General features: G+C 48.8%; 1 protein-coding gene and 2 long non-coding RNA genes across 3 annotated transcripts in view; all 3 read left to right on the forward strand.

Annotated features, from left to right (window-relative positions):
* Nucleotides 1-29,210: 29,210 nt before the first annotated feature.
* On the forward strand, nt 29,211-32,688 carry LOC124108635 (uncharacterized). The gene is made up of 3 exons (XR_009228844.1): nt 29,211-29,364; nt 29,652-29,836; nt 31,700-32,688. It is a non-coding gene; the product is annotated as an uncharacterized LOC124108635 (long non-coding RNA).
* A 3,364-nt stretch (nt 32,689-36,052) lies between these two features.
* LOC124108720 (uncharacterized) lies at nt 36,053-37,362 on the forward strand. The gene is made up of 2 exons (XR_006856752.2): nt 36,053-36,547; nt 36,794-37,362. It is a non-coding gene; the product is annotated as an uncharacterized LOC124108720 (long non-coding RNA).
* Nucleotides 37,363-64,661: 27,299 nt separating this feature from the next.
* Nucleotides 64,662-71,045, forward strand: part of Eps8l3 (EPS8 like 3) — an 8,649-nt gene continuing 2,265 nt past the window's right edge. Inside the window, exons 1-11 of the mRNA XM_046467201.2 lie at nt 64,662-64,814; nt 65,070-65,219; nt 65,364-65,419; nt 65,510-65,652; nt 65,728-65,843; nt 65,997-66,120; nt 66,202-66,263; nt 66,477-66,551; nt 66,854-67,002; nt 70,352-70,433; nt 70,693-70,739. Coding sequence (XP_046323157.1) covers nt 64,662-64,814; nt 65,070-65,219; nt 65,364-65,419; nt 65,510-65,652; nt 65,728-65,843; nt 65,997-66,120; nt 66,202-66,263; nt 66,477-66,551; nt 66,854-67,002; nt 70,352-70,433; nt 70,693-70,739 — 1,157 coding nt within the window. The remainder of the gene's footprint in view (nt 64,815-65,069; nt 65,220-65,363; nt 65,420-65,509; nt 65,653-65,727; nt 65,844-65,996; nt 66,121-66,201; nt 66,264-66,476; nt 66,552-66,853; nt 67,003-70,351; nt 70,434-70,692; nt 70,740-71,045) is intronic.

Genomic DNA, 71,045 nt, shown 5'->3' on the forward strand with positions numbered 1-71,045 from the left:
TGTTACTCAATGAGTACAGTCTCTGTTTTGCAAGATGGAGAAGTTCTAGAGACCTGTTGCACAATCATATGAATATACTTAACACTAATTAACTAGACACTTAAAATGATTAACATAATAAATTTTATATTATATGGTTTTTTTTGGTTTTTTTTAATATTTATTTTTCAGTTTTCGGCGGACACAACATCTTTGTTTGTATGTGGTGCTGAGGATCGAACCCGGGCCGCACGCATGCCAGGCGAGTGCGCTACCGCTTGAGCCACATCCCCAGCCATATTATGTGTTTTTTTGCCACAATTTAAAATAAACTGGAAAAGAAAAGAAGCTACTTTGGAGTCACATCACTTAATAAAAATTTGGGTGTTGGATTTGTTAGAGGTGGATATAAACCCCACTCTGCCCCTTCAGAGCTCTGTGACAGGGGTGAGCAGTTAAGTGCCTTCAGCTGTAAATAGCTAGTTCTCAGTGCCATTAGGAGAGTCAAAGGAGTAGAGTGCCTGGCAGGAGTTGAGGCACATCCAAAAGGCTAGATCCAAGGGTAGCACAGCTCTTCCCATTGCTCTCCATCTGTCTGTCTCTCTTTTGTTCTGCAGACACCTGTTTGCAGAGCTGTGGCAGTACTGCCTGAAGCTCTCTGTCAATCACAGGGAATCCTCTGAAAGGACAGCCTCCCAGCCTCCTAAAGCTAAGAAGTTACCTCTGAAAACAGAACTTTCTGCTTTTGACACAATCACTGAATTCTAAGGGCTCCAGCCTTGGGGCTCCTCCTGAGGGTCTCTTACCATATCTGTCTGGTGTCTAGATGGCTTCTGACTCATAGGAGGTGGCCAGAGGCCACTTGTGGGATTTTAGGTATGTTTCTGTAGAACCAGTGGGGACTTTCTGTGCCCAGGAAAACTCCCTAGCCAATGAGTCTTTGTCCCTTGGATCAGGACTTTGCTCTCTCATAAAATACACACATTCCTGAGATGAGACTAATACTATTATAATTAAATAACTTTAGTTTCCTAAGAGCTTCCACCTAAAGAATATAGATCCAATCTTGGCACAGACTGTGAGATTATGATCTGTTTTCGAGATGAAAATTTTAATGAATTCTCTTAGTCAGCTTTTCACCACTGTGACAAAACACCTGAGGTGATCAGCTTATACAGAGGAAAGATTTATTTTGGAACATGTTTCAGAGATTTCAGTCCATGGTCACTTGGCCCTTTGGGGCCCATGGCAAGGTAAAACATCCTGGAGAAACTGAGGCTTAGCAGAGACTTGAACCCAGATCAGTCATTGGAAGAAAACTGCTCATGTCAAATGAGAGGAGGGGCTAGGCTCCCCCAATCCCTTCAAGGGCATGCCCCCATGACTTCACTTCCTTCCACTAGGTGCCATCTCTTGAAGGTTATACCAGCTCTCAATAGTGTCATTAGCTGGGATCTAAGCCTTCAGCATATGAACCTCTGTGGGACATTTAAGATCCAAACTATAACAAGCACAAAATATATGTCAGGCACTGTTCTAGGTTCTTTCTCCCAAGTTATTTCCTTCCATTTACTAAGTGGCCCAGGGAGGACCAGGTCTTCTTGTGTGGTGCTCTTTCCAGAGAACCTTAGGGGCCTTCTGAATCATTTTTATCTCAGTGTGAATCATCAGTGTGAACCCTTTTAGAAAGCAGATTTTCCTGGAGAAGAGGGCACTGCAGGAAGGCACCCAGGCTTACCAAATGGAGAAGGGTGCAATTGGGTGGCAGGGTGAGGCACCATGGGAACTGGGTGGGCCTGTCTGTCTGCCCCAGTTCTCTTGGCTTTCTTGGACTCCCTTCAGACTCTCCATCTCTGATGCAGTGCACAGAACACTGGCTTGGGAATCAGACCCATACGGGTTCAAGTCTCTGCTAAGCCTCAGCTTCCCCATCAATACAATGGGGGTAATGCTAGCACCCACCCCTTATGTGGTGGTGGGGTACGACATATGTAGAGTGCTCTACATCACTTCAGGTATGTGCTAAGAACTCACAAAGGCCTCTATGCCACTTAGGTTCCCCCCCCCCTCCGTGACCGAAATGGTCACTATTTCCAGTCCCACTGTATAGCTGTTTCTTCTTTTCTCATCTAATGCTGCTCCAGTTAAACCTCCACCCTTGGAAAAGCCACTGGGAATTGCATAAGAATCAGAGAGACAACTGGGACAGGAGAGGCGTATGACAGAAACAGGGAGTCCCCACCATCTCTTATTCCTCAAGGAGGACAGGCTGAACCCTCAGGCCCAGCCTCAGGGACTGAATTCAAACACTCTCTTTTCTATTTGCACCATCAGCACCCTGGCATTTAATTAGGTGACAGTGAGGGGATCTGTGAAAGGCTCTGGGCTAGGGAAGCCACTGGTCTGGTGGCCAACCCATCCTGCAGAGAGGCTAACTCAGAGCTAGCAGGACAGGGGTAGTCTTGCCAGGCTCACGCTACCCCAAGAGCTCTCTGCAGCGGCTCAGTCTGCTGGATTTCCAACATACTCCTGCTGATGCTGGTTAGTGACATTCCAAAGGATGCCCCCAGTCCTTAGTAATCCTGCCTCTCCCTAACCTTGTACCCCAGATAGCCCCTCTCCACATTCCTTGGAATTTTCTCATGCTGTGGGGGAATATCCCACATCTTGCTGTCATTCTCAAAGAAATTACTTAATTCATACAGCATTTAGGTCTCTTCAGCAAGAGACCTAAAAGGCACTTCCCCGTGCCTTCCCCGTGCAGTGACAGTGTCCTACTTTGATAGGAGCGTGATAATGATGTAAGGACCAAAGGCCTTGGAAGCAACAGAATGTGTTCAAGTCCTAACTACACTACCTGCTAAGAGTTCCTTAACCCTGGGGAACTTCCCACCTAAAGTGAATTTTTAACCATATAAGGTTACGAGAGGGATTAAATAGTTCAACTTTGAAAGTTCTTGACACATTGGGCACATATAAAAGGTACTAGATAAATGTTATTTCCTCCCATTTCTGGGTGGAGGATCATGGGCCAGAGCTTAATTAACCAGCCAATGAATGCCTTGTTCCTTTCTGAGTACTATTTTGTGCCCTAAGAATTGACTAAAGGGATGAGGAGATACTGTCTGCCCTGGAGTAATTCCCAAATGATAAGAATTCATAATATAAGCACTCTACTAGCAAACCAAGATGGCGCCACCAGCATCTCCCTGGGATCTTGCAGACATCTAGAGGCTACTGCTAATCTCTCCAGTGGCTGGTGTGGCTACAAAGAAGGTGTGGCTGCAAGGAGTTTCTGACAGGTGGAAGCTGCAATATTAATTTAAGGCACTCTGTTCTTTTGTTCATGAGAACTCTCCAGATGGGATTTTAATTACAAAAAGGCAAATCAAAGGCCCTCTCCTTAAGTGGAATTGAGACTCTCAAAAGCTCCTGGCTGTGTTTGTTGAAGACAGAGTTGCACTTCTGCAAACCAGGCTGCTGTGGACAAAGTATATCCTTGCAAAGGAAGAGACCCACTTATGATGGGCTACTGAAGTGTTTCTTCTCATTGCGGTGGCCCTGGGCTTGGCCTAAGACCCCTGAGGTTAGCACCATAAGGGCCAGAACCTGATAACTACTTTGTGAGAGGCTTTCTGAGACTCTGGTCACAAGCACGGCCTCTATGGGACAGAGGTGACGGAGGCATCCAGCGAAAAGCCAGCACCTCCGATAGCTCGGATGACTGTATCTTTCCCTCCTAACATATTTTGTAAGAAGAAATTGCTGGCACACAGGCCAGCTCTTGATAGCAGAGTCACTAAACAAGTAGACACAGCAAGCCAAACTACCGGGGTCTTGTCCAAGCCTCTGAACTTCCCTGTGCCTTCCTTTCCTTGTCTACAAGATGAGGAGCAGGAGAGTGGTGGGGTAGGGACACGGGAGGGCTTGCAGAGCATTTAGGACAGGGCCTGGACAAGCCATGTTCTACATAAGTGTTAGCTGTTATTTTGTAGCCAGCTGAAAACTCTTATGAGTTATATTTGCCTTTCAGTGAATTCTCTTGGGTTTCCTAGGTATGTAATTGTATCACCAGTGAATAATAAAAGATTTGCCAATTCTTTTTCCAGTAATCCTACTTCCTGTCTCTATATCCTGCCTTATCTCATTGGCTGTATGCTAGACCCTTTGGGGGGTCCATTGGGCTGGGGTAAACCATGTTGAATTTTTGAACAACTATGGGAAGAATGGATGTGAAATAGAAGGGGCTGGAAGCAGAACAAGAGCTCGGAAGTAATTTAGAGGTGATGGGACAATGATGTGGCTGTGAACAGTAACTTAAAAAAAACAGAAAGGAGTTGACTGGACATGGTGACGATCCTGACCATACAAACAAATAACGAATAGTGACCATCAAAACAATTTTAATTTATTCATCTGAAAAGGAGAGAAAGAAGGATAAGTTTTCATAATCCTAGCTTATGGTGAGTTTTGAAACAACAGATGCTGGATGAGTTTGCAAATACTTTTAATTATTTACTGACAGGAGTTGGCTATTTCGAAAATACTTTACAATTGATTAAATGTTTGCAAAAGTATTTCTCGTTTACAAAAGAACCTTATGTCTTTGGCCCTTATTTAGTCCTCATAAAATCTCTGATAGATATGACTGAAGCACTGGATGTGAGGAACTGTAATGGCGGGTCCTGGAGCCAGAGGGCCAAAGTTTGAAAGGTGGCCCTGACACTTACTCATTTTGTCACATTTGGCAAAACACATAACCGCTGAGTTGCCTGAGTTTCTGCAGGATTCCACGATAGATTCTGCAGGAAAACCTCGGGCCTTGTTTTCCTCGGCCAGACCACTGTGACATGTTCAGGGGAAGGAAAAACAATGAGTACACAGAAGGCAGAGGTCAGGAAGTGCACTCCGGGTGTGGCGACAGAGCTCTCAGGCAGACAAGGGAGGCCACTGCTGTCAGGGAAGAAGACTTCCAGGAGGCGAGGTGATCTGAGGCAATTTGAGGAGCAGTCTGAAGAGGTATCTATGAGGAGGTAGGGAAGAGAAGGAGCTGAGGAAACAGGGCAGGCTGTGGCAGGGCCAGGAACAACTGTTTGGCTGCGGTGGAAAATCCCAACCAGAGGCAAGAATTCCATTCAACAAATATTTATGACATCTACTCAGTGCAAAAAGAGGGCCAGGTTGACTCATGGGGCACAGCCCTGTCCTGGCATCATGAGGTTGCTGACAGAGGGACCTTGAAGGACCCTGGAGTCATTGAGGGGCTTGGAGAACATTCAGGAGCCAGACCAGGTGCTGAGGACCTCCTGGCCCCAATGGGATCAGGGCTCAGTAACAAACTCTGGGTCTCACTCTCTAGCAGAGAACTACTAAGTCACAGACCATCAGGGACGTGCCCAGGCAGAGGCAGGGTGACCCTGGGGGCCAAGGGAAACAGAATCTGCTACCTGATCAGGGAGTGTGGGAGGCCAGGTTGGAAGAGAGGCTTTCCACCCTCCCTCCCCACCCCAAAGCTGAAGATGCTGAGATTGGTGAGAAGGTGGGCGGAGGGAAGATTGCCTTTCTGAGGTCAGATTGCTGGCTGTCTTCTTGGCTCTTTAATTTCCCACCCTGTCCTTTTTCTCCACGTCCTTAGGGTCTGGCTGTCACTTACCTGCTGCCCCACTGGTCTGCTGTACCACAGAGTTCTTGTCCCACTTGTGAGTATGCTGACCCTCCCCACTTGTGTCCCACTGTCCATCTAGGCTCAGATCAGCCTTCATATCCCGACTCCACCCAGCAGACTCTGAGACTCTGACAACAGCTGATCCCAAATAAAGTGACCCCACAGAAAAATATGGAAAAGGTCAAAAACATCACCCCCATGAGTGAAAACTGAAGTGCCTGGGTGAGAGCAGCTTCACCCCCCCACCCAGGAAATGGGGCCCCAAAAGGTCAGCACAGAAGTGGCTGTTGCTAGAGGTGACACTCGGATGATGTGAGTTTGCAGAGGCATTTACAGCTGCAAATCACCGTCACGTCCGACACTTACAGAAACCCCAGCATCACGGTGATTCTTGTTGCACAGATGAGAAGACTGAGGCTGGGGGTGGTTAAGTGCCACCCTCACGGCTCAGCAGCTCCTCTGTGCTAGAACATGGATTCCAGCCCCACCTGCCTGAATCCAGGCCCCACACTCTTGACATGAGTCCAAGACCCTCTCTCCCTCTTCACCCAACATCAAGCAGACTGGCAGATCCTCTGTGTCACAGCATGTAACCCATTCTCCAGGTCCTTTCTCCCTGGTGCCTCCTTTGGTTACTCTGCTCCTCGGATGTCACCTGCCCTTTGCCTGAACGTCCTTTCCTTGCAGACAGTTATTGCTCTTTCTGCCAGAAATGCGGCCTCCTTTGTGACACCCTCCCTGTCACAACCCAGCAGAGCCAACCTCTCTCTCTCTGTGCCCTATATCTCTCTGTCCCTGGACCTCTGCATGCCAGGACATGGCTAAATGGTAATTAAACATTTGTGCATCAGTGTCCCCACCTCTGAAGTACCCAGAGCACTGCTCCTCTTGCTCTTCAGGGATTGTTAAATGAATGAATGAATGAAGTCCAAAGAGCCTGGACTTGGATCATCAAGAAGGAGCTTCCTTGGGAGGGCACTCTGTCATCTTGAAGACTGGAAATGCCAAGGCCAGGGGAGTGACTCCACTGGCCCCTGAGCTAAGGGGCATACATCCTCCTCATTTTGGCTGTCCCCCCGAAGGACATTACTCAGCCAGCCCTCAGCTCCACCCACCCTCAGAGCTTTACTCAAGGAAGGGACAGCTCATGGAGTCACCACTCCTGCCTGCCTTGGTCTTTTTTTTCCATCACCCATGGAATCTTTCTACAGGCACCTGCCCCCTCACCCCTGTCCCTGCACCTGTGTCCCCAGGGGCTGCCTGGGCTCTCCCTCAGACCTCCTCAGATGAAGTGGAGGAACAGCCACAGTGACGTACACTCTGACCTTTGGGCCCTGAGTAGGGTGAGGACAAAGGCACCAGCAGCCCTCTCGTCCTTCCTCCCTGAAGCTGAGGGCCAACACCCAGCCCTCCCTCTGCAGAGCCAGCTCACAGGAATCCTTGGGATACAGCTGCAGGAAGCCCAGGAGAAGGCTCTCCAGCCTGTCATCTGAACCTGCTGGGGCCAGAGCTGGGGTCTGAGACGCCTCCGGTGGTCCCCCCCTGCACACTCGTGGCTGGCTTTCCCCTCCAGGCCAATCTTCTTTACTCCTTTGTCAAAGCTCAAGGCTTCACCAGAGGGCCTGGTGGACTTAGTGGGCTAATCACATCTCTCTGAGGAGCCAGTGGGCAGAGATGGATTCTCCTGGGGAGAGGGCACTGACTTCTGGGCAGGGCAGCAGGACAAAGAGTGGCCCCAGGATCCGCAGCCTTGCCTAGTGCTAGGACCTGGAGTAAGGGGGTGGGGAGGGGCAGGGCATGTCATGGTTGGCCCTGGAGGGGCTCACATGGACCCCCAGTCTCTGCCTAGAGAAGTGGTCCCCAAGCTGTGCCTGTGGGTCTAAGCAGAGGCTGGAGTCAAAGCCGGCCTGGAGCTTCCTTGTCGGCAGCATCCCCAGGGCACTGCCCCTCCTGCTCCCCCACACCCCCACCCTTCCCTGAATCCTGGTCCCAATCCCAGGAAGCCGGCAGTGCTGGCATTGGGCACAGGCCACTGACTCATCAACTCGACGACAGCCTCCTTGACCGCACTCACACTGACCACATGTGTTCCTCTTCACGCCTGCTCAATTCTCTGGCCAGTGGGCCCTGCTCCAGCTGCGGGGGAATGACTGTGTGGCCCTGGCTAGGACTGTTGCACCACAGGTCCCAGTTGCTCAGGATGCTCATCACAGAATTCCTCCACGAGGTGTTGGACACTGTGGTCCAACTGGCACCTCCTAGCTGCCCTTCCCACACTACTCTTGGAGCCAGGGCGAACATTTTTTTTTTTTTTTTGGTACTGAGGATTGAACCCAGGGGCACTTTACCACTGAGCCATATCCCCAGCCATCATTATTATTATTATTATTATTATTATTATTATTATTATTATTATTATTTTGAGATAGGGTCTCAATAAGTTGCTTAGGGCCTAAGTTACCAAGGCTGGTCTCAAACTTGTGGTCCTCCAGCCTCAGCCTCCTGAGTTACAGAGACTGCTGGCAAGTACCATCCTGCCCCACCAGGGTGAACTTTTCCAAAAGCAAGCATGGCCATATGCCCCCTATTTATCGCCCTTTGCTGCTCCCTGGGGCCCTGTCATAGAGGCCTTGCTTTGCAGCCTATAATTCAGATGGTGGGGATGTGATCCACCTCTTCCCCACTTTTGCTCTGCTCTGTCTACCCAGAAGACTCACAAGAGCCTAAAAAGGTTCTGCCTTGCCCACACTTAGTCCATACTGTATTTACTCCCAGAAGGCTTTGTCCCTGTTCCCGGTCTGCCTTCTACATCCTTAAAGGATCTAGGCCCTCTCTGACCTTCTAAGAAGGCATTATGTTCCCACCACCTCTTCAAAGTGTGGGGGACCACTCTTAGGTAGGTGGGGACCCTGCATCACGGCAGTTTTAGGAGCTGAGCAGGCTTTGCTACAGTCTGCAGGATCCCAGCAAACCACCAGACCAGCTCTTGGTGCCCTGGGTGTGAAGTGACAAGGACGAGGTTAAGGGACGTTGTGAGGCATGAAGGCTGAGTGACCACAGGACGTGAACATCCTGTAGGTTCCAAATGCTCCCCCTCAAGAAAAGCCTGTGTCTGACCACTCTCACTATCTGTGGTCCTGACTGACCCTTCCCTCTTCACCCATCCCTACCCTGGTCAATGTCACTAACTAGGAAACTCCTAGATGCCTCAGTCTGGAATGCAGACCTCCTCCATGCCCACCTAAGACATTCCCCAAACCTCCCCATCCTTCCCTTGCCCCTCCTTCAAGAGGAGAAGGAGGCCCAGGCCAAATGCAGAGGGAGAAGTCCCTGGCTCCTCGTGGACTAAAGCTCTGGCTTGGCTGTGGGAGGATCGCTGAGAAATAAGGGTGACAAAAGCAGCCCAGGGGTCTCCAAGGCCCAAAAGAGAGACCACCTAAATGTCTAGGGAGTGGGAAAGAAGGGAGGAAAGAACAAAGAACGGTGGTGTAGTCATGATAGGAGTGGGTTCTCTGGAGTCAGCCTGGCCTGGGTCAGCTCCTGACCCTGGCCCTGGGTCAGAACTTTCTGGGTCCAGTCTCTTTGTCTGTTGAGTGGGCTAACAATGATATCCCCAAAGTGCTCAGCCCAGAACCAGGCAGAGGAAAGAGCTCAGTGAATGGCGCACCTCCTACTTGGCCTAGAAGACTCTGGGCAGATCCCTGCCCCGCTGTAGACTGCAGCCATCCAAGCTGTACAACAAGGATGAGTCCTTATACCCCACAAGGCTGTGTGGCAGGAATCAGTCTGTTCATAGGTAGAGTGTCCCCATGGTGCCCCACTGAGCCTCCATGCCCAGGCACATGTCCAGCCTCACTCCTGACCAGAGCCAAAGAGGAGAGAAAGGCCACCATGGCTCAGTGGCTCATCCCCTTGGGACTGCTCCCCACTGCCCAGATACCTAGGCTTCTAGCTCTTGACCCTCAGCCTCCTACCCAGCCCTCCCATGACTCCCCACAACTTGTGTCTCCAGAGGCTGGCCCCTTGCTCCCCTGCACACCTGCCCTGCTTTTACTTGCCCTGGCTGATGAGGCTGGTGCCATGGGGCAGTGGGGCACTGCCAAGGTCATGATGACTCCATGTCCATGTCTTCTGGTCTTACTTGCAAAGGCCAAAGTGTTCCATGACAATTTAGGTTCCTCAAAGCATCATCTAAGCAAGGTGTGGTGGTGCATGCCTGTAATCCCAGCAACTCAGGAGGCTGAGGCAGGAAGATTGCAAGCTCAAGGCCAGCCTGGCCAGCTTAGTCAGACCCTATCTCAAAATGGGGGGAAAAATGAGGGCTGGGTATATAGCTCAGTGGTCGAGTACTCCTGGGTTTAATCACTAGTACTGAGAAAGAAAGAAAAAAAGAAAAATAAGCATCATCTAGGGTCCCAGAGGAGACTCTTTAGCCTGGGCTGTGTGTCACTCCCCCTCCCCCATCCCCAGCTCCCATGATCCTCACCACAGAGGATGGGCTCAGGATGAGCACAGGGCTTAACCTCTGCCCTATGTCTGGGGCTCAGATTGTCCACATCCAGCTGGGAAACCTCTGTAAAACGGTTACTATCCCCACCCTCAGGATGGATGCAGTGGTTCTGTCCCAAAGCACAGGGCCCTGCCTGGATAGGGAAGGCATATCTGTCACCCTTCCTGGGACTGTCAAGAAGCTTGAGGTCCTGTGTTCAGAACCAGCTGGAACTCAGCTGCCTAGCCTGCCTTCTAAAAGAACAGGATAGAGCCAGGCAGCAGGGACACAGTGCCCAGATGGAGGTCACAGGGTAAGGAAAACACTGGGAACTCTTGCCCAACAGGCAGAGCCAAGAACATGATCTCTTCATGACATGCTCAGGTTCCCTGGGCTTCTGGCCAGGGTACATCCAGCCCGCCTCCACCTCAGGCCCAGCAGGCTTTTGGGAAAAGAGGACCGAGGACCGGCTGTAGCAGACCCTGCCCTCATCTCTGGTGGGAGGTGTTAGGGGGGGGGGGGATCATTTTGGAACTCCCCCATGGCACACCCGCTGGGCTCTGTCAAGCCCTGGATGGGACTGCGGAAGGGAGCAGGATCCATCCTGACCCCTGGAGTATCCAAACCTTCTGATCAGATTCTCTGAAGGCAGAACCCAACCAGCTCATTGGCCATGCCCTGCCAAAGACAATGGGAAGGGTAGTTTCATGGGTGACCAGAGAGCAGATCTCACCTTCTTTCATCCATAGCACTCAGGACATTTTTTAAGTATTCTATTTTTGATGGACAAGACAATGTGTGGGGCTGTCCATGAGACTCTGCCACCTGAGTGGTCCCTCCCTTTCTCTCTAAAAGATCCCAGCATCCATGCTGTGAGGGAATCTGGGTGGCAGGGCCCTCTCTGATGAATTCCTCTGAGGCGGGGCTCTACCCTTTCAAGGAGGAGTTTTTCCTAAAGTCTCTTGAAGTCTCATAAGGGGTGCATTTGGCTAGTGAGGGCCAGCAAGCTGACAGACAGGTGAGGGCTGGATCTGTTGCTTGGGACTTGCTGCCTCTCAAAGAGGAAACTCAGCCAATCAGGCTGGATCTGTGGGACAATTAGGGGTTTACAAATGGTTTTCACACACCAAAGCACACCCACTCTCTCAGTTCACAGAGAGGAATTCTGTAATATTGAGAACATGATACCTCACCTCAAACCTGGAAGAAGGAGGACTAGAAGCCAGGTCTCTTCACCACAAGTTCTCCATTCTGTTCACTTCAACAACCCGGCCCAGGCCTGCACAGTGCAGCCAGTGGGGGCGCCTGTCCATTTCACCAGGGCTCTTGAGGCTGCTTTTCCTCCAGGCTCCTATCCCACACCATCTTCCTCTCAAGGAAAGAGAGAGGAAGGGAAGCCTCTTGGCTGCCCTCTGGTCTCAATACCCAGGAGCCACCCTCAGCTGGCAGGGGCTATGGATCCACCCACCTGCTCAGTAGATGCCAGCAGGGTGGAGCTAGGTTTGCCCCATGCCTGAGGACCTTACACTGCTTTTCCTGACGCCCATCTGAGTTCTGTGCCTTGGAACTGAAGCCTGCTCACAGGCACAATCTTGCAAAGGCCCCGGCAGGAAGGAAAGACAGATGGCACTGAGGTAGGATGTACGCAGTATGCTGTGGGCAGCCCTGACCTCAAGAGGGTGGAGGGCTGCCTGCTGCTGCTCCTTGCCTGGGACACCTCACTGTGGACAGAGAAAAGGCCTCAGCCAACTGCAGCCTCCTTACCCCTACTCCAGCCAGCTAACACAGGGCAGGAGGTCAGAGCACTGACCCTGGAGCTCTTCTGCTGAGTTCAAACCCCAGCTCAGCCACTTGGCAGCTGTGTATGGTTGGGCAAATTCTTAACCTCTCGGTGCCTCAGTTTCCCCATCTGTAATACAAGGGCAACAGTAGTACCTAGGGCATAGAATAATCAGAAGTGTATGAGTTCATATGTGTAAAGTGCTTGGGACGGTGACTGACACATTATAAGAGCTACATAAGTAATTGGCTTATTATTATTGTTATTATTATTTCCTGAATCAAGAAAAACTATGGATATTAGAGCCAGCAAAGACCTCACAACTGGGGCTAGGCTGTAGCTCAGTAGTAGAGCACCTGCCTAGCAAGTGTGAGGCTCTGGGTTTGAGCTTCAGCACCACATAAAAATAAATAAAGATATTGTGTCCATTTATAATTAAAAAAAAAAAGACCTCACAACCTTGAGAAGGGTCTGAGGAGAAGGAGGGGAAGCCCGTGGGGAAAGGGACAGTAGTCAGTCTCCATGGGCAGATGATCCATCAAGAGGTTATAAGAGGTCTTAAGTGCCATTAATAGAAGTTCCCTCTCTGGTCTACAGAGCACAGGGAGTGGGAAATTTTACTATGGCTGAGTGAGAAATAGTACTACTGTGAATTCCATTTTTAGAACCCAGGAAGTTATTTTGAGAGGAGGTTGGGTGTTTTCCTTTTTTTTTTTAACAGCCCCTGCATTTTAACAATTTGCTAGCCTGTGCCCTTCTAGGGGAAACCAGGGCACAGTGGGGAGCCTCACCAGGCTTCCACAGTTGCTAGGCAACCCCTCCTACTCCACGAGGGGGGGGGGCCCAGTGCAGAGCCCAGCACAGGCTCTGCCCACCAGGTCACAGGTGCCAGAGCTCATTAGACATGATGAGCCCATCTCAAAGGTGTCCAGAGAAAGCAACCTCGGTTTCTTTTCAGCCTGAACGGTGTGTAATGTGGGAAGTAATCTGCAAGGAGAGGCTTTTGTACAGTTACAGGCCTGCCTCACTTTCCCAAGCTATATTTACTTCCTGTGGCTACTGTGACAAATCCTGATGACTTTGGTGGCTTACAGTAACAAATTCATGGTTGTGGAGAAAAAGAAATTCAAAATCAACATCACTGGGACCAAATCAGACAGGTAGGGGACAATCTGCACCTTGAGCTTCCGGCTCCTGGTGGCTGCTGGCATCCTTTGGCTTGTGGCCGCATCATTTTCCAATCAGTCTGTGGTCACATGGCCTTCTCTTCTGTGTCAGATTTCTCTCTGCCTCTCTCTTGTAAGGACACCCGGGATTGTATTAAGGTCCTACTGGGAGAATCCAAAAGTATCTGTCCATATCAAGATCCTTAGCTTATATCTGCTGTGGCCTTTTTTCCATATAAGGTAATTTCACAAATACCCAGAGATTAGGAACTGATATCTTTGGGGGTCATTATTCAGCCTACTGTCTATGCTGCTGTCTTCCTTTAACAGAGCCTATCAGTGTCATCACTCAGCTTCCTGGCACCGCACGCCAGGGTCAGGATGACTGAGCACATGGCCCTGCCCCTGAGCCCCACCTGTCCTGGGAGTCAGCTTTCCCAGACATACCAACTGGCCAGGCCTGAACTTCCTGGAGCAGTGGGGTATGTTATTGCACACTCCACCAGTCAGAGTCCTCAGGCTTCCAGTTACCATCACTAAAGGAAGTAGGGAGCTGTGGGCCAGAGGCCAGGACTCTCAGAACTCTTAAAAAAAAAACTTTGTTTTAAATTGACACTAAAAATTTTTTTAAAAAAAGAAAGAAAGAGAAAATGCAAATCCTTTTTACATTCTAGCCTCCAGAGATTTTAAAAAAGAGAGAGAGAGAGAACTTGTATAAAGTGACCTTTCCTTCTAGATCTTTTTTCTATTCGGATAGGACCATAGATTTTCGTTTTGAAAATAGAAGTAGCATTGGGTGGGTGGCACAGGTCTGTAATCCCAGCAGCTCTGGAGGCTGAGGCAGGAGGATTGTGAGTTCAAAACCACCCTCAGCAAAACTGAGGGGCTAAGCAATCCAGTGAGACCCTGTCTCTAAACAAAATAGGGCTGGGGATGTGGCTCAGTGGTCTAGTGCCCTGAATTCAATCCCCAGTACACCCCCCCCCCCCAAAAAAAAAAAATCTGGTGCACTTACAACCTCCTATAATCCCAGTAATTCAGGAGGTTGATGCAGGAGGATCACAAATTTGAGGCCAGCCAACTCAGGGGGATCCTCAAAATAAAATACTAAGAGAGCTGGGGATGTAGCTCACTGATAAAGTGCCCCTGAAATCATTCCCTCATACCAAAAACAAACAGAAGAAGAAGAAGAAGAGGAGGAGGAGGAGGAGGAGGAGGAGGAGGAGGAGGATTCATAGTATACATTTTGTTCTTCAATCTGTTATTTTTAAATAAATAAACTGTTTCTTTGTGATACCTGGTAGTACATAGGGATTCGCTACAGAGGCTCTCCCCTCCTCCATCATGTGGATGGATGATGACTAATTACCCTGTTGATAAGCATCTGGGTTGCTTCTGATTTTTCAGCTGAAACAAATGTGGTGAGATAATTCAGTGAAAAACTAATATCTGGCTTTTTCACTTTGCTACAGGAGGCTCACAAAGTAGGGGAGATATTTTTCTAGTACTCTGCACCATCCCAACCCCCAAAGCAAGCGTAGGGTGAAGGAAGTCAGGGCTTCCCTAGCTCCCAGGAAGAATTAACAAGACTTTGTTCTCTGAGGCAGAGCCTCACAGAGACAAGGAACCAGATTGTCTGCTGGGGGAGGGGCTCTGTATTTGTGGAGCAGCTTCTACTACAAGCATACAAATATCTCTCTCAAACTAGCTGAGGCAGTAGACAGAATGTATTGCCTGCTGCATGACAACAGCCCACAAGCAGCACGAAATTCAGGTGTGATTTGATCTGAGGTTTACAGTATCAGCAGGCTTTACTTTTATTTTTTTTAATACTACATTTTTCTGCAGCTCTCTTGGTTCAGTCTTGCTCTCTAGGTTAGTTTTGCCCTTAGATTCCTGTTCATCCTTGCAGTAAAAAGAGCTAAAGCACATCTATCCATGCCATCTTTAGGAAAAAAAAGAAATCTCTGACCTAGGACTTATAACAAAACTCCTGAGATCCATCATGATTGAACCAGTTTAGGTCATGTGCCCACTACTGAGCCATTTGCTGCGGGGGCGGGGGGGGGGGGGTCGAAGGGGGTGGGGCGAGGGGTGAGGGACCCGGTGGGGATGGAGTGTCCTGAAACACTTAGGTGAGTCAAGTCTCTCTCTAGGGTTGAGGTGGGATTTTTCCAGCAAAAATTAGGGATTCATGAAAGCCTAGAAGGATGGATGGGTTAGAGAGAAAGAAGTGGGTTTTCTGGATAATGCAAACTCCATGCTCCAGGAATTGTAGAATCCCCAGGGGCAGAGACCAAACACAACTGTATGACTCCCCCAAAATGCACAGTGGACATCCTGATGTGATAGTAGATATCCTTATTTTAAAATAAATTCCTGGGTATAGAATTGCTGGATCAAAGGGTTCGTACATTCCAAACGGTTATCCTCCAAAGGTTTCATTAGTTTCTCCTCCCTTTGCAAATGCATCTTGTTGATGCTAAATTTTTATCTTTTTAATGTTTGTCACCCTGATAGATATGATCTGATTTTTTTTAATTACAGGGAAGATAAACATCTTTTCATACACTTATTAGCAAATTGTAATTTTTTTCTATGCATTCCTTGCTCATGGCCTTTGTCCAGTTTTCTTTTGGATTGTTTATCTTTTTCTTGTTGACTTGTAAAAGCTCTTTGTAGCTTAGGGATACAAACCCTTTGTTTTATCTGTTGCTAATATTTCCCCCAGCTTGTCCTTTGTGTTTTGACTCTGCAGATAGAGCTTTTGTTATCCAGAACTTTTCAAATTTTATGTAGTTAAATGCATCAGGCTTTCCTGAAATTCTGCTCAGAAAAGTCCTTCCCACTTTAAAATTTGAAAAAAAAGAAAAAGAAAAAAGTCACCCCCATTTTCTTTCATGTTTTCTATAAATATCTGGAATTTATTTTATTATACTATAGATGAGAGGCAGGGATGACTTGTTTGTCTTTTTAAAATAACAGATTGCTGATTAGGATACAAGAACTTTGTGAGGTTCCAGAACCTCTGTAGCTTTCCTGTGGTCTGAGTTTTGCTAACATCTTGTTTTCAGGAAGTGATTAGAAGGATTAGAAGGAAAGATAGTCCAATGAAAGAAAGGGATCGAGAAAAAGAAAGAAGGAAAGCTGGTGCTTGCCTTCAAATTCAAGGATAGCTAGGAAATGGGGACCCAGTGAGAGTGGGATGCAATCTTCAGGTGATGTTGGGAAGAGGGGTGGGGTACCTGAGCAGATGCAGGCTGATCTCAGCAGCAGAGGAAAAAAGGAGAGCCAAGGGAGTTACCCTCCTCTCTGAAAAGATCCAAAGAGCAAGAGAGAAAGAACCTAGCAGCAGCACTCACCCCAAACTCAGTGCCAGAGGTTCTGGACTTCTACAGCCTATTTGCTGATATCTCAACCTAGCAAGGTGGCTTATTCGCCTGTGTTGTTTCCACAAGTTTTTTTTTTTTTTTTTGAGTACGTACTTTGAGTCCAAGAAAAGATCCCATATCCTGGTCAAGCAATAATGGAAGGTGGTGATAGTAACTCTGAGACAGAATGACCCCCGGTGGAGTCTGCTTGTGCTATGGGAGGCAGGAAGTCATTGTTCTAGAAAGATTTTATTCAGATGTGGCATTCAAAATTTTATTTTTCAAATTGGAGTAATTCCTGACTCCCAAGTAATAAATGAAAATGGATCTTATTAGAAGTTATGCTCTCCCCCCCCACACACACACACAGACTTTCCCTAGGAGGAGCCTGTCTGGCTGGGCCACCTGTCTGTCTGGTTCTGGGCAGGGCACTCAGCAGCCATCCTGCCCCCACAACAGAGGCTGGATGTGTGGGGTGCACAAAACACTAGGCCCCATCAGCTTCCACACTGGCATGTGCATGTCTCTGCCTCTGTTAAGTCCACACTGTTCTGTAACCATCTTTAGGTGACCTTCCCCACTTGAAGCCTTGGTCATGCATCTTGGTGCTTATAGGCGTTCCCCAAGAGTTGAATGACAGGGTATGGGTCAGGGTGTGGTCAGGGGCTGCAGGGCTAACCTGGACCAAGTCTAGTTGGGGACAATATTAAGGCAGAGGCCCACAGCAAGTGAGGGAAGCACACAGTCCTTTACATCTGCCTCCAGACGTTTCTCTAAGAACAGAGGCTTTGCATACAGGATTAAGAAGCCATTCTCTCCTCTGGTTGGGTGACCTCCAGTGGACAGCCCCTCCAGTGATTGCAGACCCTGTGGTCACTCACTGCCTGGCATTCCTGAGCCCTTTCCTGCTGACTCACTGCAGCCTGGCTGGTCCAAGCTTCCTGCCAGCAACTCAGCAGAGACCAGAGGGAGGAGGGAGGAGGCCCAGGAGACTGCATCAAGACCCGGGAATGCTGTGCTGGGCAAGAAAGGGGACAGCTGCCCTGTACTGCTTCTCTGAAGGGATGACCAGGAAGTGGACTGTCTGGTGGCCTGAGTGCACTCCTCTGTCTCTGACAATCACAGCCAGATCTCACCAGCCTCTATTCAGAGAAGAAGAACCCCCAGCCCCCACCCCACTGCTGTGTTCAAGAACCCTTCAGGGCCTGCCTGTGATTGCCTGTGACCGCCATCATAGTGGTTGTGTGTGACTGCTGACGAGGGTGTGTTGTTATGTGCTGATGAGTGTGGGTGAATATGATCATGGTTGTGTAAAGTGGTTTGTGTCTGTGGGTGACTGTGTGTGATTCAGAGTCACTGTGTAGCTTTGCCTCGTTGTGTACAATTACTGCAGATGAAATGGCTGAAGGTGATTGTGTACTATTAAGTCACTGTGCCCTGTGTAAATTTTCTGTGACTGTGATGGCCTATGAATGCATAATTGCCTGTGGTCGTGTGCTGCTGAGTACAGTGTGTGCCGAAGGTGATTGTGGGTGGGTGGTTGGGGTTTTGTGTGATCCTTCATGACCACGTGTGTGTCCCATGGCCCAGGCCCAGGGAGGTTAAGGACCCGCTGCCTATATGCCATGGGAGGGTGAGTTAATGTGTGCCCGTCTCTTGTGTACTTTCTTCTGCCATTTATGACAGGAGGTGGAGCAGCCTGCAGGATGCTCTTCCCCTTGGGTCACTAACCATTTTTAGAGTGTTTTCTTGGAAGCCAGGCTGGGCTTCTGGGTAATGCCAGCCCATCCGGGCCCTCGCAGCAGTGGACTCCCAAGCTCCGCAGATCTCAGCACCGTCTGGTTCAGGTCCAGTCCCCCCTACCACCACCACCACCATCATAGGGGCAAAGCCCCAGCCACCTGTGCCCATCCTCCCTGTACCTCCTCTGGGTGCAGAAGGAACATAGGCTCCCAGCTCCCTTTCTTTTCTAACCCTGAAGACATTCTTTTCAAGGGTTTACCACTAACTCCTTTAGGGAAAGCAGATGAGGTAACAAAAACATCCCACGCAAGGGATTTACAATGCTTCAGATGTTTATAGGCATTTACGGCCCTGGCCATTGGGCTACCATGTCTAGGCGCCTGCCCTGCATTTTTCTACCTGAGGACAGTGTGTGAGTTTCTAGTCCTGCCCAGCCCAGGCAGGACCCCAGGACCCCCTTCTCAGCCCTGCCACAGCTGAGGCAGATTCACAGAAACGATCCCTGAGGACCAGAGTTGGGCAACAGCTACCCAGATGTGCAAGCCTCAAACTGCTTCTGTCCCTGCTAGGAAAGAATGTCTACCCTCACAGTCTGGACAGTCTGCCTGGCTGGTACTGGACCAGGCTGAGAATGAGTGGTGTGGTACAAGGTCAGCAGGAGGCTTGAGGACAAGTGGGGGACAAAGTGCTGGAAAGAAAAACTTAAGGATGGGGGAGTCAGCTCCCTGTGTGAACAGCCAGGCTGAAGCCAAGGTGGGTGTGCCCTGCCCACACCCATAGGCCCACAGACATGGGTAGAGGGCTGTTAGGAGAAGATGTCCTGGGCCAGTGACTCAGGGTGGTTGGCCTCGGGTCCTCACTCTGCCCGCCCAGAGCTGTGTGACTAGGGAAAGTCATTTTCCTTCTCTGAGCTTCAGTTTCACTAACTTGAAGACAGATAAACGGCTAGAAATGAATCATAAAAAAAAGTGCAAAGCCCTGGGGGACACAAATACACATAGCTCCTCAATGAACACGACTCCCATCTTGATCTTAGAGATAGTTGTTCACCTGTAGTCTCAGATCTTTCCAGCCTAGGAAGTCTATGTCTTTGGAAGGATCAGCTGTCTCTTCCCCTATTAGTAAGGTCAGGCCCCATAATACACAGAGACCAATGAGATCCTGCTCAGAGGCAGCAGGGAGGGAGGGGAGTTGAATGCAAGAAAGTCTGGGAAGGAGGGAGACACTGTCCTGGGCTGCCCACAACAGGGCCTAGATACTGGCACCTGCCAAGACTCTTCCCGCTCCTCCCAGAACTGTTACCTAATTTATCCTTCCCACCCATGCCTGCCCTCCCCAACCACCCGGGTCCCCTGGGACCGCAGCTCTGAACTCAATTAAATCGCTCTGTGGGTGCTGTGAGTCAGCACTCATGAAGCATCCAAACTTACACCCTATCTCCTAAGCGTGACAAGCCAAGCAGCAGAGTCCAGAAGCATTAGTACGATGAGGGCCTTGTCCTTCTAGAACTTTTAATAACAAACACCTGTTGAGCACACCGTTCATTACCATGTGGGAAATTCCACCGTCCTCCAGAAAGGTGATAGAAATGACTGAGCAGAAGCAATAGTAGGTCATGGTGGGACCCGAGGACCAACTGTGGACCGACATTTTGAAATGGGACAAAGACAAGACAGCTGCTTCTGGCTGCCTTTATGTCATTTCCCCACTTCTTACTGAGGGCCAGGAACTGTGTAAGAACATTCTCCCACTTCACCTTCTCAAGAACCATAGGAGCTCGAGATTACATTTGTGTCTGTACGTTTTTTTTTTTTTGTTTGTTTGTTTGTTTGTTTTTTGGTACCAGGGATTGAACTCAGGGGTACTTAATGACTGAGCCACATCCCCAACAATTTTTTGTCTTTTATTTAGAGACAGGGCCTCACTGAGTTGCTTAGGGCCTTGCTAAGTTGCTAAGGCTGGCTTTGAACTCTCAATTCTCTTGCCTCAACTTCCTGAGCTGCTGGGATTACAGGTCTGTGCCACCACACCCAGCTCTCCCGTCTCTACCTTTCTGTGACTCCTCCCTTTGACTGTGGGCAGGACCTGTGACTTGCCTGGAACTAATAGAACATGACAAGGTAAGGGGACGTCACTGTCAGGATTGTCACCTAAGACCTGGTCTCGCTGGCAAACCGGTCCTAGAGACTTTCTCCCTTACTGACTTTGAAGAAGTCAGTGGCAGTGATCTGTGAGGGCGTATAGAGAAGTCTTCATGGCAAGGAACTATGGGAGGCCTCTAGGAACTGGGAGCAGCCCCCCAGACAACTGCCAGCAAGGAGACTTCAGTTCTGCAACCACAGGAGAATTCTGCCAACAACCTGCATAAGCCTAGAAGTAGACCCATTCCCAGTCGAGCCTCCAGATGGGAGCCCAGCTCTGGCTGCAGCTTGACCAAAGCCTTGCAGAGCATGCAACTAAGCATGACTGGACTCCTGGTCCATAGGAACTGTGGGAGAGCAAATGTATGCTGTCCTAAGTTTCTAAGTTTGTGTTAATTCATTATGAAGCAACAGAAAACCGATATAAGTCTGAGTTCCGTCTCACAGATGAGGAACCAAAGCTCAGAGACTCTGATCACAGTTATATGCTTAGTGAGAGGCCTAGCAGGGGCCAGAGTCCAGGCCCCAGACTCCACAGGCTGATGCTCTCTCTACAACCCCTAGCTGCCTAGATATCAGCAGAGTATCCTGCACCATATTGATTGGAATACCATTTCCCCACTTCATTCGAGGAAGTGCTGAGCTCCCGCAGCATGGTGTCAGGCAACAGGGGAGGCAATGAGAGGTACACCTGCTTCCAGGCAGCAGAGGGCCCAGGGGAGGACATGGACAGTGGCCAAGGGATCCCAGAGTGATGAGGGTTACAAAGAAAGGAGGCATGAGAAGCACTGGAGCCTGTGGTGGGGCAGCCAGCCTTGGCCCAGGGCCAGGGCCTCTCTGAGTGAGTGATGCACAGGTCCCTTGTGGGTAGGCCTGGCAGGAAGCCAGCCCCCTGCATTGTGAGTGAATGAGTAGATGAGTGAGTGAGCTTTACCGGTCAAGGGTCCCAGAGAAGAGGACACTCCTGGCAATGTGAGTTCACCCTGCCTGTGAGGACTGACTTCCAGAACACCTGTTCCTAGCAGCCAGTGCCTCTGTGACTGCCCAGTGACTCCTCAGAGCCCATGGAGCATCACTTCCTGGATGCCTCTTGGGTGGCCGGGGTCAGGGAGGGCTTGCTTAGCGGGGACTGTCATCATCTAAACATCTCCAGACATCTGGCAGGGGGAGACTCGCAGGTAGAGGTAGGAGGCAAAGCAGGGAGTTTGGGGAAGAGGATTTGGGGGTGAGGCTACAAGCGGAGGCAGAGGAAAGAGCAGGAATTAGAAGGGGAGCCCCCCACAGTGGACTCAGACTGCAGCATAATGACTCAGCATCCCCACGGTCCTCGTGGATGAGCTGGAAGGATGGTGTGGATCAGGCAGAGTCTTGGCAGGAGGCAGACAGTACACACAGATCTGGTGATTCGGCCATAAAGAGACTATTGTCGATGGCTCGGGCAGGGTTAGAAAGAATCTCAGGAGCCTGGACCAAGAGCAGCAGTCTGACCCACTGCTAGGCCTGATGGGCCAGGGAGGTTAGCAGAACTTCAGAGAGCTGGAACTGAGTGGAGAGGGCCCCCCGGCAGGACTGTGGCCACCCGAAGGAGGTGTAGACTCCCTGACCTCACCCTCCTCTCTGCCTCCCGTGTTGGTCAAGGCACAGGGTAAAGGTACCCACTGATGTTGTCCCCACAGGGCAGCCTCCTGGGGAGCAGAGCAGGGTGGAGACATTGCAGGATGACTGAAAATAAGAGACAAATCTTGATTCCCCCTTCCCAGCTGGACTCTAGACAAGTCACTCAACCTTCCTGAGCCTCGGTTTCCTTCTGTGAAAGGGGGAGGTGAGCATGCTTGTCTTTGGGTAATCATGCTTTAAGGGTCCCACCTGGAGCCCAGTGAGCGCAGGCTGGCTGCCAGCCTTGGTTTCCAGGAGACAGCAACAAGAACATAAAATTGGGCTACTGAGGAGCCAGATGCCAGCGCCAGAACCCCTGGATCTGAGAACAGTGTGGGGATGAGGGCCTGACTAGCCAGGTTAGAGTCCTTGCCAGCACTGGACCAGAGACCTCTCCACACATGCCCCAGCCTGCAGCTGCAGGAGGGCAGCAGGATCAAGTGAGCCCGGGGCCTCCTCCGAGGACGTGTGAGGTGGATGGAGGGGCTGAAAGCTAGGCCAGGTGGAAGGACACTTGGCAGTACCGAGCCCCCCTCCCACAGCGTGGGAGACCTCCCCTGCACCTTAGACTGCAGCATGTCAGCCAGAAAGCTCACAGCCTCCCAGGGCACCAGGACAGCTAGGCACTGATTATTAGAAAGCAGCCACCTGCCCTGGATGTCCAAGGAACTAGGGCCAAACAAGCCCTGGTCACAGTGTTCCCCTCAGAACCTCAAGGCCCCCAGAGCCTCTCCAGGCCCACCTGCCTGCCTCCAGTGCCCACAACAAAGGCCCCTGGTGAGACCCACAGGCCTCTGCCCTTTATTTCTTATCACCTGCATCAGAGTTCACAGGAAGAGGGTTTTAAAAGTGTCAGAGTCTGGTTTGCACTGAGTCAGTGTTTTTCAAAAGAAAGGAAACCAAAATGGCTCAAAGAAATGCAGGTGCAGCAGATTAAGGACCTGCCTGTGGTGGGAAGGGGTCCAGAAAAGGGTGTGACCAACTGGGGATGCCCTCTTGCAAGGGCAGGGGAAGGGGCAGAGAGGACGAAGAGCAGTGGGGAGCCCGACTCCCTCATGCTATATAGAAGGAGCACCTGCCCTGCCCAGGGCTCCTCCTTGTTGGCCCCACGGAGCTCACAGTCAAGGTGCCCAGCCTCCCTGCCCACCCACCCCCGCTGCCCCCCCCTCAGCTCTGGGCTCTGTTCTCCACCTCTGACTTACTGCACCCAAATCTTAGCTGCACTGTTGAATCACACTTTTTAAAGCAACAGTAGTCTCTCCCTTTCCATTTGAGGAGTATTTAGAGTTAAATATGGGAAACATGAGGTTTCCATATCTCCCAGGAGACTCTGATTAAATTCACTGAGTTGCTTGTAAGATGGTTATCTACCCAATGTGGTGTGCGGGATGTGAAGTCGTTTATTTTACTGGCCTTATTTTCCATTTGCATCATTTTTTCTGGTTTCTTTTCTTTTTCTTTTTTTATCTTGTTATATTGAATGAGTCTTTCTTAAAGAACTTTTTTTGAAGTTGGGAAATCCAATTTGGAAAAAAGCATAGGGAATTATATGACGAATACCCTTGTACTCACAAGCAAGCTTTATCAGTTCTTAACATGTTACCACATTTGCTTCAATTTCTTATTCTCTTTTCTTTTACTTTCTTTCTTTTTTAAAGTAAAATAAACTATCATGAAATTTACTGTTTGATCTGTTTCAATTTCTTTTTGAAACAACATATATACTGTTGAAGCGCCTATGACCTCTCACTCCTTCCCTAAAGGGAACCAGCATTCTGAATGAATTCTCAGGTAGAAGTGATCAAAAGTGCATCATAAAACACCTCTACCGTGGAGAAGGGTGTAAAACGAAAAGCAAAATTCCTCCTGCTGCTCTCAGTTTACGTTCACTCTCCCTGGGCTAATCACTCTTAAAACTTTTTAGACATTGTTCATGTTTGCCCCAGCATGGTTGTGTGCACCTGTAATCCCAGCAGCTTGGGAGGCTGAGGCAGGTGGGTCATCGTGAGTTCAAAGCCAGCCTCAGCAAAAGCAAGGCGCTAAGCAACTCAGTGAGACCCTGTCTCAAATAAAATACAAAACAGGGCTGGGGATGTGGCTCAGTGGTTGAGTGCCCCTAAATTCAATTCTAGGTACAAAAGAAAAAAAGAAAGAAAGAAATTGTTCATATTTTTTTCCACCCAGGGTTCTACAGTGAATCACAGCCCCAGACCTCCAGATATATGTATGGAGTATATCAGCTTGTTTTTTTTTTTTCAGTAATGGGGATTGAACCAGGGAGGTTCCACCACTGAGCCACATCCCCAGCCCTTTTTATTTTTTACTTTGAGACAGGGTCTCACTAAGTTGCTGAGGCTGGACTCAAATTTGGGATCCTCCTGTCTCAGCCTCTAGAGTCACTGGGGTTATAGGGGCTCATCATGCCTGGCTCGGCTTGTTTTCTTTCTTAATACAAATGGAATCACATTATACTATATACTATAGTGTCGTTCTCCGCTTTGCCTTTTGGGTCCAGTTATCAGTATTCCGTGGACATTTCTCCATGTGAATACTAATAAATCCACCGTATTCCTTTTATCAGTTGCCTGGGATTTGACTTTATTTAATGTTTCCCATGGATGGACATTTAGGTGGTTTCCAGTTACAGTGCTATTCTAAACAAGCCTGCATTGAACACTCTTGCCATGAAGTTTTATTCACTTATGAGAATACTGTAAATCTGCAAAATAAATATGTAGAAGTGGAATTTCTGAATGAAAGGGTATAGATATTGGATATCTTGAAAGACTTGCCAACCCTCTCTCTAAAAGTGATCAACTTAAATACCTACCAAGAATGTAGGAGAGTTCCTGTCTCCCCATAGCCTCAAGAACACTTCTTCTTATATCCCTGTTGGCCTTTTGTTTATGTTCTTCTGTGAACCGTCTCTGTTTTTTCCCCTTGCATTTTGTGGGTTTGTTCTTACATTTCAATCTTCATCTACTTAGAATCAATTTTGGATGCAGAGTGAATATCCAAAGTGAGATATTATCTTCAATTAACATTTATTGATATTTCCTACTCTGTAAATAGATCGAATTAATTACCAAGACAAAGGGAAAAAACGGGTTTCTTTCAACTCCTAAGAGGCCATAATTACTGAGTTTGCCACAGGCTCTGATGCAAACTGGGTGGACATGGAAGTGTCAACCCAAGGGAGTCATGATTGCTTTGAGACCAGAGGGGTGAGTAAAACTTAAGTAGAATAGGAGGGAGGGAAGAGAGGAAGGATGTTCTGCACCAGAGGGGAAGAGAGCATGTGCAAAGGCGCTGAGGTTAACAATAGAACATTGCCTCTGCTCACCCTGTCTTCATGATGGACAGTCTGGACACAGACATTCTGCAAATATTCAGTTAGTTGTTCAACAAATATGTAGCTGTGGACGCCTTCACTGAGATTTTGGATTTTTCCCTGGATGAAGTATATCGAATGTCTGGGAAGAGAGAGATACGAAGATATTTGACGGCCAGAGAAGTGACTGTGGCAGACTGCTAAGACTCCACCAAAAATCCATCCTCCCTTCTGTTGTAATGGAATCCAAGCTGGGTATATGGCTGCCAACCAGGGACAGCAATGCACAGCTCTGTCATGTAGCTGAGGCTGTAAGGACTCCATTCTCGCTAGCAGAATGTGATTGAAGCTGGCATGTGATCTTTCAGCCTGTAACCGTTTGAAAACGTGATCACAAATTCTTCAACTCTTTTCTTGTCAAGGGACGGTGGTCTAGGACCCTTCCACTTGAACCTGGGCCATCTTCAATCAAGAGTACTGTGAGAATAACATGACTTTGGCGAGGCTAGGCCACAGAAGGCTATGCATGTCCCACCTTGTTCTCTGGGAAGACACACTCTTGGAGCACTGGACCACCATTAAAATCCAGTTCCACTGAGGCCACCATGTTGGAGAAGCTGGATACCGGGGCTCTGTGCGGGCCCAGTGGAGCCCAGTCTCCCAGCCAAGTGCCGATGAATGACTCCGCTGCAACCGCTCTGGGTCTTTGTATCTGAGGTCCCAGCATCATAAAGCAGAAAGACAAGCAGTCTTCTCTGTTTTGTTCAAATTCCCCAGAATTTCACACAGACCCATAGAATCTGTGAGGATGATTATATAAAATGATTGATATTTTATGGCTCTAAAGTTTGGCTGGTCTGTTGTTCATTAATAGGTAATTAGAATTAAACCAAGACCCAGAAAACCTGTCCCCCCTTCCCACTGGCTCCAACCTGATGTGGCAATGACTACCAATCTCAACTATGTAGATGACAGCTCCTCTGGGACACAGCATGGAAAGGACCTGGGTCCCTAGCTAATCAAATGGAGCCAATGTGAAACACTCACTCAGGAGGAATACATGTAAACATCTTTTTTCAGCAAGATGAATGTGATCCTGCCAGCTGAGCTTGTCTTTGGTTGGAAGGAAGGGGGAGGGGTAGCAACAGCAGATCAACAAACAAACAATGCCCAACAGGGTTGTTTAATTGTGGTGTGATCAGTTCTAAGCAGAGACACACGGGGAGCTGTAAAAACAATCTACAGACGCTCTGACCCACTGAGGGAGCAATGTTTGCTTTGAGGCCAGAAGGGTGAGTAAAAGTCAAATAGGATGGGAGGGAGGGAGGAGGGGAAGAATGTTCTGGCACCAAGGGGGTGGAGCATGTACAAAGACTCTGAATCCGGAGGAGGTGGTGAGATTTAGAAACTGGAGGGAAAAAAAGAAGGAAAAGAAAAGAAGTCAGTGTAGGGAGTCCTGAGGATTTCGGTACAATCTCTATGAAATAAGGACCCATGGGCCAATTCCAGCAGGAGTTGATAATGTCAGAATAGGGCAGGGAGCCATTGGGAGTCGGATGGAGACTCTCTCTGGGGTAGGGCTGTTTGGAGATTGAAATGATTAAGTTTGGAAGATATTTGGGAGGTGATTGGCAAGATTTTGGGGGCCAGGAGAACTTGGTGAGGGAGGGAATAGCCAAGGATGAAGCATCCATCAGATGATGTCTAGTCTGTGAGAATATTATGATGTCATGGCCAGAGGAAACCTGGATGTGGCCAAGTTCAAAGACAGCTCAGAGCATAGAGAAGAGATTGGATTTGTTAGTGGGAACCTTTGAGGATGTCACCATTCCCATTTCAATGTCTGTAATGTGGAGGTAATCACAGCTCCATTTGCTACACCTGACTGTTTTAAGTCTATGGATGAAGGCTGCATTCATTCACCCAAACATGTTTGTTGAGTGGTTCCTTCGAAGTTTCATAAACAAGGTCAACACATAAATTATGCCGTGTGTTAGTGGAAGGTGTTAAGGAGAAAAAAGAAATAAGGTAGGAAAAGGGGATAGAAGAGAGTGTAAATTTTCTAAATAAAGCTGGTAGGCTAGAAAGAGCAAGCATGGTTCGACCTTGCGTCATCCATCTCACGTCCTTACACATTGTTTATAAGGACAGGATGCTCACGCTCACAAGCTGGGTAGGTCCAGGTTCTCCAGGGAGCCTGGGGTTTATACAATTGGGGAGAGTTCTTTGCAAACAGACTATTTTAAAAAATCTTACTTTTTGCAAATTTTACAGAGCTGTGACCATCTGAATAGATTTTCAGGACCTTGGAAGGGGCTGGCTTGAGTATGGGACCCTACAACACAGGCTTCCAGAGGTTCTCAGTACACCCACCTCTGCTCATGAGCAACAGAGCTGTGGGAAGGGGAGGAGGGCTGTGGGGCCTTCGCAACTTGAAGCAAGACAGCCAATCACGCCGACCCTCAATTTCCTGATCTGTAAACAGGGACAACATCACATCCTTATAAGGTTTTAAGAAGTTAATAAGGGCATATAAGTAAAGTGCCTGGCTCTTCAATAAATAGTAACCATTTGTAAACATTTTTATTTCTACCCCCACACAAATGGAGAACCACATTTTCAAACTCTGGATGGGACCAGAAAGAACAGGGATAAAAAGGGAATTGAGAGCCACCGTCACAGGCAGGCCCCACACTGCCTGCAAGGGCTGACCTCAGTGGCGCCAGATGCATACACTGTTTGTATGACCTTTGACCTGTGGAATCGGTCTGTGGCAATGACCCTTATGTGCTCCGCCCTAGAGCAGAACCTTATGGAAATCAAACATCCCATGAACACCCAGCTGCCCCATAGGCGTGGATGTTTGAATGGACGGAGCAGAAAGAGGCTTCAAGTCCTGCTCAGCCCCTAATGGCCCACGAGAACAGCCAGCGATTCCACCTGCCGGAGCCAGAGCCACCACTCACTGCCTCTCCTGCAGCCTGCAGGGCAATGTTCTGTGTGGCACAGGAGGATCGTGAGGATGCAGCAAGGTAACCAGAGCGCCAGGTGCACACAGAGAAGGAAGTCAAATCTCTTCCCAGTCGGACACAAATTCTAGGATCCACACTCAGGAAAAAACAGGGCTATGACAGCCTGGGGCACTGGTAAGTCTAAAAGTCCTGCAGCTCCTGGGGATGTGGCTGCCACAGCAAATGCTCACAGGCGTATAATAAAGCAAGTTTGACCCATGGCAGATGCTGGTGACGTTCAATGACCTACGACAATGAAAGCCATAATCAGAGGGTACTCTGACTTGGCTGCTGTGGGCTCCTTCGCCCACGGAGTCACAATCATTTGCTAGGATAATACACCGGCCGTTAGACCTCAAAGTCCTGTTGCTAAGAGATTATGAGCCAAACGATGTTTCCAAAAAGAAACCGCTACAGCATGTTCCAAAATAGAGCCATAATAATAGCCCAAACAGAAAGGACATACTATTATTGATAAATCCTTGTGAAATGTTGAGGAAGGGAAGTAGCCTGCCCCTACACATTACTGATTTGCCAAAGTTTTGAATCTAATAAAATTGACTCAGTGGTAAAATGGTAATAGATATAATAATGTCTTCATAATTCAGGGGTTCTTCAGTCAACCAAAATGTATTCATTGGCGGGCGGGGGCTGGGGTGTCTGCTTTTTCGTGCGTGTTTACAACCATCCCAGCCACATTTAGTTGCAGGAATGACTAAGTCTAAAGTGGCTGTAACCACCCCTGTTTGGCACTGTGCCCGTTTTCTGCAATAATTAAGTGATTTAACAGTCATTTGCAGCCACCTCCGTTATTGCTCTGTTGCTAGGGCAACAGCAACCAGTCAACCAACAGAAGCCAGGTTAGAGCAGGACAGAAGGTGACAAACAGGGCACTTTCAGGGAACTGGCTGTCACCAGGCACCTGCCTAAAGCAGTTTGAGTGTGCAGTTTTCCTGGGAAGATACTCCATTCTGTTGCTCTGTGTCCTCACCGAAGACTCCTGGCATAATCCCAGGTGCTTCCACCAGGCAGGTAGTAGTGCAAAATAGTTGCCCCTTAATCTGTTAAATTAAAGGAAGTTCTGATCTTTGCTGGCCTCTGTGCTGACCTCTGATGCTAGCAGCATGATGCAGCCACAGACCCTCCCTTCCTGCCCACCTCCCGTCTCCTCTTTCTCCTCTCCATCTCTCCATCCTCTCATCCTACTCCTACCGCTACCTTTTGCTTTCTCTCTGGCCAGGCCCTGTGCTGCAGTGTTTGTGTGTCATTGCTGAAGCAGGTAATGGAGAGCCATCATGTTCTTTTTTCCCATTTTACAGGTGTGAGAACCAAGGTCCAGGGAGACAGAGTGGGCTGTCAAAGTCATGCAGTTATGAAGTCAAGAGATAAGCTCATCCTGTCTTTTAGCCGCAGGTCCAAGAATGTTCACTGCTCACCAGCCCCAAGCACCCCGTGATGCGTTACACAGGAAATCGCTGCATGTTGCAATGCTTCCTAGAAAGGGGTCAGTGTTTCCATGGGCCAACCCTAGTGGCCTTTGACCACTGTGTGGCACTCAGGGGAGGTAGAGCTGTAGGGACTCTATCCTTTTTTCCTCCTCCATTGGGTAGGGGTAAGGGGCATGTATCAAGTAGAGCATTTATGGCTGTAGATTTGGATTATTCTGCCACTGGGTAACCTTAAGCCAGCTACTTAACCTTCCGCAGTGCATTTTCTTCTCTGTAAATTGAGGGCAAGATGAGTACCTGCCTATTTTGTAAGTTTGTTACAAGGAATGCTTAAGATCAAACATGTAATGGTCATCAAGAGGGTATGGGGGGCACTCAATAGATGCCAGCAGCCGCTATGGCCCCAGCCATAAAAAGATAGTCATTTTCACACGGTCATCACCATCTGATTCTGCAATTGGGCAGAAGGCTGGTATCAATTACAGGACAACCATAGTCCCCAGTGGCCACTGGCCTGTGTCGTGAGGCTCCTCTTATGACAGATAGATCCCAGGATCCTGAAATCCTTAATTTTTCAGAAGCTGCCCTGGAAGAACGGAGAAGCGGCTTTGTGGGTCTCCGCGCCTGTCTAAACACATGTGCTTCCAACTGGCTCGCCTAGCTGGAATTCCCCCTGTGCAGCCCAGGCCAGCTCCCCAGCGCCCCATCCATCCTCTCTAATCATACCAGCTCCCACCCTGGGCCAGGCCTGAGGGGTCTCCAGGGCTGCCTGCTTCTCCCTATTTACCAGTTCCACTCCTGGGAGTAGGAAAGAGCTGGCCAACGCCAGGCCCCCTCTTGTCTATGTTTGAAAGTTGAAAGATCAGACCCATTCACTCCAAAGGGTCTCAAAACCCCAGCCTGGAGGACAGCTTCTCGAGGAGGCAGAGGGTGGAGCTGAAGGCTGAGTTGGAGGGTCATCAATTCGCAGCCCTGCCATTTGGCACCAGCCCCAGTGTGGCGGCTCCAGTTATCCCGGGGCCAGGATGCTTTTTCTGTCGAGTCATCCTTTCTTGCCCAGAGGGATCCTGGCCCAAAGCCACATTCTGGTGGGGTCTGAATGCCACAGAGAACGGAAGCTTCCTTTCTCACCAACCCCAGCTCTGGGCCCTGCAGACTGGCTGGTCTCTCAGCAGCCTCTGCCGGCAGCAAGGTTTGCCTCCAGCTCTGTGTCCCGCAGACCTGGCTCTCTGTGGACCCTGAGCCCCTGGGGAGCTCCTGGAAGGAAGTTTGAGATGCCAGTGTTCCTAGAGGAGAGAATGGCCTAAGAGGAGGGGGCCAGAGGAAATGGAGGAACTGCTTAAAATTCTTGCCTGCCCACAGTCAGTGGGGGCCAGCAGCCCCATGGGGAAGAAGTCTACTGATGGAGACGCCTGGGGCAGGGGCCAGATCTGAGCCTTGGAGGCCTCAGTGCTTTCCCCCACTCATCAACTCTCTCATTCCCTTACTATGTGAACTGCCAGTGTCCCCATATCAGCAAGCTAGCCATACCTTCTGCACGTCACATGTTTCAGGAATATGTCTGTACATCAACACTGCCCTGCAGCAGGGGATGAGGCCGATGGGGCCAGTCCCAGATCCCCGCCTCCACTCCTGCTTGCATCCCAGACTACCTACGTTCGGGTCTTGGCTCCCCACTTCCAGCTATGTGACCTTGAGCAAGTTACTTTACCTCTCTCAGTCTCCACCACTTCATCTATAAAATAGAGCAAGCTAATACCTACCTCATAGGGATGACAGAGAGGCAAGTGAGTTAATATATGTAAACATTAAGGACAACTCCCAGGCACAGAGAGCTGGTGGTGGGGTGCAGGGAGGACTAACTCTGTGCCTTAGTTTTGGCTATTTTCCAGTGGGAATGCTTTTCTCTTCCTTTTCAGGAACCTGTTACGCCCAAACTCTCAGAAGTTTCCAGAAGATAGGACTACCAGGAGTAGGCCCAAGGTCAGATCACTGCCCTGAAGTGGGTGAAGGAATGGGGCTCAGGGAGGACCTCGGGGTTGAGAGTGAAACTCAGGTCTCCTGACTGGAAGTAGCACAGTCCCTGCCCCACCCTGTGGTGCTGGTCCCCAGAGACAATCAGACATGCCGAGGCCATTAGCGGGGCCTCAAGAGCTTTCCAGGCTAGCACTCAGAGCATGGGCCTTCCAGGCCCTCAGCCGCCTCTCAGAGCCAGATGGGACCCCCACAGCCTCGGGACAGGGGGCGCTGGCAAAGTCCCGAGGAAGCCCAGCAGGAAGACTCAGCCCAGGAAACTCTGAGCAACGCTGGCAGACCACAGGCCCCTGGGCTTCCTGCATGCTCCACACAGGCTGCCCATCAACGTCAACAGGCTTGTGAAACTCGGCCGGGTGGGCAGTGGGAACCCAAAGGCCTCCAGGGGTCACTGGCTGTGGTTGTCCTGTTCCCCTGCAGCCCTGGAGAAGGTGGCTTTCTAGACTGCTGTCGGCACTGTAATGAGATCCAGCTGCTGCAGGGGACAGGCACCTGATGGAGGCCTGACCATCCCCTCAGACCTCGGGCTCCTCCGGCAGGCATGTATCTCCTAGGTTGCCCACAGACACAGCAGTGGGATCTCTGGTTGAAGGACTTTGGAGGGTAAGACATGAGGGTTATTATCAGCCTGGTTCTTAGCTTAGCTGTAGGACTTTGGAAAAGGCAGTGAGCCTCTGTATGCCTCAGTTTTCTCATCTTTAAAATGGTGACAAAGGCACCTACCTTGTTGTGAAGATTAAATACGATAATGTATATGGGAGGTTTGGTAAGGACCTGGCACCTAGTAAGCTCTGAGCAGTTGTCTTAGCAACCATGACGACAGCCAACAGAAATTTGAGGTGTAAATACCACTGCATTTCTTTGATTTTGTAATTTTAATTAAAACTATCCAGATTCAACCTATTACAGATGATCCTTAATTTACAATGGTTCAACTTATGATTTTTAGACTTTCCAATGTGCAAAAGCAATACATATTCAGTAGAAATGACATCTTGAATTTTGAATTTGGATCTTTTCCCATGCTAGGGATATCTGATATAATGATCTCCCATGATCCTGAGCAGCAGCAGCTCCCAGCCACCCACTGGATCAGGAGGGAAACAATGGATTCTCCGAAGTGTGCTCTGTTGCTAAACCGTGATGCTCAGGAGGCCCGATGTATTAAATGCATTTTCGACTTCCGATGGCTTTAATTTATGATGGGTTTATTGGAATATAATCCCACAGAAAGTCAAAGAACATCTGTATAATTAAAAGAATAAACCTTCTTCTTGAAGATTCCTCTCCCTTTGATTGCCCCAGAACCCCAACATCTTGTGACTCAAAAAGAGGGGGACAGAAGGCTCACTTTTCACACATTGGCCAGGAGAACTGGAACACTGATCAGTTCCCACTGAGGAATGCCATGTGTCAGAGGAGGAAGCTGTTCCTGCACCAACTTGCACACAACGCAGGCCACAGGGACCTTCCAGAGGGAGGACTCCAAGGATGGCCAAGGATGACTGAGGGTTGCCATCTGCTCAGTGCTCTGCAGGGTCACAGCCCACACTCACAGCTTGTTCATGCACATCTGTGGCCATCTCTCCAGCATCGAGTCCACCTTCAGACTGAATCAGAGCTTCAGTCCCCCTTTCTCAGGATCTAGGCTGGTTTGGGGGCTACTTCTCCTTTTCAAACCCCCAAACACAAATAGCTGTATTCTTCCTCTGCATCTTAAAGTCCCCAGAAAGCCACACACATCTGCCATCACAGACCCCACCCTCAATGGGGTCAGCCTCAGTGCCGATTCACCTGCCCAAGGACTACCAAGGAAATTCTGGCCTAGAACAGACAACAAAGTGGTCTCCAGTGGGGTGACCTGCCATGTTTGTTTTTTTTTCCTTCTCAGTAATTGGACAGTAGCAGGAAGACACAGCAGAGGCCAGGCTCTGCAGTGGGGGCCTCTGCCTTTTCTCTTACACTCCAGGAGCCCCAGATGTGAGCTCCCAAACACAGGGCAGAGAGGGTCACAGTTCTGTGAGAGTGCGGATCCGTACAAGTCCGTGGGGGGAGGGGGGACTGGAGGAGCAGAGGAAAGAGGATGCATTTAAGCTGTCCCAAGAGGGAGGGACAGCTGTTAGAGAAGTGGCATTTAGGGCTGCTGAAGAATACAGGAGTTGTCTCTGAGAGGACCCGAAACCTTGCCAGACTCTGCAGGTACCTACTGGGACTTGGAGACATAAAGGCAGAGCTCAGTGGAGGCATAGCCCCAGCAGGGGGTATGTGGGAGATGGTCCCCAAGGGTATTCAGAGACAACCATCTGCAACATCCCTCTGTGAGGGGACCCCTGGGCATGATCCAAACAAAACCAAATGCAAGCACATCGCCCTTAACAGTGAACAGAGCCTAGGATTCTGCCTCCAGAGGCTTCTCTAACACACTGTGCCCATTTTAGTGCCCTGTGCCAACATGTGTGCCCATAGGGGTCTCTGGGAGCAATAGGTTCAGGAGCAACCACCGGGTCTCCACTGCATTTAACCATGGACCCCAATAGCCTGGTCCAGATCCCAGTTCTGCTGCTACAGGCTGTGTGACAAGATGCCTTCTCTGAGTCTCCCCAACAGTTGGGCCTTAAGGAGCTGTTACTGAGGATTAAATGGGAAGATACAAAATCCTTAACACAAAGCCTCGTACATGGCAAGTAGTGTCCTGGTGGCCTCATCTGCACTGTGCTGATACAGGTGTGCTGAGGAACCAGGTGCAGGTGACAGAGACCTCTGCCAGTCTCATGCCTTTCCAAGAACCTAGCTGGCATCTCTCCCTCCCCCAGCCAGGCTCCAGGCCGAGTTGGAGGAGGCTGTCTCTAGCCAGGGACTGTAGGAGGTTTCTCACCGTGGCAGGGAAATTGCTGGGTTGGAGGTGTGGGCAGCCACAGTGACCGTCTCTCTGCAGGACGGATGCGGCTTTGCTGACAGAGAGTCTGCGGCCTGGACATGCCAGTGGTGCAGGTCTGAGGTCAGCATGGGGGAGCCAGGCCCTCCACGGCCTCACCACTCCCGGCAGGGCCCCACCAGGGCATGGCATCTGCTTCCAATCAGCTGTCCCTCAGCCCAGGGACGGGGTGAGGGCCTAGACCTCCCCCCAGGCCTGACTTCTCAACATGCAAAATGGAGGCAGAAGGTAAAGAATGCACTGAGAAGCTGCAGGAACCAGGTCAAAGAGCAAAGTGCTAGAGAGAAAGGTCTGTTGTGGTCAAGTCACTTCAACCAAGTTCCTCAACAGCTCCCTTTTGCAAGGCCATACCCAATCCCAAATCCCTGTGTGTTAAATGCTTGGTCCCCAGGGGGCTGCTAGTGGGAGGTGGTGGAAGCTTTAAGAAGTGGGGTCTAATGGGAGAGGTCTTTGGGTCACTGGGGACATGCCCTTGAAGGGGATTGTGCAACCCTGGCAATCTTCTTACTTTTTTTTAATTTTTGCTCCCTGGATTATGATGAGGTAAGCAGTTTCACTCCACTACACACTCCCACCATGATATACTGCCTTACCACAGGCAATCCCAAAGCAATTAGGCCAACCGATCATAGGCTGCAATCTCCAAAAGGGAACTAAAATAAACCTTTCCACTTTACAAGGTGATTTTCTCAGGAATTTTGTTATAGTGACTACACAGCTCCAGTCAGACCCTCAGCCTCCCCTAGTTCCTGCTGCCCCATTACAACCCTTTGCCTTGTTCCCCTGCCCAATGATTGGCACTCATACCCTGGGACCTTCTTCCCTGCTCTGTACAGGTGACCCTCATCCTTCAGCTTAAATCCCACTTCCTCAGGAAAGCCTCAGGACCCCACGTTTGTTCCAGTCTGTTTTTTAATAGTGGTATTTTTAATAGATGGTATTTAAACATCTGTCTCTGTCCCCAGACTGTAAGCTCTGTGCAGGCGGGAGCTGTGTCTGTCTTCCTTAGGACTGAACCTTAGAATCCAGGGCAGGGCTAGCCACAGAGTTCACACTCAAGAAATCTTGGTGGAATGAAAGAAAAATTCATGCTTCATAATTTTTTAGCATTTTTCTTCTGTTAATCTTCAATTGTTTGATTTCCACTAGTTCCCTCTGGAATAGTCAATGTTTATAACCATTTTACAGGCCCAGAGTCAAGGTCACAGATGAGTTAATGGACCCTGCCTGGTTCCAAATCGTTGCACATTCACTGCCTCAGGCTCTTCATCTAGGAGGAAGAGAAGGAGGGTTACACTGGAGAGGAGAGTCAGAGGCCAGAGAGGCTGGATGAGGCCAGAGGAGGGTGAGGTGGCTGCATGGCTTGCTCTAGCAGCCAGGTCCCTCACAATCATTTTTTCGAGCACTAGCCATCCTGGAGAAAGCCCAGGCAGATGTCATGGGGATGTGCCCCAGCAGTTCCCCAACACTCATATCCCATTCAAGAAATGGACACACACCAAAATGAAGAAGAAGAAAGTGGAAGAAGGGGAATGGTCACCTCCTCTACCACCTCAGACTGGGGCCCTCAGCCCAAATTGAATGGCCCTCATCCACGATGGATGCCCCTCGACTGTGATGGAAATGAGCTTTGCAGTCAACCAACCTGGGGCCAAACCCAAGTGCTGCTGACAGTTCTGCAAGCCTGGACTGACTGGTTGGTTATTCCACTCTGAGAACCTCAGTCTCATCTGGAAAATGGGACAATAAGGGGCTGAATTTGATAGGCTGTGGTGAGACTTCCATGAGGCTGTGAAGGGTAAGTGCCTAATGCTACATTCTCGAGGCCCCAGCAGGCTCATGGGGACCAGCCTTTGGGCATTGAACGGCTTTTTGTGGTGGACAGGGCTCATTCCCTCCTACCTGGGAGAACCTCAAGGACAGGAACCCTTATACCTCCCAGTGCTTTGGGACTAGCCCAGGCCCGAGTTGGATGCTCAGCTAGATGCACAAATATGCAAGTGTTTGCTCCGATCCAGAGTAAAACTCTGCTAATTTCCTGCAGATGAAAAGACCTGGAAAGCTGAAAAAGGAAGTTCCTCTCCTGGAGGACGAGTGCTCAGATGCAGAGCTGAGTAGGAGCAGTCAACTCCAAAAGAGGAGAGGAAGGGATGTGACCAGAGGGGACAAAGTCTGCAGGAGAGGATGTGCAGGGTTCCAGGCGTCCTGCAGAGAACAGATTTCTCTTGGGATGTGAAGTGTGGCGTCAGACAGAGAAAGGACCGGATGCCAGGAAGGATCAACAGAATTAGCTGGAACTTGGCCTAGAGGTGGGGACAATCAGGATAAGCCTCCCATAATAGCACCTGGCTTGCACACAGAACATGCTCCATAAATACTTATTAAATCAATGGATCAAGAAGAATGAGATTTTCCTACTAGATTCTTAACTGATCTCGCTGCCTCTTTGGACTCTGGCCTCCCGTACAGCCATCCCCAGAATGCTAACATAGGGGTCAAACTCTGACACAGTCATTCTTGCTTGGGACCCGTGGGCACCTCTCTTCCTACAAGAGGCAGAGGTCACATGCTAGTGGCCAGATGGGGATTATAGACCTTTTCTGTTTGGCCTGAGCCTGTGTGTTTTGTTTTGTGGAATTTGTGGAATCTACATTTCAAAATGACAGTGCCACATGAAAACCCAGATTTCCAACTTCTCTGAAAGAGTTAGTTGGATGACATGGCTCTCTGTGTCTGCCCTCCCACCTGGGATAACGGCTGGAGCTGAGAGGACAACACTTGCCCTCCCTAGAGCAATGTCTTCCTAGGTGGGGTCTTCATGACCCCCTCCCAGCCCAGCCCCTGCCCACAGGCCAAAGTCCAAATTCCTCAGTTATGCCATGAGTATTTGGTGATATGACCTTTGGGATGAGCATCTCCATCTTGTCTGTCCTCTCTGTCCTTGTCTCCAATGTTCTGGCTACTTAGGGCCACATCTAGCACACTGCCTGTGTTCTGTCACAGTTGTGAGTGCTTGTACACATGGGATTATGGCCTGGGGTGACTGTCCCTGCCACAGGGCCTTCACAGATATCCATCTGGTCTTTGGAGGAGGCACAAGCCCTCCTTGAAGTGGGGCTTCCTGCTGCCTACCCAAGCAGAGTAAGCAGCCCTCTGGCCCCCACAGCTTGCCAAATGCCATCACCCTGAACTCTGCACTGTGAGCCACGGGGCTGGGAGGGGCAGAGGCCAGCACAATCACATATCCTTCTTGCTTTATCTCTGGTACCCAGCACAGGGCTGGTCTCTAGATCTACGTACGGTATTGTCTCCTGGCCTCGCACAGTATATCCCTTGAAGGAATCAATGAACTAGAAATCCTTGATTTCATAGATGACAGAGGCATAAAATAGCACCCAAACTGCACCCAAAAATTTAGAAGACTTTATTTTATGTAGGTAAAGCCATAGCTGGTCACATCTAACCCCAACACATACTCACCCTGTCCTGAAAGATGGAAGGCAGACCCTGCCTCAATCAGTCCAGATCTAGAAAAAGGAGAAAATGGGACAAATGTTATTTTGAGTCTCTCTCTCTCTCTCTCTCTCTCTCTCTCTCTCTCTCCTCTCTCCTCTCTCTCTCTCTCTCTCTCTCTCTCTCTCTCTCTCTCTCACACACACACACACACACACACCACACACACACAGTGACACTGAGCATCTCCTCTCTCACCCCCAGTTGGAGTCTGGGTTTCCTTCATGTTCTAGGCCTTTCCTGACCTCTCTCACACCAAACAGCTGTGTCCTGAGTTCTTGGCCTAAGGCTCCTTGAATCCAGTCTGCTAAATTGATCATGGGACAGCCCAGGCCACAGCTAGTGATAGAGATCATCCTCAGACTTTGGGACTGAAAAAGGCTTCAAGACCTGAGCATTTTCTAGGAAGGAGAAGATCAGCCTAGAGCCCTATCCAGGGGGCCTGGCGGAATCCTTCTTGAGAAGGAAGAAGAGCCACCAGGAGAGGGAGAACACAGGGACTCAATCACACTCCTCTAGGGCCCTATGCAAAGCACTCACATTCCTGCTGTGACTCATTCCTCACAACAAACGGGGGGGGGGGGGGCATGGCCAGGTCCCTATTTACAGATGTGGGACCAACCCTTGAAGTCAGCTCCTGTGTGACAGGGCCTGACTTGTCCTTCATCTGCTTGGCTCCAATGCCACATTCTTTATCACCATGTTCCAAATGTTAGACTGGGATCCCCTCGTCTGGCTGCGGTGGGGACTAGGATGAAGGGAATGGAAGCTAACACACCGTGGAAGCTGCCTTGTGCTCAGGAATGCCCTTCAAATTCACTGTCAAGGTAGAGTGGTATATTTAGTGAGACCATTTTACTGCAAGAGCAGAGGTGTTTCTTTCTCACTCCCTTCTCAGAGGGGTTCATGAAGCCAATGAGATAACGTTTAATGAGAGTTGGAGCCTGGCACTGTCTATATGTTATCTCGCTAGCCATGCTTTAAGGGAAAGGCTCAGGCATCACAGGGTGAGTCCCTTGCTGCCCAGGCATGTTTCTAGGGCACAGACCCAGGTGATTCTGTTTGGGCTCCCAAACTTGGGTCTGCTCAGGTGGGTATTCTATGTCCCAAGGCAGAGAATGGGGCCTAACTCTGATGCCCACATGCCATCCCTGGGGGATATTAATGGGAAGAGACAAGGGAGTATTTTCTTCCCTAGAGCCCAAGAGCTCATTGCCCACCCTGCAGAGGTGGGCAACTGGGGTGAGCTGAAGAGATACCTGGCAACCACACTGGAAAGCTAGGGCTCCAGTGGAGTCATCTTGGAGTTCTTTTGACTTCCTCCGACTCTACCTCCTGCTGCCAACCCCATTAATCACCTTCCCTGCCAAACTCTGGAATGTGGCAGTCAATTAAAAGTCAGCCCTCGGTTAAACAAACAAACCAACCTGGAAGCTTCTAAGTCAGCTGCAGAGGCTTGGGCTGGTCAAGGATCATAGGCAGATTTCTGGCTTCCCTTCCTCTGCTCTTCCCCGACTCCTACAACTGTGAGCTCAGCGCCCCCACTCTAAAACTAGGAGGAAAGTGCCACATTAGTGACCATTTTCCTTTCAGGCCCATATTTGGTGTCCAGCACCCTGCTCTCTCATGTAAGGTTCTGCAAACCATCCCGGCCCATCTTTACCAGAGGACCTTTCTCACTCTCTGCAACACAGAACATAGCCCTGGGGAAATTTCCCCCAAGGAAGTAGAGAAGCTAAGGATGGGCAGGAGGGTTGGGGGCCAGCTGGGAGATTCTCAAGATGAGCCTCTTCCTGCCCCTTCCCACCTCCCTCTCTTCCTCAGCTCCCAGGGGTCAGCACAGATAAAGTCCCACTGGGCCTGGCCTGGGGCAGGTTCAGTCCAGCCTCAGCAACCTTCTGAGGGACCCACACCCATATGTGCCTATAAACAAAGGGGAAAATATGTAAACACTCAGCCCACTCATGAGAACAGAAGAATCCACAGATGGACAGAGTGGTGCATGCAGGTGCAGACCACACTGCTGGTTCTAGTGAACTGGGTCGGCCAAAGGAGACCTAGCTGAAGGATCCAAATCCAAGGCTGTGGCTCCCACTGTTGGGCCCCAGACTTCAAGGGCTCCTCAAGCCACTTAAAATATCTCAGAAAGCCAATGACTATCCTTCAGTTAAACATGGTGGGGTTTCTGGGATTAATAAAAATTCCAGGGCTTTGCTTTTGGCTGGAATTATATCAACTCAACACAGAAACATTGACCATCTTGTGCTGATAAACATTTTGAGGATCAGTATACATGGGTCAGATAGGGATAATGGAAGAACATGTAATAACTTAACAACTGCTGCTTACAAAATCTTTCTAAACATGGACTTTGTAATGAAGGAAATAATAAGATGAATCTTAGATGCTGGTTTCCTTAATATACAATTCCTACAAATCTGAATAGAGAAAGATTAGTCTTCCCCCAAATGGTCAAAGGCCAACAACATGGGGTTCATACACACACACACACACACACACTCAGGAGAAAAAGAAGCTCAAATAGCCAACAAATACATTACTCCTTCCTTATCTGTGGTTTGGCTTTCCGAGGTTTCAGTTACCTGCGGTCCACCGCAGTAGTAAATGGAAAATTCCAGAAGTAAGCAATATCTAAGTTGAAAATTGTATGCTGTTCTGAGTAGTGTGATGAAATCTTACACCACCCAACTATCCTGCCTGGGATATGAATCATCCGTTTGTCCAGAGTATCCATGCTTTATATCCTATCTGCCCACTAGTTACTTAGCACCCATCTCGGTCATCAGATCAATTGTTGTGATACCACAGAGCTTGTGTTGAAGTGACCTTTACTTTGCATAATAATGGCCCCAAAATACAAGGGTGGCAATGATGCAATTTGGGTATGCCAAAGAGTAGTTTCCTTCAAGTGAAAAGGTAAAAATTCTCAATAAGGAAAGAAAAAAAAAATCATATGCTAAGGTTGCTAAATCAATGGCAAGAACAAATCTGTCTGTGAAATTGTGATCAAGGAAAAGTAATTCATGTTAGTTTTGCTGTCACACCTCAAATTGCAAAAGTTGCATCCACAGTGCAATGTAAGTTATGGTGGAAAAGGCATTAAATTTGTGTGTGTGTGTGTGTGTGTACATAGAAGTCTGGGGCTCAACAATGGGAGCTACAGCCTTAAATTTCATCTATCTATCTATCTATCTATCTATCTATCTATATACATACAGACAGACAGACAGACATATTGGGTTCAATATAACCCTCAGTTTCAGGCATCCACTGAAGGTCTTTGAAAGTATCTCTTAAGGATAAGGAGACAAATATGCTCAGCCTCACTCTTTTTTTGGGGGTGGGTGGGGGTATATCAGGGATTGAACCCAGGGACACATAACCACATTTTTTAATGTATTTTATTTAGAGACAGGGTCTTATTAAATTGCTTAGGGTCTCATTAAATTGCTGAGGCTGGCTTTGATCTCCCAATCCTTCAGTCTCCCAAGCTGCTGGGATTACGGGCATGCACCACTGTGCCCACTTCAGCCTGACTTTTAAGGCATTTAAGTATTTAAAATTATATATCATTTTCATCCATCAAATTAGTAAAGATTTAAAAGTTTGATGATACCAGTATTCTTAATGGGCATTCTCAAATACTATTACTGGAACCATAAATTGTTAGAGTTATTGGAAGGTAATTTGGGAGCAAATATTCAAATTTTAAACACAAACATTACCAATCAGGTGGCAAGTAATCTACAAGTACAATTGTTCATCTCAGCATTGTTTTCAATGGCAAGACTATAAACAGCCTAAATATTTCTGAAAACAAACTGGTTACATCTTTACAATGAACTTGCAGTAATTAAGAATAAAAGGTAGATCTATCAGTACTGGCATAAAAAAGTGTCCAAGACCTGATATTAAATGAAATAAAAAGGAGCTGGACACAGTGGCACATGCCTGTAATCCCAGCAACTTGGGAGGCTGAGGCAGGAGGATCGAAAGTTCAAAGCCAGCCTCAACAACTTAAAGAGGCTCTAAGCAACTTAGCAAGATCCTGTCTTAAAATAAAAAAATAAAAATAGGTTGGGAATGTGGTTCAGTGGCCAAGCACCCCTGAATTCAATCTCTGGTCTCCCCTTCCCACACACACACAAAAGAAACAAGGAGAAAAAAAGCAAGTTGTAAAACTCGATGTTTATGGTATGGCTGTAAGTGTGTGTGTGTGTGTGTGTGTGTGTGTGTGTGTGTGTGAGAGAGAGAGAGAGAGAGAGAGAGAGAGAGTTTGCAGTGTTGGGGATTGACCCCAGCATCTCATGCACGCTGGTCAAGTGCTGTACCACTGAGCTACCTCCCCAACCCTGTATATGTATTTTGAAGAGCATATAATAACCTGTAGCTTGTCTATACAGAGATACATTACTTATGGATAAATAATAAATTGTTAAGAGGAGTTCCCTGTGGAATGGGATGAACAAATGGAAAGGGTGGGTACAACACTTTTAATTTTCAATACACTTCTTTGTTATATATTATTTCCCATAATTATTTATTTTTTTAATCCTAATTTTTTACATATGACAGCAGAATGCATTACAGTTCATATTACACATACAGAGCACAGTATTTCATATCTGGTTGTACACAAAGTATATTCACACCATTCATGTCTTCGTACATGTACTTAGGGTAATGATGTCTGTCCATCTCATTCCACCATCTTTTCTACCCCCTTGCCCCCTCCCTTCCCCTGCCTTCCCTTTGCACTATCTATAGTTCATCTAATCCTCCCATGCTCCCCCTCCCAACCCCACTCTGAATCAGCCTTTATTTCCCATAATTTCAAAATTAGTTCTTTAAAGGGTCCCTGGCAAGGAAAAGCTGAGTGTCCCCAATTTAGGAGGACTAGACAATTCATGAGAAAGGGTCTTCTATGGTATGAATGCTTGAATCCCCCAAAATTCACAAGTTAAAATCCTGATTCCAAGGTGACAGTATTAAGAGTTGGGGTCTTTGTGAGTGATTACATTCCTTACAAAAGAAACCGCAGAGAAAATTGTTCCCTTCTACCATGTGAGGACACAACCAGAAGGTGCCATTTATGAACCGGAGAGCAGGCCCTCACCAGACACTGACTTTGCCAGGACCTTGATTGTGGACTTCCTAGCCTCCAGGAATGTGAGAAGTAAGTTTCTGTTGTTTATAAACTTTAACCTATATAGCTTTTTTTTTTTAAATAGTAGCCTGAACCGTCTAAAACAGAAAATTAGTATTAGGAGTGAGGTACCATGTAAAAATACCTAAAATGTGGCTTTGGAATTCTCTTAACCTGACAATATGGGGCTAGAGTTGTGGCTCAGTGGTAGAGTGCTTGCCTAGCATGCTCAAGGCTCTGGGTTCAAGCACCACATAAATGTAAAATAAAGATATTGTGTTCACCTAAAACTTAGGAATAAATATTTTTTAAAAATCCTGACAGTAAAATGCAAGAAGAGAGAAATGATTGAAAGATGAAATTTCAACCAGAATTTTAAAATTTGGGAAGTTCTCAGCCACCCTATATTGAAAGGAATGAGAAAGTGTGTTTGTGAAAGCTATGATTTGATTTGGAGATGAATATGGATAGACCATCTCAAAGGAAGCCAGATGCTATTCATCCAGGCAAATGAAAGAAAGTTGCTGAAAGCCTCTTGGAGATTATTTGGGCTGCCCCTTCCATTGGTAGGCCCAGAGGCCAAGGGCCTGAGGTGGAGGGCAGAGGGCAGAACAATTTCAAGTCTCCACTCCCCACATTCCTTGGCTATGCCAGGTATGGCTGCAGTGGCCCTGGTGTAGCATAGGCCATGGAGGCCTCCTCTGAAGGGCCCAGGTGGTATACCTTGAAAGCCAGATGAGGTGCCATCCCCACCAGCATGCTGAACACACCAGCTATGGGGTCATGGATACCTCCACCTAGATTTTGAAGATCAGAGCCATCAGGAGTCTCAGTTGTGTGACTCAGACAAAAAGCCACCATGATGGTGAGGCCACCAAAGACAGTCACCACCAAGGCAATGTCTCCTGAGGTTCTTGGGCTAAGGTCACCCCCAAGATCTCAGATGTGAGACACCAACAGGCAATTCCAGACTGGGAGAATCACAGTCACCCAGAGCCACAGTCAACCCCTCTTCCAATGTGTCCAGGGACAGAGCCTTGGGTCAAAGAAGATTGTCTCAAATCTTAAGATTTAATGTCGTTTAAACTGTTGAGTTTCAGTCTTACCTGGAACCTGTTGTCCTTTCTTCTTGCCCATTGCTCCCTTTTGGGATGGCAATGTCTATCCCGTGCCCGTCACAGAATTGTCTTTTGGAAGCACCAGACTAGTTTGATTTCACAGGCACGTAACTGGAGAGCAACTGGTCTAGGGGATACACGGTACCTTGAGTCTTACCTGTATATTAGATTTTGGACTTAGACTTTAAAGTTGATGCTGAGACAAGTTAAGATGTTTCGAGTTTTGAGTGAAATGGATGCATTTTGCATGTGAGAATGACATGAATTTGGAAATGCCAGGGACAGAAAGAATGTTTGCAATGCCCCAAATATGCTAAAATCCTAACCCCCAACGTGGTGGTATTAGGAGATGGGATTTTTGTGAGGTGATTTATGCCCTTGTAAAACAGATCACCACTCTTGTAAAAGAGACCCAAAGAGCTAGATCATCCCTTCCACCCTTTGAGGACTGATAGAGGGCACCATCTTTGAACCAGAGAGCAGGCCCTTACCCAATGCCAATCTGCTGGCACCTTCCCAGTCTCCACAACAGTGAGAAATAAATTTCTCTTGTTTGCAGGTCATCCAGTCTATGGTATTTTGTTAGGGCAGCCTGAACAGACTTAGACAGGGATCACTGAAAGGTATGGAGATGACCCTACAGAGCCCAGAAGGTACTGTGCAGAGGAGAGGAGCCCTGGAGAAGCAGCCTGTCTTTCATTTGGTAGAGGAAGCCCATGTAGGGAGGTCTGTCCTCTCAGCAGCTCTGTTCCACCCAGACAGAGAAGATGAGCCAGCCTTTAAATGCCACCACATGCCTTGCAGGGACAGGCTGCTTGCCTTGAGGGTCTGGTGCAGCCCCTCCTCCTTTTGCTCCACCTCCGGGCTTCTCCTCTCTCCCTCTGACCCAGGCTCCACAAAATCTCTGACCCATAAAAATGGAATTTGCACAAGAACTTTTCTAAAAAGAAAAAGAAAAAGTGAAAAGGCAGCCTGATAGGTGGCTGTTTGAGAACAGGTTTCTGACCAGAAGATCTTCACAACCTGGCCGGAGATGCTAAAGTCAAGGGCCAAGGGCCAAGGGTGAGGTCCTCTAGGAAAGAGGGACTTTTTCTGTTCTTTGTGCCACCCTCTCCCATACACCTCTGAACTCCGGTCCTATAGAGGCAGGTAGGGCCACATGGATCAGGACTGGAATGTCAGCTCCAGCATTCCTTACCGGGGCTGTCACTTTACCTCTCTAACCCTCTGACTCTTCGTCTATAAAGTAGGGATCATAGCATCCTAAGGGTGGATGTGAGAATTAGAAATAACTACTGTTGCACAAAGCTGGCCATATAGCAAGTGGTCACTAAGCAGCATGCACAGGGGTATCTGTTCATCAATATTCTCACCTCCAGGCCTTTGCTCCTGTTGGGGTGCCCTTCCATCTCCATCTGGTAAAAATCCCACTCAAGTTTCAGGGTTTTCAAGCAAGGTTTCTTTGCTCCAGTCTCACCTCCTTTCTCAAATCTTCTGCAGCCCTGCCCAGCAGCAGCACTCTGTTCTCCTCAGGGCTTCCATGACACTGCGTACCTAGCTCCTTCCGCCCTTACCAAATGAGTCACAGAGTTGTTTACTCTGTGGATGGGGTGGCGGTGGGGGTCCTGGGCAGGATGCCACCTCGGTTGGATGCACTTGCATCTTTGTATCTCCATCTTTAGCCCAGAGGCCGCTGGATAAATGTCTGTCAAATGCCCCGTGTGCACATGTTCCTATCACCCTTCCCTGTCCTCAGGGAAGGAAGTGAGCTAGGAGTACAGTTTCTCCCCAGCTGCATTCCTGGATTTGGTTTGATTCCAAAGAAGCCATCATGTCCCTAGAGGCCCAATTCAGACACCTCACAATATGGAGTGTTCTCCTACTGGGAACGAGGGATTACGAAAACTAAAGGCAAAGAGGCACAGCTGGGAAATTGGGCCACTGGTGGGGAGCAAATGCCCAGGAAGGTCACCCGACCTCCCTTCATTGGCCATAAACTGGCTGACCTCCAGCTGTGTGCAGCTGGCCTGTTTCCTCTGTGCCTGGGGGAGCCTCTCCACTCCCAGAAGGGTTGCCCCACTCCAGTCCTCTCCCAGGACTCTGAATCCTAAGCTAGACGGGTTCTGGGCTGAGGGAATGTGAGTTCATCCTGTCCCCTGCTGGTCACTTTGGGGAATGGCCCCTTAGCTGGCCAGGCCGGGAGTGTTTCAGAAAACCAATACCATCCCAGGACCAGCACCATGTCCTGGGGATCCTCTGCTTCAAACCCAAACCTCATGGTCTGGCAAAGCCCTCCAGAATATGACTCCAATATCTCTTTCCTACCACCCTCTTGCAGAAACCCAGCTCCAGGTAAGGCAGCTGTTCTCTGTCTCTGGATTCACTGGCTTAGAGTGACCTGACCTCCCATCTTTACGGAGGCTATCCCTTCTGCCACCAATGCCCTTGCCTTTCTTGTTTTGAGACCCAGCTTGTTCCTCTCTGACTGCCCCTGCTCTGGATTCTCATTCCACCATGGTCTCAACTAGATCAAAGGGTGGCCATTTTGGAACATGCACAAACTCAGGGTTCAGAGGAGGGCCCTGCATACAGTTGGTACATAAGCAGTGCTGGGTGCAAAAGAAGATCACATCCCACTCGTGTTTCCATTCCTCCCATCTGCCCTTGGATAGCGCCCTTGGGAAAACTGGCAGGATCCCTTGGGGAGGGAGATGGGATGGTCTCTGATCACCTCCAGGCCTCCTGCCCTCCCAATTCTAGTGTTCAGGAGTCAATGAGCTGTCAAGGAGCAGCAAGAACAGGTGGAGAGTCCAGTGACATGCAGTCAGATATGGGAGAATTTTGTGTCCAAGGACACTGACTTCCATTCAGAGCAGGGTTCTGGGCCACTCCTCTTCCCTGGTCACTGCTCTCCAAATTCCCTTTCTTCCTTTCTTCACTCAGAGATCACCCATTAGGTGCCAGGCCCTGACCTGACTGTGGGTATCACACAGAAATGATGCTGTCCTCAAGGTAACTCACTGTCTAGTAGAAGACAAAATTAAGATATTCACTAACATCCTAACATCAAGGTTTGGGACAGAAGAGGTGTGCTGCTTCGTATCACAACCCCTGATCCAGCTGAGGAGGCTTCCCTGAGATGATCAAGGTGCAATGGAAAGAGGAAACAGGCATTAGCCAGGCAAAGAAGGGTGGGGCCGAAGGGATACAAGGCGTCAGGGGGGACGGCCACACACACCTGCCAGGAGTTTCAGTTCATCTTTGCCACTGGGTTTTGGGGTGGAAAAGGTGTGAACTGACATGCGGGCAGAGGCAGATCTCAAGTGCTATGGGCAAAATGAAGGTGTTTGATATATAAATATATTTTTTAAGCCATGGGAACAACTGAAGGATTTATAAGCAGAAGAGTGACATGCTTAGACCAGAATTTTAGAAAGTTCTTTTGGGCAGGATGTAGAAGAATCAAAAGGAAGAATCTCCCAAAGAGAAGATGAAAGGGAGGCTCTAGAGGCTGTGGTGGAATAAGGGGAGAGGATCGTTACATTAAGGCAAAAACAACGGGGAGGTAAAGCTGTGAGAAGTTTCTGGAGTCTTAAGGAAGACAAATATAGATGTGGGGAGTGGATGGTGGGACCATGGAATGAGAGTCATAGGTGGGGTGCTGTGGAGACAGTGGCCCCATTTTTGGAGCATGGTGAGCTTGAAATGTCTGGGGACACTGACCCAAGGTGACCAAGAGATGCAGAAAGGGATCCAGAGAGATGGGGACTGGAGTCATTGGCCAACATACCTTCGACTCACAGTGTGTGGCTGAAGCACCCTGCCCAGGGACAATAAGGAAGAAGGAGATTTTTGAAAAGGAGGACCCATTGTTTTTAGAGGTTCTGTGACTCATCACTGAGGGAACAAGGAGATAAGAACAAACACAAGGCAGTGAGGCTAGTGTGAAGGTATTCACATCAGATGACATGAGCTCATATCCCATTTTACCTAGATCCAGGACCATTGATTTACATCTCCAAGCCTCAGTTTCCCCATTCATGGAATGGACTTAAAAGACCTACTTTGTGATATTGTTGAAAGTAAAAGACATGATACCTATTAAGCACAACGCACAGCTCCTTTCAGAGAGATGTTCAATAAATGAGAGCTACTACCATGAATAGCAAATAGAGAGAAGTTACAAAGTTTCCAGAATCTTCCAGGTCTGGTAGTACTCCCCATTGGAAGCCCCCTTGGGCCTCTACCCACCAATTTCATCACCAACTAGAGGAGCAAATCCAGTCAGGATCTGGATGTCTCTGCAGCCTAAGTCTCTTCAGCTTCCCTGAGCAGCACATGTTGGGAGACCCCAGCTCTGCAGGAGACTCCAGACCTCTGTCCTTCTCAGGGGTGGTACTCTCTATGTGGTCCTCACAACTCAGCCCTCCTGACCTCTGCCTTACCCTCAGGACCTTCCCTTAGAATCCAGCTCACCAGATGAAGTAAGGCCATGCCCTGGCAATATCTCCCCTGTGATGCTGGCTCCTGCCACTCCAAGGTGCAGTTCCAGAGAAGTGGGGTGGGATGTGTTCCCCAAAGGATTTGGGGGAGTCAGGAAACCCATTAGAACTGACTTGCTCAGCTCCCTGCTGTGGGGGGAGCACCACAATCCATGGCCCACACAGGAAAATTTCAAGGAGGCCATTCTGTGAAGTGACTGGCCTTGACCTCATTTTACATATCTGTAGAATACCAGGCTGGGACCAAATCTCTTCTGCGGTCCCTCTCACCCTGGCAATCCACAATTTCACGCATTCTCGCCTTTCCTGACTGCAGTTCACCTATTGTACAGCAGAGGGAGTCTGCACCTCTGCAGACAGCCTGGAGCCAGAGTCCTGCAGCTGACCAAGGGTCAGGAAATCTTAATAAATCACCACTATGCTGGGAGTATGACCTGTTTAGTGCAGAGTTTGGTCAGGGTATACAATCAATAAATAATAGCTGTGGTTGTCTCTATTCCACAGATGAGGCAATTGGCGTTCCAAGAGTTCATTGGAACCAAGGCACTGTGGTTCTGATGATGCCCTGGGGATTCCTGGGAAGGCACAGTGCCATCTCTAAATATCTGAAGGGCTCACCTTCAAAGAGCAGCAGAGGGTGGATTTCCAGGAATTTAGGCCTAAGCCCAGCCTAATGAACACTGCTTTGCTTGCTCTCTCTCTCTCTCCCTCCCTCCCTCCCTCCCTTTCTTTCTGTTTTGTTTTTTGATACTGGAAATTGAACCCAGAGGCACTTAACCACTGAGCTACATCCCCAGCCCTTTTAAAATATTTTATTTAGAGACAGGGTCTCCCTGAGTTCCTTAGGGCCTTGCTAAGTTGCTGAGGCTGCCTTTGAACTCGTGATCCTCCAGCCTCAGCCTCCTGAGCTGTTGGGATTACAGGTATGTGCCACCATGTCTGACAGGAGCACTGTTCTAATGGACAGAGCTTAAAGGTTGGGACGGAGCCTGCGTTGGCTGGCTATGAGCACCGTGTATGAGAGAAACTTTCAGGAGTCAGGAATTAAGAGGTGGTTGGTCTCCGTGAAGGTCCCCTCCATCCCAAGGAAGCCACATTCAGCGAGGACTGTGCCAAGCAGAGTGGGTGCCTGTCTTGAGTCACAGAGGCTGTGCCCCTTCTTCTGAGACCTTGTCTCCATCCAGGACCTCTTAGCTGACCACTCTTAGAGCTGGAGAGGTCTGGAATTTTCTCCAGAGGCCTCTGGATCCATCTACAGACCCAGGGGCAGCCACCAGCTGCTGCACACTCCTATGAAGGGCTTGTTCTAGAATCCTGGGGAGGCCTTGCAGGACAGGATCTTTGGTAACCCAAGTTCTGGGCTCTGTTCACAGTGCTGTGGCTCCAGCCTGATGGGGAGAGCGGCAGAGTCACAGGTCATGCTCATCAGGCTCATCCTAGGAACTCTACGAGGCCATCTGCCAATGTCTGTATGTAAGTGAGCATTCTGGGCACAAAGGCCAGTAAGGTTCAGAGTCGGGGAGGCCCCAGCTTCCAGCCCCATCTGCTGACCAATTGCAGAGCATTCACAAGCCCAAGCACCCCCAGGGAGGTATACCCAGGCAGCTGTGTGAGGAACACAGGAGGCAGCCAAAGGGACATCCTCTCAGATCAAAGCTGGTCAGGCTGTAGCTTGGCACTGGTCACCTCTGGAGACACACTAAAAGCAGAACATTGCATGGTGGAGCTCTGGGAAAATTATAAAAATTTTGATTCTGAGACTCTTTCTTGAATCCCCTAAATCAGACTGTCGGTGTGTGGAGTCTATAGGTTTTTACATTTCATGAAGCCTTCCAGGGATTTTTGTGGTGCCAAGCATTTGGGAAGCCACAATGGCAGCCATAATGGAAGCTTTCAGGGGTGTCCTGCAGGCAGCTAAAGGAGCTGAGGACAGCCTGCCTGCCGAGGAGGTGATGTGGAGGGTGAGGTGGGATCTGTTCTGGGTGGCTCACCAGGAGAGCAGGCAGCAGCAGGAAGGACTTATAGGGCCAGCTTTGGAGACAGATTTATCCACCTCCCCACTCCCCCACACCCCAACTCCAGACAGGGGTTGTCTTGTGTAAATTTTGCAGTCAGCATCATCCCTTTTGACAAACAATGAACCTCACACTCAAAAAACTCAGGTTCCAAGACTCACAGCTATGAGCCAGAAACAGGGTTCAAATAGAGTATTTCTAACATTGAGCCTCTTCCTCTGTACCATGAAGAGTGTCCCACGTGACTTCATTCATTGCCATAGTAAGGATCTCCTGGTCACCAGGAGTGCCGCAACCCCCTCATCTTTCTCCAAGCCATAGCAGTTAATTAGAGGGAGACTGGTTGTAGGGGAGCAAAAGATGGGGGATGAAGAAAAACACACACAGTCACACATAGAGAGAAAGCCCTGTGGGTGATCCAAGCCCTGATGAGGCTTGACTGACACCAAGCCAGCTCAGCACATTTATTATATAGGTTTCATCAAGAGGTTATTTGTTAAAAAAGGAGGGAACACTTCCAAACTCATTTTTATGAGGCTAGTGGCACCCTGATACCAAAACCAGACAAAGACACACCAAGGAAAGGAAATTCAGACCAATATCTTGATGAACACAGACACAAAAATTCTCAATAAAATTCTGGCAAATTGCATACAAAAACATATTTAAAAGATAGTGTACCACAGTCAGGTGGGGTTCATCCCAGGGATGCAAGGTTGGTTCAACATATGGAAATCAATAAATGTAATTCATTACATCAATAGACTTAAAGATAAGAATCATATGATCATCTCAATATGTGCAGAAAAAAAGCATCTTACAAAATATAGCACCCTTCATGTTCAAAACACTAGAAAAACTAGGAATAGCAGGAACATATTTCAACATTGTAAAAGCTATATATGTTAAGCCCAAGGCCAGCATCATTCTAAATGGAGAAAAAAAAATGAAAGCATTCCCTCTAAAAACTGAAACAAGACAAGGATGCCCTCTTTCACCACTTCTTTTTTTTAATATTTTTTAGTTGTAGATGGACACAGTATCTTTATTTTATTTATTTATTTTTATGTGGTGCTGAGGATAGAACCCAGTGCCTCACACTTGCTAGGCAAGCGATCTGCCACTAAGCCATAACCCCAGCCCTCCCCACTTCTATTCAACATCATCTTTGAAACTCTAGCCAGAGCAATTAGAAGAAAAAAAAAATTAAAGGGATAAGAATAGGGAAATAAGAACTCAAACTATCTCTATTTGCTGATGACATGATTCTATATTTAGAAGATCCAAAAAATTCCACCAGAAAACTTCTAGAACTAATAAATGAATTCAGCAAAGTAGCAGGATATAAAATTAACACTTATAAATCAAATGCATTCCTATATATTGGTGATGAATCCACTGAAAGAGAAATTAGGAAAACTACCCCATTCACAATAGCCTCAAAAAAATAAAATATTTTGGAATCAATCTAATAAAAGAGGTGAAAGACCTCTACAATGAAAACTACAGAACACTAACCAAAAAAATTGAAGAAGACTTTAGAAGATGGAATGATCTCCCATGGTCTTGGATAGACAGAATTAACATTGTCAGAATGGCCATATAACAAAAGATTTATAAAGATTTAATGCAATTTATAAAGATTTAATGCAAAGACTTTCTTCATAGAAAGAGAAAAGGCATCATGAAATTCATTTGGAAAAATAAAAGACCCAGAATAGCCAAAGCAATTCTTAGCAAGAAGAGTGAGGCAGGAGGCATCACAATACCAGACCTTAAATTATACTACAGAGCCATAGTAACAAAAACGGCATGGTATTGGCATCAAAACAGATACATAAATCAATGGTACAGAATAGAAGACACAGAGACAAACCCACATAAATACAGCTATCTCATACTAGACAAAGGTGTCAAAAACATATGTTGGAGAAAAGATAGCCTGGTTCTGAGAAAACTGGAAATCCATATGTAGCAAAATGAAATTAAACACTTATCTCTTGCCTGGCACAAAAATCAAGTCAAAGTGGATCAAGGACTTAGGCACTAGAACAGATACCTTGTGCCTAATTGAATATAAAGTAGGCCCAAATCTCCACCTTGTTGGCTTAGGAACTGACTTCCTTAACAAGACTCCTAAAGCACAAGAAGTAAAATCAAGAATCAATAAATAGGATGGAATCAAACTAAAAAGCTTCTTCACAGCAAAGGAAATAATCAAGAACATGAAGAGAGAGCCTACAGAATGTGAGAAAATCTTTATCACATGCACCTCAGATAGAGCATTAATCTCCAGGATATATAAAGAACTCAAAAAACTTAACACCAAAAAAAAACCAAATTACCCAATCAATAAATGGGCTAAGGAACTAGACAGACACCTCACAGAAGAAGTAATACAATTGATGAACAAATATATGAAAAAATATCCAACATCTTTAGCAATTAGAGAAGTGCAAATTAATACTGATATTCCATCTCACTCCAGTCAGAATGGCAATTATCAAGAATACAAGCAACAATAAATGTTGGCAAGGATGTGGGGGAAAAGGCACACTCATACATTCCTGGTAGGACTGATAATTGGTACAACCACTATGGAAAGCAGCACAGAGATTCCTCAGAAAACTTGGAATGGAACCACCATTTGGTCTAGCTATCCCTACCCTCAGTTTATACCCAAAGGACTTAAAATGAGCATACTACAGTGATGCAGCCACATCAATTTTTATAGCAGCTCAATTCACAATAGCTAAACCAACCTAGATGCCCTTCAACAGATGAATGGATAAAGAAATTGTAGTACATATACACAAAGGAATATTACTCAGCCTTAAAGAAAAATGAACTTATGGCATTTGTCGGTAAATAGATGGAACTAGAGAATATCATGCTAACCGAAATAAGCCAGTCCCAAAGAACCAAAGGCTGAATGTTTTCTCTGATATGTGGATGCTAATTTACAATGGGGACAGGAGGCTAGGGAAAAATAGAAGTACTTTGGAGTGAAGGGAAAGGAGGGGATACAAGGATAGAAATGAATTGGACCTTATTACCCTATGTGCATATATGATTACACAACTGGTGTAAAACCAGAAGAATGAAAAGTTATACTCCATCTATGTATGATGTGTCAAAATAACTAATTAGAACAATTTTTTGTTGTTGTTGTTAAAAAAAAAAAAAGGTTATTTGTGGGACAGTTTCAGCAAAGCAGGCAGTGTGAGGGACATAGGACAGGAGAGATACTAAGGTCATCTTGTTTTGCTCGGAAGTCTCAATTCCTGGGAGAAGGTGCTGAACTCAAGGCCTCACTGATAACAGCTCTGCACTTTGGCCTGGAGCCTGCTCAGGCCAGCGTCACCATAGCAACTGGGGCATCTAGACCTGTGCCTTTGTGCAGACAGCTCCCAGGGCAAACTTAGCCAGGAGAGCGTCAGAAGCCAGGATTTTATTCATATCACTGCTCTGCACACAGGAGGGTCCCAGCAGCAGTTCAGACTGCAGAGGAAAATCTTGTTTGGTGTGGCGGTGGGAATCCACATGGAGGTGTGGGATCAAGAAGCCAGAAAAGGCTCCCAGACTCTTCTGTGTTGGCCATGCACTGCCCCCATCATGGCCCTCCTCCCTGAAGCTCTGGGAAGGTGGCACCTGTCAAGGCCAATGAGGCTGAAGCCTGGCCCCAGCCCAAGAAGGAGGTGGCTTCAGTGGGGAGGCCTGAGATTCCTCAGGAACAGAGCCCTTGGGACCATCAAGGGCCACATGGCAAAGGGGCTAGAGTCTCTCACCAGTCTTCCTAGCCCTAGGTCACTGATCTTGCCCTTCAAAACAACCACCCCTGGGTACAACAGAGTCCCGGTGCTACAGAAGGAGTACCTTCCCAGGGCATTTTTGCCTTATTTTGTTACTTTTAGAATTGTTATCTATTTAACGGATGGAGTGGGAGTGAAGATGCTTTCATTACAAAAGTAACATGTTCTTTGGGAAAGAGTCAGAAAATAAAGCACAAAGAAAGTAAATCATACAGAAGGTCCTCCCTGCACAAGCATATCTTGAGATAATTCTTTCAATGTCTCTTCAGCAAGTGCAACTCCTTAGGTCTGAATAGCATGCCTGCCTGGCTATGTGACATGGGACAAATCACTTAACTTCTCTGTGCCTCTTTGTACCTCAGTTTCTTCATATGTAAATGAGAGATGAAAACCACAGTATCTATTTCAAAGAGTTGTGAGCTTTTGCTATAAAGCACTTAGATAGGTGCCTGTCACAGAAGTGTTGAACAAATACTTAGTTCACATGGTTTATATTTTCCTCAGTATAGTTTTTTTTTTTTTTTTTGGTTTTTTTGTTTGTTTGTTTGTTTACAAAATTGAATTTTGCTATTTTGTAACAATCTTTTTTTTTTTCTTCACCCACCTTGCTGAGAAGCTGCTTTCTTCGTTTCATACCAGGAAGCAGCCAGGAAAGTGACCTTCTCTGTTCCTCCATCTTGAACCAATCGATTTTGTAACAATCTTTTTTCACATTATATTATATCATGAACATTTTCTATGTTAGGTTTATGTAATGTTTATTGCAACGTTTTCTGCTTAGATTTATATTATTACAGATTTTACTGAGATTGTTTTTATGTCTCAGTTTATGTGACTTCAGTTTCCTTATTTATTTGTTTATGTGTGTGTGTTTTGCAAAACTAGAACCTTAATTTGTAAGACCTATCTTTTTCATTTAACATTACATGGTTAACTTTGTACCACATCTTGAATATTCTTTTACCACATGGATTTGAATGGCCATCTTATGTGGGGCTTGGGCGGTGGCTCGCAGTGTAAGTAGAAGCAGAAGTGTGTGGGTGAAGGCACAGCCATGGCCAGACCCAGGGAGAGACCAGGGGCAGGCTACCTCAGGCCACCAGGTCCTAGACAGTTGGGCACTGTGCGCATAGTGATGGAACCAGCTCTCTCCATCTCCACCCTGCCCCCACCTGACACCCAACACATGACACACGTAAACTGGGCCCAGGCCAGGCCCCACCCTGCAGATCATCAAGGGCATTTACTTCCTGGAGGCTGAAGCAACTCTTTCCCAGCTGACCTGTGGTTCTTCTTCAGCCTCACACTCCTGAGAAGCCTGCTGTGAATCACAGGTCAAGGTCCAGTGAAGGGTTTTCCAGATGTCTCTGACAACCTTTCCTTTAGGGCTATCAGGGCAAAGGGAGCTGGGAAATCCAAGCCCATGACCATCTGCCTGGATGAGGGGTGAGATGCAGAGGGAAGAAAGGAGGAGGCATGTGTAAGAGTCCCGGGATGGGCCCAGGATGAGGAAGCCCAGAACCACGTGTGTAGTGTGGGGGCTGAGGAAAATCTAGATTGACATCTAGCTGCCAGGGCAATTAGAAAAGGGAGGAGCCAGGCACAAACACACCTGTAACCCCCGCTAACTTGGGAGGCTGGGGCAGGAGGATCACAACCTTGAGGCCAACCTAGGCAATTTAGTGAAACCCTGCCTCAAAATAAAAAAAAATAATAAAGTAAAAAGGGCTGGGGATGTAGCTCAGTGGTAGAGCAACCCCTGGGTTCAATCTCCAGTACCACCAAAAAAGAAAAAGAAAAAAGGAGGAGAAATACTCCTTAGCACTGGCTTTGGGGTTTAGGAGACTAAGGAACCCAGGGAACTCTAGGAAAACAGGGTGAGTCTGAGGTCCTGACCCCAATCTCCCATTCCTGGACAGAGTGGCTTCCAGGAGCACCAAAGGCCAGTTACTGAACACAAGTCCATCTCCTAGCTGCTAAAAGGCAGTCCAATGAATTAGGGACAAGTTGTTGAAACAAGGGAAAAGACTTCATAAGCCTGCAAAACTAAGATGGAGACCAGCACCCCGAGGGACCATTAGGCCTAAGTTCCAAGCTCCTTTTACCCCTGGCAAGGGGCATGAAGTGGGGGTCGGGTTAAAAAGAACCGATGCTCGGAGACTTATAAGAGCCCATCCAGTGGTTGGGAGTGGGACACTGTGAACCTGGTGGTCGTAATCTGTTGACCAATGATGCCCCTGTAAATATTCAAAAATAGTTTAGTTACTATTATGTTGGTGTCTTCAGCCTTCAAGGTGGAGGAGAGAGATTAGGGAATTTTCAGGAAAATCAGCCTTTGAACTACCAGTTCTGGACCCACAATTCCTAACAACTGATACATCTATGCACAGAGTGGAACAGGAACAGTCTAACCCAAAGGATAAGCCAGCCAAGGAGACAGATGGGATATGAAGGCAGTCATGCTAAGCTTATGCCCTGTTAAGTCACCCGCTGGACATCTGCAGGCCCAAACAGAGTGTCAGTGGCCTTCAAGTCCCTGAAAAGTAACTTGGCAACCATTATCATAACCTCTCTGTCAGAGGTGTCACCTACAGCAAAGCCAGGGAAAGGCTAAAGATATTGCTCAGCTCTATAACCGCCAAAGTAGTGATTTTAAAAACAAACTAAAAGCAAGTGAAGCTAGAGGTTTTCCTTAGTTTTACCCTCAATTACAGGGCTGGCCTTCTCTCCTGAAAATTCCCACACCACCCCGCCCTGAGAATTGGCCATCAGCCCTCAAGTCGCCCTCCCCCAGCCTTCTTCCTGCGTCTCCGTGGGGGAGGCAGCACAGGGAGCACAGCAGGAACCAACCAGGACAGGGTCAGACAGACCCATCTCCTCCCAGGCCTCCCAGAGGCTCCTCAACCCACACTCACCCATCACTCCTCCAGACCTGCTCTCATTGACCTCTCCACTGGCAAAATATCTCCCACCCTAGGCACATGGGAACAAGCGTCCACAGCACCCATACTAGCCAAGCCTCTTGCCTCTACGGTGCGTTCCTTCATCGTCTCACCATCCCCACCTCCTCACACTCCACCCTGCAGCCCCCTCCTCACTCTAGCCCCTACTATACCCCCAGGGGACTCTCTCTGGACCACCCATGACTGCCACATGGATAAATGTACAGGTTCTGCCCTCTTGGTAGCTCTGTTCCAGGTGTCCTCTTGAAATACTGTCCCCTCCACATTCTCCTGGGAGCTCGCTGCCTCTGCCCTCCTCTTACCTATCAATCTCTCTCCCCCTCACCAGCCTCCAGCTGTCTACCCATGGCACATTTGTCCTTCCTACAGGCAGCCTGTCTCCATCCTTGCTGCCCTCCTGCTGCCTAGGAGGGTGTCCTTTGTGACTGCCACAGCAGCTGCTCCTTAGGTTGCTCTGTCCACCCCCAACCCCACTATAATGCATCGACCCCCACAAGGCCTGAGAGACCATCTAAAACAGATCAGCCCCCGCGCTCCGTCACCTGAGACCTCTGTGTCCTCTGACTGCTCTAGAATGCAAGCTGGGCTCCTGGCCTGCAGGGCTCGGTGTGCTCTGACCGCTGCCCACCACTCAGGCCCCTCTCCCCGCTCACTCCACCCCAGCCACCCTGGCCTCCTGGGGGGCCTTGTCTGGCTGCTCTCCTTGCCTGGCTCCTTCCTTGCCCTCTGACCCAGCTCCAGGCTCCCTCCTCAGAGGATCTCCTCCAACTCCTTACATCAAAGCAACCTCCCACGCCCCGCTCTCATCCACATCCCCTTCTTTATTTCCTTCCTGGGACCCTGATTATCTTTATATGTGTTTGTTTCTTTTGCCTCTGGAATGTAAGCCCCAAAGGGAGGGACCTTATCTCTCTCCTTGACTCCTCTGTCACACTCAGAGCAGCAGCTTGCCTCTGTGCCCTGGCCAGGGATGGCTTTCCCAATAGCCCCAGCGAAAGAATGAACAAGTTCCCCCACTGTAGCCTCACAGCTTCTGGAAGATGCTCACAGGTCCTACTTCTTTCTCTCCCACCAGGGTCCCAAATTCTGCCTCAGCTGGGAATTCTTGAGCACCTGGGGCTGTCTTTGGGCCCAGGTGAGGGTGGCCTGGCCTCTCCATTCTTCCTAACACATTTTCCCCCAGGGAGGCTTCAGTCTAGCAAAGGTTCACAATACCTGTCCCCAAAGAAGCCCCAGTCCCAGCCTCCACATTAGCCACAAAGGGTTCCTCACTGAGGAAACCTGCAGGCTCCCAGAGCACCCCTAAAGAGCACTCTGCTCAAAGATGTCATGTGGAACTCTACAACAGATTAAGTCCCATCTCAGCCTGTCCCCATGTCCCCCACAAGAGTCCCTGCTGTGCTCACACCGACATGGGAGAGTCCTGCAACAGGATGGGACCTGGCCTGAGCTGGTTAGGAATGAGGTCTTGACTGGGCACCCAACTCAGGGCTAACAGTGGAATGTGACCTTGTTGGAACTGGGGCTGGGACTGGAGGAAGCAAAAAGGCACAGACGACCCTGTCCTGAAAGAGGCTGAAGGAAGTCCAAGAGGCTAAAACCCAGGGAATAAGACAGCCAAGGAGATCAGGAGGGCTGGTTCCCATGCAGCCATGAAGAGGTGCTGGCCCAACAGGCACCTGACCCCAGGCCCCAGGCCCCTCCCAGTGACCCTCACCAGTTCAGGTAGGGGAGGCCTCTTACTGGGATCCAGTCCCTGGACTCCAGGCCATCCAAGGTACTATTTGCCAGGGTAGGGGTGGCAGCGCAGGCCAGGATCTCCTGGGCTGATCCCAGGGAAGTCAAGGATAGGATGCAGGCTGCAGTTGGAGGCCACAGGACTCTGTCCCACAGATTCAACACCTGCAGGGCCCTAAGCCTCTGTCCCAGGAAAATCAGTTCCTACCTGGCATTTCCCCTCCTCTCTCTTACCCTCCTGCTTCTCTTTTGGTTTCTGTTTATGCCAAGCCTCCCTCACTGGGCTGTGAGTCCCCAGAAGATGGGGATCCTCATCTGCCCTGGGTGCCAAAGGAGATTTTTAAATACAACAACATCCAGGGGGTATACCTCGGTTTTCCGTCTTTGCTAAAGCCAGCCAGAGATCTGCCCCGGGTCTGGGGACATGAGGTAGGATAGAAAAGGAAAGAGATGGAAGAACAAGAACAAGAATGTGGGAGTGGGAAGGCTCCCTGCTGGGTGGACTGACCAAAGGAAGGAGGAACAGGGTGAGCCCTCTGGACAGTAATTTCAGCCCTCCATTAATGTCCACAGTGTTCTAGTGCCTCTGTCCGTATCTTCTTTGACAGGTCCATGTCCTGTCCACAGGCACCACCTGGCCATACATGGTCACGTGCCCATGGATGGAGCACATGTGCAGACACAGCATACTCACCAGTCCACATCTCCCCACATGCCTAGGACCCACTTCCAGGTGGCCTGTCCCCTGATCATAGAACACTCTGCAGGCCAAAATCCTCTTTCCTTCTGCTCCTGGCCCCCGTGCCTGATGCTGACTTGGGCCCCAGACAAGGTACTCAAAAGGCAGAAGGACAAAGGGGTTACACCTAAGGCCAGAGGACAGCAAGGAGGAAGCTAGGAAGCAGAGGTCTCTGGCCAGGCTCAAGGCACCTGTCGGCACAGGTGTGTGTCCTCTTCAGTGCTGGGTGGGTGGTGGCCTGAGAGGTTTCCCCACCTACCAGAGTCCAAAGAGCACAGGTGTGGCTGCCTCCATAGCCTCAACACCACGGGACTTACTGCTCACCTGGGGCCACCTGCTCACCAGCAGGGTGCTGCTTGAAGCAGCTAGCAGAGGACCAACTGCTGGGCACCAGATCAACTGCTCAAAAGCCAGACCCTTGGGCCATCAGTCACCAGAGGCATTGGCACCCAGGTAATGGGCCTATCCCCCAGGGAATATCAGGGCCTGGTGCAGCCCCAGAGCAGGGCAGGACAGGTGGGGAAAACTCAGGAGCTTTTCCAGGCCAGAGCTTCTCTCCAGCCTATCTGGAGATGCAGGCAGGAGGTTCAGGCCCAGGGAGGGTAGGACTTAGCTGCTGACTGGCAGGCTAAGAAGCAGAGCAAGGGGCTCCAAAAGTCCCTCTGCAGGCTTCCCCCAGTGTCTGTGATAGAGATACCCCTTCCCTGCTCCAAGCCCCTACATTTGGGGAAGAAACGGCAGAACAACACTGCCCAGCTTCCCACACCACAAGGGGCCAGGCAGGCCAAAGCCAGCCTCTTCTCCTGGGGTTGGGATCTTTAGAGCAGCTGTTTCCCTACCTCCACCCACCCACAGGGACCCACAGGGACCATCCTGGTGTCGGGGAGCAGAGAGGGGCTGAGTAGGGAAGCACTCATTTCTTTTCTGGTCTAGAAACAGGAAGTGTGTCACAGCCTGAGAGAGGCAGGAGGAGGGGAAGAAGATTTCCAGCACCCCTTCTTTGCAGAGGAAAAGGGGTCCTCCCAAACAAGGGAACAGAGACCTAGCCGCCTCCTGCAGTTTCATAATTATTCAATGACGATTCATTTTCCCATCACTGATTCATCTGTTATTTTCATAACAGTCGTAATAAATGGGTGTTGGTGCTCTCTTACACTTTGCCCAGGGTATTCCAGGCACACCACGCAGATGTGGAGTCCCACAAAACCAACACCTATGCATGATGCATACACACCTCATTCAGATGACACCCACTCTTGACCCACTCATGACTAGCCCCCACCCCACCCTGCACATTCACACACCACATTTAATTTGGTTTTGTTTCAATGGATTGATGTTCTAGACCCCCTCTGGGCCAGCTCACCACCCAGTAACAGGGACACATAAACAATTAAAACATAGAATCTGCAGCCAGACAGGTCTGGGTTCATTCTCTGTTAAATAATCACTGTGACCTCAGGCCTCAGTATCAGAATCCTCATTCACTAAATGGGAATAAAAACAAAACCCACCTAGTAAGTTTGTTCTGAAGATTAAATGAGATATGGAGGATAAAGCCCATAGACCAGTGAGCAGCAGTTGGCACCAAGTCAGCATGAGCAGATGGTGGTGAAGACTGAATGTCCATGAGGGGCTTGGCAGCAGTCTCACGGTACTAACTACGGGGGCTGCTGTGACTACCACTGTTGTCACAGAAGAATGTACAAAGCTCAACATGGCATTCAGGGGCAATCTGGAAAGGGTGGTAGTCAAGGAGGAATTCGCCAGGGAGGTGATCCATGGGCTGGATTTAAATAGCTGAGGTTGGGAGGGGCTCTAGGAGAGGGTATGGAATACAGGGTAAAGATAGGAGTATTGGTTAGATGTTCAGGGAAGTGCAGATCATTGATAAGTCCTACACCATGGTAGACAGGTACATGTAGGTGCGCACACACACAGGTGCATACACTCCTGTTGAGAGGGTCTCCAGCTCATGGGATAATGTCAGCTTCCTCCTGGTCTGCAGAATTGAAACAGGACTGGATGAGAAGATTTGGTCTGGCAAGGAAGGCTGCTGAGCCCTCTGCCCTCCCTACAGAAATGGGTGCAGCTTACTTATCTGGCATCTTTCACATCCAGGCCCAGTCTAGAATCTGGTCCCAGATCCAAATAATGGGAGCCTGGAGCCTGACCTAGGCTCTCCCTTTCCTAGTCTGGCCCTCCAGGGCCAACCAAGATGGAGGGCTCTGACTGCAGATGGCTCTGGAAAGACCCCTGGAGCCAGGGCTTTGGTCTGCTCCCTGACAGTAGCAGCCCTCTGTCCCCACTGGGCCTGGTACTCCTCTTGTCAGCTCTCATGGCTGTCTCTGTTTCACTTGGGGTTCTAGGTAGCTGGCCTCAGCAGCGTCACCATGTCCCGGCCCAGTAGCAGAGCCATTTACTGTAAGCTCTCTCTGAACCCTCTGCCCTGCTGAAGCCCCTATCCTCTGACCTTTCCCTTCTCACACCCTGCAATTGCCTAAGCCTCATCTCACTCTCCTGCCACCTCCTGTCCCTGACTTTTTACCCTGCAGTGCACCGGAAAGAGTATTCCCAGAGCCTGGCCTCAGAGCTCACCCTCCTGCAGCACAGGGTGGAGGTGAGTACCGCCAGAGCCCCAGGTGGTTTCCAACTAAAGCCAAGTGTCTCTGTGTGTCCAATGCCCTGCCAAAATAGAGATGCCTCAAATGTTCCTGCTGTGGAAACTAACAGCCTGATTTGGCCTAATCCTGTGACTTGGATCCAACCAGCCTGCAGCCTAATGAAGCATCTGCTAAGTTCTGGGGAGGAGGGGGAATGGAGGTGGGCAGAGCAGGCTCAGATAGAGGTCTGATCCCCAGACAGTAAGAAGTAGGAAAGGGATAGGCCTAGAGACACTGAGAACCTCCCCTGCCCAACCCCATTTGTTCCAGATGCACCCCCAACCACACCCACTGCCAAGGAGTTGCTCTTTGCTCAGAATGGGCATGACTGGAGGAGGGAAAGTATGAGGTCTACAGCCCTCTAGGATTTGAGGAGCCACTAAGAGGGGAGTAGCTGAGTCTGAACTCCGGGGGAGTGGGGTGACCCCCCTCCACTGATCTGCTGGAATGGTGTCTCTGCCACGCACACCCCCCAGAGGGTATCTGCTACTTCAAGATCTAGTTACAGGAAGGGCTGTCAGCACCACAGTGAAAGCAAAGTGCAGGCTACAAGGGTGTGGTCAGACCAGCAGGCACTGCTGAGGACATGGTGGGGGACATAGCATGTGAGGGAGAAACCTCCCCCACCCCAGCAGTCTCATGTGTTAGGGATCTAATGCAGATAACAGGGAGCCACACTGGGGTGAGGGATAGACAGCATCAAGGCAGAAAGGGCTGCCCCATTTGCAGGGGAGAGGCAGGAGTATTCATCTTCTTTATGGGGTGGGGCTGGGAACTGGCTTCATAGGAGTTAAGAGCAAGAGGAGACATATTCAGGATGACAGGGACACCAGGCCCATCCCCAGCCCTACTGCTTCTACACGGTTCACATTGTCCCTAGAGGGTGCTATTGGGATCTGCCCTTCCCCCTCTGCTGCCTGAGCTGTTGGCAGGGTGAACAGAGAGAGGAGCTGGACCCAGGGAGGGATGGGGAGCTGCCAGGGTAGAGAGGGAAGGCCAAGGGGAAAGACAGACACCAGGTAAGGGAGGAGACTGGGACAGGCAACACGCAGCTGGGAGAAGCAGGGTGAGGAGTGGGGGGGTGGTGTGGGCGGTTCTCCTGGAGGAAGTAGACAAGGGCAATGACCCACCAATCATCAGGCTAGCAGCAGGTAAGGACTTTTGTGGAGACTAAGATCACTATGGATCTCTTTGGGTAAGAATCAGGAAAGGTGGGCTTGACCCTCTTCCTGAGAGACGAGGTGCTAGATTGGCAGAGGGTAGAAAGGCATCTGGGTATGAGGAACAGTATGAGCTAAGGCACAGCGACAGCAATGCTGGATCAGTGAGAAGACCAGGCTGGAGGGGTGGCATCCCAAATGCAGCAAAGGAAGCCAAGGACAGAGCCCAGGGATCCACTAGCCCACTCAGAAGTTCAGACAGTATATATATGTTCAGACATCCAGCAGGACACATCCGCCCCACAATTGTCATTCCTTTGGAGTCTTAAAATCCCTCATGCAGCCCCTTAGCCGCAGCCCTGGAGGCCCATCCCTAGCCCTACTGCTTCTACACAGTTTACATTGTCCCCAGAGGGTGCTATTGGGATCTGCCCTTCCCCCTCTGCTGCCTTCCTCTCCCACCACCACCCCCTTTCAAAACTTCTCCTGGTTTGGCCCCTTTCCTCTCCCTTTATAGCATCTGATGACATGTAAGCTGGGGGCACAGAGAGTCCGGGAACCCAAGGATGCACTGCAGAAGCTGCAGGACATGGACACACAGGGCCGAGTGTGGAGCCAAGACCTGATCCTGCAGGTCAGAGATGGCTGGCTCCAGCTGCTGGACATCGAGACCAAGGTCAGCCCTCCCACTGTCTAGCCCATGCTGTGGAAGAGCAAGTGCTAGGTGCCTCCAACAGCAGCTACCTCCCATACTCAGCAGACACCCAGGCCTACGAAGAGATAGGAGATAAGGGTTGGGGATAGAGGCACAAGTCAGAGCAGATGACTCCCCAGATCCAGGCCACCAGAGGGTAGGGGCAAACCTATCAGGAGTTTCTAGGAGCCATACTTAGTTCTTAGGCCTCATAGTTGACTTCTTCACCTGGCCCAGGAGGAGCTGGACTCTTACCGCCTAGACAACATCAAGGCCATGGATGTGGCACTGAACACCTGCTCCTACAACTCCATCTTGTCCATCACTGTGCAGGAGTCTGGTCTGCCAAGCACTAGCACTCTGCTCTTCCAGTGCCATGAAGTAGGGGTGAGTGGCCAGGGGTGAGGTTCAAAAACCACAACCATTGTGTGTGCAGGTGCATGTGTGCATCCCCACCCCACCACGTGCGTGCGTGCACACACACACACACACACACACACACACACCTTGCCTGACTGTTGCTTCCTCCAGGCAGAACGGCTGAGGACCAGCCTGCAGAAGGCCCTGGAAGAGGAGCTGGAGCAAAGGTAAGCAGTCTCTGCATAGCCAGCAGAAGTGTGGGCAAGGCTTCTGTCCCGAGAACCTTGTCAAAGAAGTGCCCTTCACCATGTCTTCAGTAGACCTCAATTTGGAGGCCTTCACTCAGGCCAGAACAGATGGAGGGGACCATCTCTGGAAAGGTCACTTCCTTTGGAGCAGGCACCCTCTCTGGAGCAGGGGCCCCTTCCAGAGCAGCCCTACCAGATGACCCTAGAGCACAGTAAGTTTTGCGGACAGGGGCAGGTGGAAGAGAATGTCAAAGGAGTTCTAGGCCCATAGTCCCATTACATCGCAGGCATCCCACCATCCCCAAGGCCCCTGTCACGCCACCCCAGTGCCAGAGAACCAAGCGCCTTCGCTCGGCCTCCTCCAAGACGGTCTCCATCCCCAGAGGATCTAGAGAGAGATGAGGTAATTGAGGATGGTCTTGGGCTTGCTGAGGCTTCCCGGGCCCAGGGGAAGAGAGTACACCTGTTCCCCTCACCCAGGAGCCCAGGGCCCCAGGGTGGTCAGGGCAGGACAGTCCTAACTGCCCACTCACGTCATGGATTGTTTGGGGCCCAGGAGGTGCTGAACCATGTCCTAGGGGACATTGAGCTGTTCGTGGGAAAACTGAAGGAGGTTCAGGCAAAGACCAGCCTTAAGAAGAAGAGGAGACTTAGGAAAAAAAAGAACAAGGAGACTGAAGGTGAGTGCTGAGGGCCAGGGGAGAGGAGTGGAGTTGTCCTGAGATGATCTGTGAATGCTGCCTTTGTCCCTGCTCCCACAGGAATAACCCGGGCACACTACATTGACTGCTTCCAGAAGATCAAGTACAGCTTTAACCTCCTGGTCTGTGGCTCCCCACCACTTCCCCAGCCTTCCTCCCCCAACAACCCTACAGTCACTGGTCTCTGGACATTCTAAGTTTTTCCTTTCTTCAGTTGCTCCCCTTCTTGGGGCTTTTGGAGAGTCCCAGGCTCTTAGCTGAGGCATAAACAATTATGGGGAACGGAAGATATTGCAGGATGAAGTGTGGTGACAGACATTGCCCTGTGTCCCCAGGGAAATCTGGCCCTCAGGCTGGAGGAGACGAGTGCCCCTGAGTTTGTGCACATCCTCTTCAAAACTCTGGACTCTGTGAGTAGTGGGAGGACAGGGTGGAAGAGGGACAGGCTGAAGCCAAGCAGGAGCAGAGGGAGGAAAGGAGGCTGAGAGAGGGTAGAGGGAGGCCATGGGGATTCCCTTTGCTCTGCCCAGCACACCCACCTCCTTAACCCCAAGACCACATCCCTCGTGGGACCAGCACCCCCAGAAGACTCTATAAGCAGGGGTCAGACATGAGGACCCTAGAGTTCTGCAGCAGATGGGCAGCTGAGCAGGGCTGGAGAATCTGGGCCTTTCTGTCCTAGGCTTCCTGACACCTTCCATCACTCCCCCAGATCCTGGCCCAGTGCCCTGATGCTGACCTACCACCTCAAGTGGTCTCGCCCCTCCTCACTCCCAAAGCCATTGACCTGCTGCAGTCCTGTCTGAGCCCATCTGAAAGTAACCTCTGGAAGGGGTTGGGTGTGGCCTGGACCACCAGCCGGTGAGTGAAGACAAGGCCTGAACTGAATTGGGGTTGAGGGGTATTGGGGAAGGACCCAAGAGGTAGCCAGGCACTATGTTGTCACAAACCAGAAATATTTCAAAACAATTTGGGGACTCTACATGAAGTTCCCAATTCTTTATTAAGGTCAGTGTGACCAATTAAAAATATATATATTATCACCTTTACTCACTATGAAAGGAAAAGCATTGTCTTAGAAAACAACAATTCTTCCCAAAAAGGAAAGATGCCAACCTCATTTTTGTCAAGGCCAAAGTGAAAACTTTATCTTAATCCAGCCCAGAATTTCAGAATTACTGTCATAAGTGATGCTACAAATGTAACATCAGTAAGACTTGGCAACCATTTGGTAGGGCCCCAGTTAGGAAAGAAAGAGATGCCACAAGATCCCAAGCTGACATAAGCATTTGGCAGGAGGACAAACCGAAGAGAGCCTTGGGGGGTAGGGGAGGAAACTGGCTCCCCTGGCTGAGCTGAGGTGTCAGGGGAACAGTCCACAGAGGCAGGGCAGCCGCCCCAGGTGAGATGTCTGGCCTGGCGGTGGTAGAACCTGACAAGGGGGGCCTCGGGGAAAGGCGAGCATACCCGTGGGAGCCCCAGAACTCACTTTAATAAGCACAGTACTTTCTCTTCCACAAGGGAAGACGGCAGGACAGTGGGAAACTTAAATGCAGGTTGCAAAAGGAAAAAGAAATCCCAGGGAGTTAAAAGAACTATAAGGACAAAGAAAATAAAAACCAAGAAAGAAGAGGGGATCAGAAAGATAGAAGTCAATGGGGAAATAAGCCAGTTTTCCTAGCATGCCTTTTGCCTAAAGACAGAATTTTTAATTCAGCCCCATTCAAAGGAGTTTTCATCTAGTTTGTTAAAGACATGAATCAATTAATGCAATGCATGTTTTTGATTGTGGTAGAATACACATAACAAAATTTACTATTGTAACTGCTCTATGTGCATAATTCAGTGGCATTAAGCACATTAATAATGTTGTACAGGCAACACTATCTATTCCTAAAACTTTTTCATCATCTTAAACAAAAAGTCTATACCCACAAAACAATAATTCTGTATTCCCCCACCTCCCCAGCCTCTAGGTACCTCTATTTTATTCTGTCTCTCTACATTTTCCTATTATGAGTATCTCATGTAAGTGGAACACATTATTTATTCTTTTATGACTGGCTCATTTCACTTAGCATGTCCTCAAGGTTCATCCACATTATAGTATGGGTCAGAATTTCCTTCTTTTTAGTGGCTGAATAATATTCCCTTACGTGAACATGCCACATTTTTTTATTCATTCATTTGTCAACAGATACTTGGATTCTCATAACAATATTCATTTGTCCAGAATATCATATGAGCTAGTCTCAGAGTCTGCTGATTCCCATGGCTATGCTGGGTTCACACTGTCTGGGGAGAGAGCCCTGGCATCTAGCACCAGCAAGGATAAAAGAGAGGTCCTGCAATGGACTCAAACCAAAAGACCTCAAGTAATTTTATTCAGCCACTTTAACATTGAGCAACCATGTTAAATATATATTTTGTGTTTCAAAGCCCAAGTTTATTTCAAGAATTTGAGAGCTGGGGTTGTAGCTCAGTGGTAGAGCTCTTGCCCCTCACACGTGAGGCCCTGGGTTCGATCCTCAGCACCACATAAAAATAAATAAATGAAAATAAATATAAAGATATTTTAAAAAATAAATAAAATACAATCCTTAAAAAAAAGAAGAATTTGAGACCCTAGAAAAATGGATCAGCAGATTTTTCTTTTTTTAGGGGGTACTGGGGATTGGACTCAGGAGATTTACTGCAAAGCTACATCCCCAGCCCTATTTACTATTTTTTATTTAGAAACAGGGTCTTACTAAGTTGCTGAGGCTGGACTCAAACTTGCAATCCTCTTGCCTCAGCCTCCCAAATTGGGATTACAGGTGTGCACCACCATGCTGGACTGGATGTGATTTTTTAGAAAGTATCCTTAAAGATGCAAAATAACTCCAGTGTTCATAAACTGATATACACTTGTTAAATAATATATCAAGTCAGTTATTCCCCTAGATGTTTTCTAATTTCCTAAAATAACCAGAAATTAATCATTGCAACAGAAACACAGAAAATAGAATAACTATAGAGATGTAAAAACTCTAAATAGAGTTGAATTTCTGACAAATTATATTTCGATGACTTGATTTTAGACAAAATGACCCAAAGCTATGGGTCATTGAATGCTGTGGTAATCCAGAAGGATGGAGAACATCTGAGGCCATTGATTTGACAGCCAGGAGATTATCAGGATTTTAAATAGTCTGGTTCCAATAAAGCAATGACAGAAAATCTGATGCTGGAGTAATGACAGGACCAAGGTGAGAACGTGTAGGTAGGGTATTTAGGTACATTCTCAGGAAATTTGCAAGGAGAGGGTTATAGGTCCACAGCTTACAAGGAGTTGTAAGTGGGTCAAGGGAAGACCTGAGCATCTTTCTAAGGCCAAGAAGAAATGACCAACAAAGAAGATTAGAAAAGGGAATAGTCTCTGTGGTCCACTGAATAAACATTTCTTAGCTGCAGCTTATGCACCAGCCACAGTCCTGGGGCGACAGCTCCCAAGGAGTTCAATATAGTAAAAAAACAAAACAACCCAGACATGTAAAGAGCATGTGCAGCAGAGCGTGAAAGGAGCACTAACCCACAGGTACACCAAGTTCAGGGGAAATATTCACCTGGAGGAGGCAGGGAGAGTAACTTCCCTAAGAGTCGAGGGCATTTCCCCTGCAGCCAGGTAGTGGTTGTCCATGCACAGCAAGCCTGGAAGCCACAGATGGCACACAGATGGGCCCTGTGTGGTGGGCAAGAGGGAGGCTAAGAGGCAAGAAACTGCCCCATCCTGGTGTCAGCTAGAACAGCCCTGCCATGATGGTCTAAAAATTAGAGTTCCACACACTATTTAGCTAGAGAGACCTACTGTGAGGACACTGAAAACAGGTTAGAAAAACACAGCAGGAAACCATAAGGGGGCCTTTAGGACCTAACACTCTGATTTCTACCACTTTAATTCGAACGCCCCAGCAAAGCCACTGTTTCCCTAGGGGAGTGATACATCTGCACTTCGTGGGTGGTGGTAGGGCTGGTCCACAGATCCTGCGCTGTGAGGTTTGCTCATCCTTAACCATTTGCTCCTCTGTGGGTGTTCTGAGACCTTTCATCTGTGCACAATGGACTATGCCCCCCATTAAGATCCCCGAGGTTAGGCCTTGTCATCTCCTCCCTTTCTACATCCCACAGCCTTGCACAGAGTGGACAAGGACTCTGATTTTTCTCCCCCCAGGGCTGACTGGACAGGCAAAGAGCCTCCACATTACCAACCTACATTTTATGATGGCTGGCAACCTCCAGAGCCCTCCTCCTTGGTAAGAGATGCTGAGCACAGAGTCCTATCCAAAGCCTTGGACTCTGGCTAGTTTCTACCATCCCCATGGTCACATGACCACTAGGCCATGTATGGGTTTATGTGAGGACCTGTGTCCATCACTGTGAGGGTGGCCAGGAAGGGGATGGGAGAAAGCTGTGAGAGTAAAGGTGGGGGGGGGGGTCGTGTCTGACAGCCACTCCCTATCACCATGGTGGTTGCTTCCTGCTCTTACTCACTTTCTGTTTTGTTCCCTACAGGCACCCTTAAGGTATCAGGACTCTATTGCCCTCCGGTATGGCCCGAGGCTATTAGGGACTGAATTGGCATGGGGAGGGAATGAAGGGACTAAGCCTTTTGATCTCTGGATCTCTATATCTCAAAGACCCTCTGAGCTCTCTTCTTAGTCGACAAGGACATACACAAACACATCCTCCCCTAGTTTGGATGCAAAAGCAGCTTTTGACCTTCCTAGGTTCCAATCCCTTCTTCTCATGATACCAACCATACACATCTCTGGTTTCCCAGAGCTCAGGTATAAAGTGCTCACAGCAGAGCTCAGATGTAGAAAATTCCACTGCTGTAAATGTCTTTAGAGATCAATGATATTTCA

The sequence above is a fragment of the Marmota monax genome, unplaced genomic scaffold, assembly GCF_021218885.2.
Source record: "Marmota monax isolate L192 unplaced genomic scaffold, Marmota_monax_Labrador192_F-V1.1 WCK01_AAM20220418_F8-fsc00181, whole genome shotgun sequence".
Classification (NCBI taxonomy): Eukaryota; Metazoa; Chordata; class Mammalia; order Rodentia; family Sciuridae; genus Marmota; species Marmota monax.